This window comes from Notolabrus celidotus, chromosome 1 (assembly GCF_009762535.1).
Source record: "Notolabrus celidotus isolate fNotCel1 chromosome 1, fNotCel1.pri, whole genome shotgun sequence".
Lineage (NCBI taxonomy): Eukaryota > Metazoa > Chordata > Actinopteri > Labriformes > Labridae > Notolabrus > Notolabrus celidotus.
In genome coordinates, this window is record NC_048272.1 from 40,758,398 (window position 1) to 40,830,486 (window position 72,089).

Consider the following 72,089-nt stretch of genomic DNA (forward strand, 5'->3'; position numbering starts at 1 on the left):
AGACTCTTTCGTCTCATTTACAGCAGGTACTCAAGGTCTATTCTGTTATCTAAACTGTTAAAGCTGAAATACTTTTTTGAATTGGGTTACTACCTCACCTATGTTTCTTCGTTTTATCGTTTTTCTTTTTAATTATTCTTTATTTAGTGAATAACTAGATGATCAGACAAAGCTTACCCGAAGTTCAATAAGTTCTGCCTGAATTTGCATGCAAGCTTTGTGGGCGGGATAATGTTACTGCTGTCTGCCCATCTTTAAATATTTGGACTGTTATTCGGTCAAACTTTTGTTCCTTGTACCTGCTCACTGTTATATTATTTTCGTTGAATTTTCCCGTAACTAGGGATGGTACCCAATACTTACACTTTTTACTTAATTTTTTTTTTGCAATACATCTTGATAGATAATAATTAGTTTAGCCCTACATCGCAATTCATATGTGTTTTTCATTGTGGTGGTTGGCGGGGGGGTGGTGACAGAGGTTGATCTGGATCTACTGGGGTGAGTAATGGGATCTGGATTTTCCTTCTGGCTTGGTGAAATGTTACTTCTTAGCATCACTTACCCGAAAATGTTCACTGTTTGTGTTTGTGGTTGTTTGTTCTTAGTTCTTGGGATTGTGTTGAGTAGGCTCCAGCTGTCAGGCCCCTCCTTTGGGGTTATCTTTTCATGCTACATTTTTTGCTGCTTTATTTTACTAACTTTAGTTTACTTGTATGGTCAGTCGTCCTCCCTCTTTTATAAGATTGCATCTCATTTCACTTATCATCTTGGTTTATACACACCTATTAACAAATGTGCCTCTAAAGTTTTACTTTATTGTGAATATAAATGAGTGACCTTAGAATTACCTCGCTGAATGTCAAAGGTTTGAATCACGTCATCAAGCGCCAAAAGATTCTCACATTGTTAAAAAAAGAAAGATGCCAAATTGCCTTTTTACAGGAAACCCACCTGTCTGATCTAGAACACACTAAGTTGCGCAGGAATTGGGTTGGGCAAGTTTTTTATTCCTCTTTCAGATCCAACAGTCGGGGTGTTGCTATTCTTTTGCATCGCAGCCTTCCTTTTACAGTAGAAAGAACTATTAGTGATAAAGAAGGGCGCTACGTACTTATTTCGGGTTACATCTATGGTGAGCACATATTACTGGGTTGCATATATGGCCCCAATATTTATGAACCAACGTTTTTTTCCAAGCTGTTGGCGGACATATCTGATTTTTCCATCTCCAGTATTCTAATCGGTGGGGACTTTAATTGTACTCTTAACCCTACAATCGACCAGTCACCTCCTAGGCCTTCTCCCTCTCGTAAAAGCCTTAGACTAGCTGAATTCTGTGCAGATTTAGACTTGCACGATGCATGGAGGGTCCTTAACCCAACTGGACGGGACTACAGCTTCTTCTCTAAGCCACACCAGACCTTCTCAAGAATAGATTTCTTCTTAACTTCCAGAATACTGTTAGATAGAATTAAAGACTGTGCTATAGGAAGTCAGACTTTATCTGACCACGCCCACATCAGTATGACTATTAGCCCTCCTTATAAAGATCCTTCTCATATACACTGGCGCTTGAACCCTTCATTATTAAGCAGCCCCCCCTTTGTTGATTATATTAGTAGAGAACTGAAACAATTTATCTCTGAAAATAAATCACCTGAAGTCAGCCCTACGATATTATGGGAGGCAGCAAAGGCTTACCTTCGTGGTGTCATCATATCTTATACCTCAGCACAAAAGAAAAAGGCCCTCAAAACCCAGCTAGAATTAGAGAAGGAAATTAAAGAATTGGAGAGGAAGTTTAGCAGCTCTCCCACTTCGGTTATTGGGAAACAATTGGATGCCACGCGCTCTGCTTTGAACCAACTGTTAACCAAGCATGCAGAGTCTGCAATATTTTTTGCTAGACATAGGCTTTATGAGTCCGGCAATAAACCTGGTAGGCTACTGGCCCGTTTAGCTAAAGGAAGGAGGAGCTTGGGTTCAATATCTGTGCTTCAAGACACAGATGGAGTGAAATATCATAAATCCACAGAAGTAAACAGTATTATGAAGACTTTTTACCAGAGATTATACTCATCTGAATGCCCTGGTACAGAGGACATGAGGAATAGGTTCCTTAATAAGATAAAATTACCGACTCTGTCTGAGGAACAAAAAGAGGATTTATGTAAACCAATCACAGAGAAGGAGGTTCTAGAAACCATTCAGGTACTCAAGGGGGGAAAAGCGGCAGGACCTGATGGATATTGCCCTGAATTTTATAAAACAGTAAGCAACATCATAGTAGGTCCACTTACAGATATGTATAAAGACTGTTTTTTAAATGGTTGCCTCCCTGCATCTCTTAGTCTAGCAAACATCTCCCTTATTCTGAAAAAAGGTAAACCCCCAGACTTATGCGGCTCTTATAGACCCATTAGCCTTATTCCTGTAGAAAATAAATTGCTATCTAAATTACTTGCTAGGAGGTTAGAACTGCTTTTGCCATGTATTATAAATACTGACCAAACAGGTTTTATTCATGGGCGCTATTCATTTACCAATGTTAGACGGCTTCTGAATATAATACAGTATACAAACCAATATAAACATAAAGCCCTCGCCATTTCTTTAGACGCTGAAAAAGCGTTCGACAGAGTCTAGTGGCACTACTTATATGACGTCCTGGAGAGGTTTGGCCTGGGAGGTGATTTTCTAAAGTGGATCCGAACTATCTACCACTCCCCAACAGCCTGTGTTATAACAAATGGTATACGCTCGGCCTCTTTCCCTCTGGAAAGGTCTACACGCCAGGGCTGCCCCTTGAGCCCTTTGCTCTTTGCGGTTGCTCTTGAACCGCTGGCAGAAATCATTAGGTGCCATGATGGTGTGAGAGGTGTTGTTGTCGGGGGTAGGTCCCATAAGATAGCCTTATATGCTGACGACATCCTTTTATTCCTTACCTCGCCTGAAATCTCTGTCCCCACCGTTCTAACATTAATAGAGGAATTTGGTTCCATCTCAGGATACAAAATCAATTTTAGCAAGTCTGAGGCTATGCCTTTGGGCAGCTTCAGAGATCACAGCACGTTGGTGAATTTTCCTTTCAAGTGGTCTGTTACTGGTTTCACATATCTAGGTCTAAAAATTTCACCAAATAATCAAGATTTATGGAAACTCAACTTTGCCCCTGTACTCGCCGCTGTCAAACAAGATTTGATCCGATGGCATGATCTCCCACTCACTTTCATTGGTCGCATCAGCCTCATAAAAATGAATGTTCTCCCTCGACTTCTCTACCCTCTACAAATGCTTCCTCTTTGCATCTCCAAAAAAACTAATAGGGACTTGGAGAGAGCCCTCTCAAAATTTATCTGGCATGGTAAACGTCCTAGACAAAAGTTTAGCTCTCTGCAACTCCCAAAGGATAGAGGTGGCCTCGCGGTACCCAACATGCTTTTCTACAATTGGGCCTGTCATATTCGCATTCTTTGGACCTGGTTGCATTCATATCTTCGGCGTGAAACTTGTGAGGACGCTTGGGTGTGCTCTCTAGAGTCTCTTTGGTGCTTGGTGACATGTAGACCTGAAAAAATCAAAGTTAACGTTAAAAATAATCCACTGATTATGAACTCTATTAGGATATGGAATGAGATCTCGAAATATATGGATAGAGGAGGTATAAAATCCATGCTGTCGCCCATATGCAATAACTTGGAATTCTTGCCTGGAGTTAATCACTCCTTATTTGATACCTGGCATGACAGAGGGATACGTGTGATAGGAGATATATTTGAAAATAACAGTTTGATGTCCTTTCAGCAGATTCAGGACAAATTCAGGATCCCCAAAGACCATTTTTTTGGTTATTTACAATTGAGACATTTTATTAATTCACTTGTAAAACCTACAGAGGATTCTGGCTCCTACAGTGAAGCTGAAAAGTTTATAAAGGAAAGGGGTGATCTAAATCACGTGATCTCTCTCTTTTACTCTGTACTTTACACAAACGACAAATGCGACACGACCAAATTCTCACGAAAATGGGAAGAAGTCCTTGACAATCAATACAATGAGGAAGATTGGCAGGAGGCTGTACAACTTGTGCATTCAACCTACACCTGTAACAGGCTCGTAGAGATTCAATACAAAATTTTACACAGACTACACATATCCCCGACTACCCTTCATAAATTTTAAATAAAAGTTTCTCCCATCTGCAGTAAATGTAAAACAGACCTTGGAACTCATTATCATTATTTCTGGGAGTGCAATAGAATTTCTAGGTACTGGAGTCACATAGCTAAGGAACTGAGTGGAATTTTTAAGACCGCAATAAGGAAGGACCCAGGGCTCTTCTTATTGGGTTTGCCCTCTAAAGCATTAACACTTTCCCATAATCATTACAAATTGCTGGACAAACTCCTGCTTCTTGCTCGCAAGTGCATTCTGTTAAATTGGGTTAAAGATACCCCACCCTCAGTAACAATGTGGTATAGGGAGGTCTTTAATGTTATGCCCCATGAAAGGATAAGAGCAGTTCTTAGGACCAATGAAGGCTCATTCCTTAAGATCTGGAATCCTGTCCTGGATTATTACCTTCAGATCTCAAACAAACACTGTTGAAAGGCCAGTACCCTTCAGAGTGGAAGTGAACATTGGCTAGTAGTACATAAGAGGCGACGCATTCAACATTGCTTTTCAACATTCTTCATGAATGGGAGTTCGAGGACGACTTATGTGTAAATACTTGTTTGTTTGTTTGTTTTTTGTTTTTTTTTGTTTGTACCTTTTGTCTTTGATAATCTTATCCTTTTTTTTTGTTTGTTTGTCTTTTACATGTGCCATATCTTTTTGAGTCAAATGTCTGTTGTTATGCTGTTGTTATTATTTAATTTACTTATTTTTTTTTTTCTTTTTTCTTTTCTTTTCTTTTCTTTTTTCTTTTTTGTGCTTGGGGAAGGGGTGACAGTACATATCTTTGTCTGATAATCTGCTTTGTACACAAAATGAGCCTTGTATTTTGTTGTTTTGTTCTGAAAATGAAAAAAAATATATATATAAAAAAAAAAAAAGAAAAAAAAGAAAAGGTGTCCTCAGGCCTCCTCGCCTTTTTCGGTAAAGTGTGGAAATCGTGCCTTTTCGTACGCCATGCGTCCCTCATTGCCACCAGTGACTCCAAAATCCCCACAAACCTTGTACTTGCACCCATGATGAATATACAGCCAGCTCAGCCTCCTAGCTCAAAGGATTTCTGAAATTTCACTGATAAAAACTCAAAAAGGCGACTTTTCAAAACTTTTTGATGAACTTTCACACTTGGCAAGGTAGCACCTGTCTGAAAATCACAACATGCATTCTTACTATGGTCCTAGTGAATACTGTACGAGCTCAGCCCTCTTTCTTAAAGCCTGTGGGATTTATTAGGCAAAATGTGTCCTCGGGCCTAATCGCCTTTTTCACGAAGTCACCTTTTCGTACGCCACGCGGCCCTGGTTGCCACCAGTGACTCCAAAATCACCACAAACCTTGTACTTGCACCCATGATGAACATATAGCCAGCTCAGCCCCCTAGCTCAAAGGATTTCTGAAATTTCCTTGAAAATATCTCAAAAAGGCGACTTTTAACCACCTTTTGGTGGATTTTCACACCTGGGAAGGTAGCACCTGTCTGAAAATCACACCACACACTCTACCTATGGTCCTTGTGAATACTGTATGAGCTCAGCCCTCTATCTTAAAGCTTGTGGGATTTATTAAACAAAAGGTGTCGTCAGGCCTAATCGCCTTTTTCACAAAGTCAACTTTTGGTACGCCACGCGGCCCTGGTTGTCACCAGTGACCCCAAAATCACCACAAACCTTGTAGATGCACTTATGATGAACACACAGCCAGCTCAGACTCCTAGTTCAAAGCATTTCTGAAATTTTGATGAAAAACACAGAAAAGGTGAGTTTTTACCATTTTTTTCAGTGACCTTTGACACTTAGGACGGTAGCAGCTGTCTGAAAAACACACCACACATTGCACTTATAGTAATGATGAATACTGTGCAAGCTCAGCCCTCTATCTTAAAGCATCTAGGATTTATTCAAGAAAAGGTGTCCTCAGGCCTCCTCGCCTTTTTCGGTAAAGTGTGGAAATCGTGCCTTTTCGTACGCCATGCGTCCCTCATTGCCACCAGTGACTCCAAAATCACCACAAACCTTGTACATGCACCCATGATGAATATACAGCCAGCTCAGCTTTGTGGCTCAAAGGATTTCTGAAATTTCACTGATAAAAACTCAAAAAGGCGACTTTTCAAAACTTTTTGATGAACTTTCACACTTGGCAAGGTAGCACCTGTCTGAAAATCACAACATGCATTCTTACTATGGTCCTAGTGAATACTGTATGAGCTCAGCCCTCTATCTTAAAGCCTGTGTGATTTATTAAGCAAAATGTGTCCTCGGGCCTAATCGCCTTTTTCACAAAGTCACCTTTTCGTACGCCACGCGGCCCTGGTTGCCACCAGTGACTCCAAAATCACCACAAACCTTGTATATGCACCCATGATGAACATACAGCCAGCTCAGCCCCCTAGCTCAAAGGATTTCTGAAATTTCCTTGAAAATATCTCAAAAAGGCGACTTTTAACCACCTTTTGGTGGATTTTCACACCTGGGAAGGTAGCACCTGTCTGAAAATCACACCACACACTCTACCTATGGTCCTTGGGAATACTGTATGAGCTCAGCCCTCTATCTTAAAGCTTGTGGGATTTATTAAACAAAAGGTGTCGTCAGGCCTAATCGCCTTTTTCACAAAGTCAACTTTTGGTACGCCACGCGGCCCTGGTTGTCACCAGTGACCCCAAAATCACCACAAACCTTGTAGATGCACTTATGATGAACACACAGCCAGCTCACACTCCTAGTTCAAAGCATTTCTGAAATTTTGATGAAAAACACAGAAAAGGTGAGTTTTTACCATTTTTTTCAGTGACCTTTGACACTTAGGACGGTAGCAACTGTCTGAAAAACACACCACACATTGCACTTATAGTAATGATAAATACTGTGCAAGCTCAGCCCTCTATCTTAAAGTATCTAGGATTTATTCAAGAAAAGGTGTCCTCAGGCCTCCTCGCCTTTTTCGGTAAAGTGTGGAAATCGTGCCTTTTCGTATGCCATGCGTCCCTCGTTGCCACCAGTGACTCCAAAATCACCACAAACCTTGTACTTGCACCCATGATGAATATACAGCCAGCTCAGCTTTCTGGCTCAAAGGATTTCTGAAATTTCCTTGAAAATATCTCAAAAAGGCGACTTTTAACCACCTTTTGGTGGATTTTCACACCTGGGAATGTAGCACCTGTCTGAAAATCACACCACACACTCTACCTATGGTCCTTGTGAATACTGTATGAGCTCAGCCCTCTATCTTAAAGCCTGTGGGATTTATTAAGCATAATGTGTACTCGGGCCTAATCGCCTTTTTTACAAAGTCACCTTTTCGTACGCCACGCAGCCCTGGTTGTCACCAGTGACCCCAAAATCACCACAAACCTTGTAGATGCACTCATGATAAACACACAGCCAGCTCAGACTCCTAGTTCAAAGCATTTCTGAAATTTTGATGAAAAACACAGAAAAAGTTGAGTTTTTACCATTTTTTCAGTGACCTTTGACACTTAGGAAGGTAGCACCTGTCTGAAAAACACACCGCACATTTCACTTATAATAACGATGAATACTGTGCAAGCTCAGCCCTCTATCTTAAAGCATCTAGGATTTATTCAAGAAAAGGTGTCCTCAGGCCTCCTCGCCTTTTTCGGTAAAGTGTGGAAATCGTGCCTTTTCGTACGCCACGCGGCCCTCGTTGCCACCAGTGACTCCAAAATCACCACAAACCTTGTACATGCACCCATGATGAACATACAGCCAGCTCAGCCTCCTAGCTCAAAGGATTTCTGAAATTTCCTTGAAAATATCTCAAAAAGGCGACTTTTAACCACCTTTTGGTGGATTTTCACACCTGGGAAGGTAGCACCTGTCTGAAAATCACACCACACACTCTACCTATGGTCCTTGTGAATACTGTATGAGCTCAGCCCTCTATCTTAAAGCTTGTGGGATTTGTTAAACAAAAGGTGTCGTCAGGCCTTATCGCCTTTTTCACAAAGTCAACTTTTGGTACGCCACGCGGCCCTGGTTGTCACCAGTGACCCCAAAATCACCACAAACCTTGTAGATGCACTCATGATGAACACACAGCCAGCTCAGACTCCTAGTTCAAAACATTTCTGAAATTTTGATGAAAAACACAGAAAAAGGTGAGTTTTTACCATTTTTTCAGTGACCTTTGACACTTAGGAAGGTAGCATCTGTCTGTAAATCACACCACACATTGCACCTATGGTCCTTGTGAATACTGTGCAAGCTCAGCCCTCTATCTTAAAGCATCTAGGATTTATTTGTAGAAAAGGTGTCCTCGGGCCTAATCGCCTTTTTCGGTAAAGTGTGGAAATCGTGCCTTTTCGTACGCCACGCGGCCCTCGTTGCCACCAGTGACTCCAAAATCACCACAAACCTTGTACATGCACCCATGATGAACATACAGCCAGCTCAGTCTCCTAGCTGAAAGGACTTCTGAAATTTCCTTGAAAATATCTCAAAAAGGCGACTTTTAACCACCTTTTGGTGGATTTTCACACCTGGGAAGGTAGCACCTGTCTGAAAATCACACCACACACTCTACCTATGGTCCTCGTGAATACTGTATGAGCTCAGCCCTCTATCTTAAAGCTTGTGGGATTTATTAAACAAAAGGTGTCGTCAGGCCTAATCGCCTTTTTCACAAAGTCAACTTTTGGTACGCCACGCGGCCCTGGTTGTCACCAGTGACCCCAAAATCACCACAAACCTGGTAGATGCACTCATGATGAACACACAGCCAGCTCAGACTCCTAGTTCAAAGCATTTCTGAAATTTTGATGAAAAACACAGAAAAAGGTGAGTTTTTATCATTTTTTCAGTGACCTTTGACACTTAGGAAGGTAGCACCTGTCTGAAAATCACACCACACATTGCACTTATAGTAATGATGAATACTGTGCAAGCTCAGCCCTCTATCTTAAAGCATCTCGTATTTATTCAAGAAAAGGTGTCCTCAGGCCTCCTCGCCTTTTTCGGTGAAGTTTCGAAATCGTGCCTTTTCGTATGCCATGCGGCCCTCGTTGCCACCAGTGACTCCAAAATCACCACAAACCTTGTACATGCACCCATGATGAACATACAGCCAGCTCAGCCTCCTAGCTCAAAGGACTTCTGAAATTTCCTTGAAAATATCTCAAAAAGGCGACTTTTAACCACCTTTTGGTGGATTTTCATACCTGGGAAGGTAGCACCTGTCTGAAAATCACACCACACACTCTACCTATGGTCCTTGTGAATACTGTATGAGCTCAGCCCTCTATCTTAAAGCTTGTGGGATTTATTAAACAAAAGGTGTCGTCAGGCCTAATCGCCTTTTTCACAAAGTCACCTTTTCGTACGCCAGGCGGCCCTGGTTGTCACCAGTGACCCCAAAATCACCACAAACCTTGTAGATGCACTCATGATGAACAGACAGCCAGCTCAGACTCCTAGTTCAAAACATTTCTGAAATTTTGATGAAAAACACAGAAAAAGGTGAGTTTTTACCATTTTTTCAGTGACCTTTGACACTTAGGAAGGTAGCACCTGTCTGAAAAACACACAACTTTTAAACTGTAATGAACAATCATCTTGAGCACAAAGAACAACACATTTTTTTCCAGGATATAACCCATGAAACAATTTAAGGTGCTGAACTAATGCACCAGGTACATCATGTAAAGACCTACAAATATAACACCTAAACATAGTTCATGAACTGAAATGTTGGTGTCTCTTGAGAAAAGGTAGAGGGCTGAGCTCGTACAGTATTCACTAGGACCATAGTCAAAATGCATGTTGTGATTTTCAGACAGGTGCTACCTTGTGCAAGCTCAGCCCTCTATCTTAAAGCATCTAGGATTTATTCAAGAAAAGGTGTCCTCAGGCCTCCTCGCCTTTTTCGGTAAAGTGTGGAAATCGTGCCTTTTCGTACGCCATGCGTCCCTCGTTGCCATCAGTGACTCCAAAATCACCACAGACCTTGTACATGCACCTATGATGAACATACAGCCAGCTCAGCTTTGTGGCTCAAAGGATTTCTGAAATTTCACTGATAAAAACTCAAAAAGGCGACTTTTCAAAACTTTTTGATGAACTTTCACACTTGCCAAGGTAGCACCTGTCTGAAAATCACAACATGCATTCTAACGATGGTCCTTGTGAACACTGTATGAGCTCAGCCCTCTATCTTAAAGCCTGTGGGATTTATTAAACAAAAGGTGTCGTCAGGCCTAATCGCCTTTTTCACAAAGTCACCTTTTCGTACACCACGCGGCCCTGGTTGTCACCAGTGACTCCAAAATCACCACAAACCTTGTACACATGGTCATGATTAACATACAGTCAGCTCAGCCTTGTAGTTCAAAGCATTTCTGAAATGTTGATGAAAAACACAGAAAAAGGTGAGTTTTTACCATTTTTTCAGTGACCTTTGACACTTAGGAAGGTAGCATCTGTCTGTAAATCACACCACACATTGCACCTATGGTCCTTGTGAATACTGTGCAAGCTCAGCCCTCTATCTTAAAGCATCTAGGATTTATTCAAGAAAAGGTGTCCTCAGGCCTCCTCGCCTTTTTCGGTAAAGTGTGGAAATCGTGCCTTTTCGTACGCCACGCAGCCCTCGTTGCCACCAGTGACTCCAAAATCACCACAAACCTTGTACATGCACCCATGATGAATATACAGCCAGCTCAGCTTTGTGGCTCAAAGGATTTCTGAAATTTACTGATAAAAACTCAAAAAGGTGACTTTTCAAATCTTTTTGATGAACTTTCACACTTGGCAAGGTAGCACCTGTCTGAAAATCACAACATGCATTCTAACTATGGTCCTAGTGAATACTGTACAAGCTCAGCCCTCTACCTTTTCTCAAGAGACACCAACATTTCAGTTCATGAACTATATTTAAGTGTTATATTTGTAGGTCTTTACATGATGTACCTGGTGCATTAGTTCAGCACCTTAAATTGTTTCATGGGTTATATCCTGGAAAAAAATGTGTTGTTCTTTGTGCTCAAGATGATTGTTCATTACAGTTTAAAAGTTTTGCTGGTTTTAGAAAGCACTTACATAGTTTTCATTGTGCTGATAACACTGGCACAGGCAATGATGTTGGTATGCAACCATCCCATCAGTCAGATTTGGATGAACAGGACACACAAAGAGATGACTCTGACATGGATTTGGATGTCTTAAATCAGCCTTCAACATCTCATACATCAAAAGACCAGGCAAAAGATATGTGTGCTTCAATTATAGCAAAGTTACAGGGCAGTGGTGTAGCCAACAATGTTGTGTTGTCTGTTGTTGAAAGCATGGAGGAGTTTGTCAATGATGTTCATGCCGATCTGAAAAAACAAGTGTTAAATGTAATGCCTGCTGATAATCCCAGTAGAAGTGCAGTGGAAGAAGTCTTCAGCAATATTTTCAATGCATTTAGTGATTTAAATACAAACACCAAATGGACAAAGTATTTTTGTGAGAAATGGGGTGTTGTTGAACCGGTAGAAATTCATTTAGGAGTAAGATATGACACAAAGAGAAATAAAATCACTGGAGTGTATGAGCAGGTACCAGTAAATGACACTTTCATCTATATACCCTTGTTGAACACACTGGAATTCCTGTTTAAGAATGAAGAAGTGTGTTGTCGTATTAAGAAATCTGTTGTTCTCAGCAACTTTTACAAAGATTTCTGTGATGGAAAATATTACAGAAATCACTCATTGTTTTCAAAATCTGAAAATGCATTGCAAATTCAAGTGTATTATGATGATTTCGAAACATCAAATCCCCTAGGGTCAAAACAAGGCATCCATAAGCTTGGATGTTTATATTTTACACTTCGCAACCTATCACCATGTTTAAACTCATCCTTAATGAATATCCATCTCATTTCTTTGTTTCACTCTCAAGATGCAAAAAATATGGCATTGATCAGATACTTGCTCCTTTTGTAGAGGACATAAAAATACTAGAGCAGAGTGGAATGAAAGTGTCATTTAGTGAGCAACCTCTCTATGGAACCATCGCACAAGTAACAGGTGACAATTTAGGTTTGAACTCAAGTCTTGGTTTTGTTGAATCCTTCTCTGCACATCACTACTGCAGAATGTGTCTTATTGACAAAGCAACCGCTCAGACAGTGTTTATTGAAAATGATCCACGTGTGATGTTACGCACCAAATTAACCAACAAGCAGCATTACAGTTATCTTGTTGAGAATCCAAGGGAAAAATCTTATTTTGGCCTCAAACGCAACAGTATACTCAATTCTTTGTCATACTTTAATGTGTCTGACAACTTTGTATTTGATATTATGCACGATATTTTGGAAGGTGTAGCACAATATGAAGTTAGGTTGTTGTTTGAATATATGAACCAGAACATAATTTTAAATGAAAGCATACTCCAAAGAGTCTATGCATTTAACTATGGATTCATGGATAAAAAGAATCGGCCAACACACATACACATGCTTTGTACTGGGAGTGGTTTAGGACTTAATGCAAGTCAAACATTATGCCTGATTCGGAATCTCCCTTTAATCTTTGGTGATGTTGTCCCAGAAGGTGACAGACACTGGCAGTTGTTGTTACTTTTGTTGCATATTGTCAATATTGTATTTTCCCCTTGTATTACAGATGGCATGACTGTATTTTTAAAACATCTTATTCAAGAGCATCACAAGTTATTTAAAGATCTATATCCCCAGAATAATTTCAAACCAAAACACCAATTCATGATCCACTACCCTGAGTGTATACGCCAAATTGGGCCTTTGGTACATGTTTGGTGTATGCGCTATGAGGCAAAACACAAGTTCTTTAAGTCCAGCATCAAAAACTTCAAAAACCTAACTAAATCCCTCGCGAAAAAGCACCAAATAGCTGTTGCCTATCATTGGGAGTCATTATCGGCTAACGGTATTGAGTGTGGGCCTGTATAATCTAAAGTCCTGACTGATGTTGAAAATGGAGACTTGATTTCAGAGCATTTTCAAATTGATCTGTCCAGTGAAGTAAGTGTCACAACTTGGGCTAAACATAATGGTATTGAATTTCAAACCGGTCTTGTTGTTTGCACTGATTTTGGTAATGAGATGCCTGTTTTCAATAAGATTGTAAAAAATGTTTTGAGAAATGAAGTTTATTTTGTTGTATCAGAAATGGATACTACTTTTGTAGAGCATTTCCATGCTTTCCAGGTTGTTGAAAATGTGAATAATTTGTCAGTTGTTAAACCTCATGATTTGAGATATTTCAAGCCTTTTGATCTCCAAATGTCCTACGGTAACGACTCATTTTTCTATGTTGTGCCAGACAGCTGCATTGTATAAGTGGTCCAGTTATCTTGTGTTTTGCAAGTATTTTATGGATGTGGTCATTGAACAGGATGTTTTTGTTTTTAAATTGTCCTGTCCCTTGTCATGTTATTGACTGGAGAAATAAATATTTTGAATATCAATTCAGTCTGTTTTGGGGTGATTATTACACATGAATGGGTTAACACTAGGAGATTGCAGACTTCCACTCCAACTGTGATAATTCCTATTGACAGTACATTAGTAGAGTACAAGATACTAGTGTAAATTTCAGCTAAAATTGAAGGACACCAACAAGTGTTATAACTGAACACTGGTTCAGTGTAATTTATTTACTCCTGTAGTGTTACTGATGGTGGAACAATGTACACCAACTTAGTGTTCTTAAAACCCATTGTGGTGTTATTATTTTACACTGTATGAGTTAATTGGGTGACACTGTCATAGTGTTAAAATTCTAACTCTTTCGAAAGTGTTAATTTAACACTTTTTCAGTGGTTCCCATATAAACCCCGGAGCAGTGTTAATTTTAACTCTGAGGGAGTTAAATTTGCGATTTCAAATTTGCTGTGTGGGAGTCTGGAGGCAGGCCATTGGCATATACTCTGGAAATGCCCAAAAATAGCACTTTTTTGGACAGAGGTCCATAAAATAATAGAACAAATATTTAAAAGGAAGATGCCTAAACAATTTAAAAGCCTTTCTTAGGCAAAACAGATTTTCTTATAGGAAATGCAAATAAATATCTGTTCAGGGTAATGATATCAGCAGCAAAGAAGAATATAACCAGGCGATGGCTGCACTCTGACCCTCCCACAGTAGAGGAATGGGTGGAGACAATCAATGAAATACATCAAATGGAAAGAATTACACACTCACTAAATCTACAGATGGACAAATTCAATAGAAGCTGGTCAAAATGGGAACTTTTTAGGAAAAACATATAGATTGTGTTTTCTCGAGATCTGGACTTATTTCTCTTGTGATAACGGGATAAACGAGCCCCGTTTTCTCAAGATAACAGGATAAATGATCTCGTTATCTTGAGAAAACAAAGCTTGTTTTCTCGAGATAACGAGATCATTTTCTGGTCTAAGATTCATTTTTGTGGTCACATGACTAGACTATTATCAGCCAGATGAAGACGTGCTGCCTGCTTCTCTGCCGTAGCCTACATGATTGAGGTAAGTGAAGCCTTTGTGTTTCATGCTTTTGCTACTTTATAACTTGGAATTATGGTCATTTGACGTTACGGCGGTGCATGTGAATCAGAACCAGTCAGGTGTCTGTACTGTTTTGCTGCGATAGTAAGTGCAGCAGTACCTGCGTGTCTTCACCTCTGCAGGGTAGCCTACAGGTGTCTGCCCGTCCCCAGCCTGCGTCTCTCCCGGTCGGAGAAGGAGGAGTAGGAGTCAGGCCGCAATAACCCTACGACTTATACGAGGTAAGATGAAGGCTACATTGTCCCTACTTTAGAGAAATTGATTACTTTGATGCAGTGTTTCAAAAACTGTGGGACGAGGACCCCCCTCCTCTCTGTTTCCCTGTGACACTCAGAGCAGAGCCACAAACAGCTGCAGCTTGCAGTGCAGGGATGTGCATCTCTGTTACACCAGCTCTGCCTGCTTGAAAGTGTGTTTACACTCGGTGGTCTCAGTCCAAGATGAGTCGGATCGATGACTGTAGCTGTGACTTTAGGCCAGACATCTGTACAGTAACTCCATAGTAGTTAAGCTACTTCGATGATCATTTGATTTCCGAAAAATCTCTTCACAATAAAAGCCCCCTCATGTTTTGTAGTATAAAAAACTTTACTTTGAAACAGCCGTATCAGTAAGCAGCATGTTCTCAGCTGTAGTAACTTGACAGAACTCAAACGTGATTCCACTGGTTGTTTATTATTAACACTCTTAATTTATAACCTTCTTTGTCAGTGCTGTAAATGTTGTTACACTTAGCTTTAGAAAAAATAATAATTTCTGTGGAAAATTAAAGGTGAATAGTATCAAACAGCTATTTTTTTAAGAGAACTTAATTTGTTTTTTAACGATGTTAACAGTCAAGTAACTGGTAATTGTTCAACAGCTCAATGATCATTATAGAAAAGATGATCCCATGCTTTGCTTCCTCTCTTGGACCCATTTTAGGGATCTACAGACTCAATCAGTGTCTACTGGCTCACCTGTGACACCAGAGGCTCTGAACACCCTGTGGCTGGGACCAAGTATCCTGTTAAGGTAAAGCCCTCCCGAAAAGCCCCACTCATCTTGTAATATTAATATGGATGGTCATTTTTAAACTAAACACTGAGTTGATAAGGAGTAAAAGGCTGGTGGGAGTTTAAGTCGTGTTACAGCTGCTTTTTGTAGAGCTGTTCCAGAAAAAGAAAAAAATCTCACTGGTTGAGTTGAATCTCTGAAAGGGAATATGTAAACTTACATTTACAAGAACAATACCCTTGCTCTGAACTGCAAAAATACAATCTAGCTGTGCTAAGGTATCCAGGTAAGCTACCAAGCTGCAGACATTCGAAGATCATAAATGCCATGAGAGAATAAAATATGCCTCTAACATACTTCACAGTTCTATGAGGGCTACCTCGTACCACTAGTTAGCTATGACTCCTCATTTTGTGGACTATTTTGTTGATAATACTATTTAATATATTGATATTTTTAGCCTCCTCCCAGTTCTAACAACTATGTCATCTATTCAGCTGCACAAACATGGACAACCCATTCATTGCTGCCTTGAAGGACAGAGGAGTTCCTGATGAAAACCTTGAAAAAATGTTGCACGACAAGGTAAAAAAAACAAACAAACAAAAACTCTCAATCTAATCCCAACTTGAAGTTTGTCCTTTTGAAATTCAATGCCTCTTTTTGGAATTTCCAGATGATGTTTTTCATTAACCTTGACCATTTAAGAAAACAGAATGTCCATATTCTACACATTCTGCACTTATGGAGACATAAAGACAGTGATTACCTTTGGGCAACATATCACTCTTGCTACACCTTGAGCAGGCGTTGTCCTATTGATGACGAATAATGCCACCATAACTGCATCCTGATGTGTACAGATTATGAGGACTCGTTCAGTGCTACTTTCCTCAGTAATTTCAGTATTTATTTTTACCATGGCAGGTGGACCAAGACGTCTCCAGAATGATGGATGAGGAAACCCTCTCCAAGTACCTACCTCATTTTGGAGACCGTGTTTTTGCTAGAAATTGGACTAGCACATTCTCAGCAGAAGCAGAGAGTAATGCAGAGAAAAAACAAAATCTTGTAGAACGCATTCGAAGTAAAATGAAACTTCCATGCATTGGCCAAGCAACAACAAGTTCTCAAAGTTATACTAACAAAGGACTTGGTCTGGGAAATAAGAATGCTTCCCGCAAAACGAGAAAAATTGAACTGGGTTGGATGAATCATCAAAAAGGATATTTCCGGCAGGTTAGACGACCCACGGGTGGAGGCACAAGAGAGATCATTTCCAGGAAAGATGACAATGTTAAGAAAATTTTAGAGAATGGTAAGAGAATTTTCTTTCCAAATGGGAAATCTCCAAAAGGAAGACTCGAGGATTTTGACTTTAAACTCTGTGTTATGGGCTCAGAGGAGCCTTTACATGACTCAGTAACGGTTGGGCAGTTGTATGAAACCACCCATCATAAAATACTCAGGTTGTACATTTGTTCAAAGAAAAGAGTAAATGATGATTCAGATTTAAGTGACTCACCTGTCCAAGCCAGATCTCCAGATGGATCCCAAGCAGCAGAGGCCCCCACTGTATTCTGTCTTTCTCCCACATCTTCCTCCCATGCCATGTCACCTAAGTCCTCTTCCACCTCTCAGCCCTTCAACAGTCCTTTGACTAGCTCCAGCCCTGTCATGCACACAAGTGTACCATTGACCTTGATTTCTAATCCCAGATCAACTTCTCAGACTTCCCAGATATTTAATCAATCCCTTGATGAGGAAGTTATTTTCCTTGGTGATGATGGGAACATTTCCTTTGACCCTCTCTGTGACACAGTGGTATATGTGCCTGCTGGTTCCGAGCAGCAAGAATCACTGGATGCTTTCAGAGTCACGGGAATGGAGAATCCGGTGACTAAAGTGACAAGTTACAACTCTTTGCCCACAAACAATGAATCTGATGCATTCCTTGAGAGTGAGTCAGCAGTACTCGAAATTATAAATCAGGAAACAGATTCAACATCCAGCTCATCTGCAAATCCTTACGAGAATTTCTTTGAGAATCCAGAGAACATTGTCAAAAAGCAGACCATCACTATTCAAGGAGTGCATTGTGTCTCTGACATGATTCAGGCATTTTCCCTTGAGAATATACTAGATGCCAACATTGAATTTAAGCGTCTACTGCAAAATGGTGATTTGGAGACTGGAGTTGGAAGTGGGCTTGTGATGGACTGTCTTACTGATTTCTGGAACAGTTTCTATTCCTCAAGAACTTCTGGAACCACCTACAAAATCCCCAATTTGCATCACTCTTTTCAACAACAGGAGTGGAGAGCTGTTGCCCGGATTGTGGCCTTTGGATGGCTAAGATTTAAATACCTGCCCATTCAACTGGCTCCTCAATTTCTCTACGAAGCCCTTTCCATGTCTTCACAAACCTGCAGCCTGATGGAGACATTTTTCAACTTTATAAGCCCCACAGAGAAGGATGCACTAACAGAGGCTTTAAATGATTTCCATGGAGCCGACTTTGAAGAGCTTCTTACCATTCTGAGCAGTTATAACTGCACTGCTGTACCTACAGAACACAACTTACAAAGACTGCTGGAAGAAATAGCACACAAGGAGTTGGTCCAACAGCCATCATTTATAATTGAGTGCTGGAAACCAGTCCTGAAAAGTATTGGGGAGTCATTGAGTGGTGGAGTGTTGGACAAGATCCTGGCTGATCTTCAGCCAAAGGCTAGAAGTGTCACTAAATACATGACTTTCCAAAGACGATGTCACCAGCAGAGAGGGCCACCTCCCACCATCTTCTCCGGTTTATCAGAGAGCTCGAGCAGAGAGAGCTAGGGCTGTTCCTTAGGTTCTGCACTGGGTGCGACCTTTTTCTTTCAAAAACAATTGAAGTTACATTCACAGACGTCTTGATGTCTGAGGTCTCAAGACGGCCTGTGGCCCACACATGCACTTGTGTCCTGGAACTTGCAACCAACTACAGCACTTTCTCTGATTTTAGGTCAGAGTTTCAGTCTGTGTTGCAAAGTGGAATATGGGTGATGGATTTGATTTGAAGAGGGTATGTGAAGACCCTAAAATGTTCCTGTCTGTGTTGATTTCATATGTACTTTACACATGAACGTTTATAGATCAACGGCACATGAATAACAGGGGGCAATTACACTGTAATCTGCCAGACAGCAATAGCCACCAGGTGTCCTAGGTATGCCATGTAAAATAACATCTATAGGACCATAATCTAATATGGATTGTCCAGGCATTACAAAAGAAAGAAAGAAACAAATACACAGAGATAAGCAGAATGTTTTCTTTCACAGATGTTATAATGGTATATTTTTTGTTGTTTACTGTTTATATGGTGTTTTATTCAAGTCACTCAGATAAGGATGTATTTTCATGGTCATTGATGGACATGAATAGATGATCAAATTACTGTCCTAAACATCTCTATTGCCCCTTGAAAGTTTGATAACATCTATATATCAGTTCTAGGATGATTCACTTTCTTGTCTATATGTCTTATTAGCTACCATAAGAGCCAGTACAACATGATCATTAGTGTACTGCTATTTTTGTTAAGGAGCATGCCGAGGGCTACCTCAGCAAATTATGCGTTAGTTTCGATGTGTTAGCTTAACTATGTGCAAATTACTCCACAGCTGTTTGTTTGGTCAGCACAGCAGAATAGCCAATCGTAAAAAATGTCTACAGTTAACTTCTGTATCAGGTTATTGTTACTTCTGACACTAATGTTGCAAAGCGAAAAGCCTGCTGTTTTTCCTGTTTTATCTTCTCACCATTTCATTTGAATTGCAAAACCTATTACTGCAATGTATTAAGACCCAAAGGCTCATAGTTCTTACCTGAGTAATGTTATGATTTGGTTTCTATTCATATTTCAGAAGCATTAAGGCTATAAAACAATATCTGTTATTATATGTGTTGTAGTCTGAATGTTCAGTCTTTGAAAGACTATGTTTATTGCCTTTTTGAAATGTTTTGTTCTCTTTGCAGAGGAACTTTTGGGGTAATATGTACCCTAGGCCAGGGTTTAGCAACCTTCGTCTAAAGAGCCAGTCCCCCCAAATGGATTTACAAAAGTGATATTATGAGATAAAAAGATAAAAACTAAAAATCATATGTTAAAAGGTCAATATCACAACTTCAAAGGTCAAAACTGTGACATTTGAAGTAAAACTATGTGAAAATAAATTTGAGACTATGAGATCAGAAGTTAAACATATTTAACAAAAGCCTTTTTTCCCCTTTATTTTCCAAGTCTCAGGGAGCCACTGCAGAAAAACATATGTGAACCACAGGCTGCTTACCCTCTCCTGTTCTAGCGTTGTTGATCAAATATTTTTATACAAAATTATATTTTTGTAATACAGTTTGGTATTAAAATGTTTCAGAAATGATTAAGGCTTTCATCTTTTTTCACAGTCAAATTATACTGAGTCATATGAGTATTGGTATGAATACTGGTTTGTGATGCTGGACACAAGATGTTAAAGGGACCAGGAAGACTGTGGCATCCTTACTCAGAAATTAAGCTTTTTTTTTTTTTTAAACTAGTTTCAACATTCACTGATTTTTGAGTATACAGTTAGCTTCCATATGAGGGCATTTCTATGAAATTAAATGTTTAAAACAGTCATTTCTACACATTTCTACACAATCATACTGCACTGAAGTAATGAAAAAGGATTGTAACATAACCAGACCCGATCTATCAGTTAAAAAAAATCTAATTCTTCAATTAACTCTGATCAATAGATCTTAATTGGAATTTGTCTGTAGAGTAGATTAAGATGTTCCATAAACAGAACAAGCCCCCTTTTTAGGTAATCTTTTAGGTTTTAAGTAACCAATGACACTTACCATCACCCTATTGCCACACAGGCATAATATACAAATAAATCACAGCACTTTCTATTGTGTGTGACATCATAGCTGCATTGATGTTGAAGCCAAAGCCCTACAAAAAATATTGATCTCCAGCTACTTCTTGACAGTGTTCATATTTTTATTGAATGCAAGGTACAAAACATGACCTTGTGGTGGTTTGACCTTTTTAGATAAACTTAATACACACAGATGTATGGTCCTATGGTATGGTGGGTGGGTGGGTAGGTGAGGTGAGGTGAGGTGAGGTGAGGTGAGGTGAGGTGAGGTGAGTGAGTGAGTGAGTGAGTGAGTGAGTGAGTGAGTGAGTGAGTGAGTGAGTGAGTGAGTAATTACTGAAGATTGTGTTGCAAGCTAAGACTGCTGTGAGACAGTTATATAGCCAGGCAAAGATTCCGCTGACTCAGACAAAAGTGCTCTTATCAAGGGCCTCAGCTGTCTGTAGAGTCTGGTTGCCTCAGCAGCATTATGGCCAGCCTCAAGGTTATGTTCTTCCATGATCAAGACACAGAGCTCATGAAGGTCTGGATCACAGACAATGTCAGTTTTCCAAAGGCAAACATCCTCTTCTAGGATGACGTTAAGTCTGTCATAGTCCACTGGCTGGAGGTGGTCCTGTGCTTGGTAAAGCTGTGGCATATGAAACATGAGGAACGGTTTTCCATGATACAAATCACGTCCATTGCCTCCAGGCCGGATCCGATGTCTGTTCCACATTCTCACCACAGTGTCTAGCTCCTTCTGTAAAATAAAATAAACATAAGTCACTGGTGAGTAAGCGACTGACAAAAATTGAGTGATTAGATGAGTGAAAAAGAGAAACAATACCTGTATGACATCAAGAAAGCAGAACTGGATAAGACCTTTGTCGACTATATCGCCATTGAAGTCGCCAACTGACTGGAACTCCTGGAACAAATCTCTCCAGTAGTCTGCATTCTGTCTCCGATACTGTCCCCACCAGCTTTCAATTCTTTGATTTGCAGTACTTCTTCCTTGAAGCACACATGGTCCATGAGTTGTGCCATTGTCATCTTCACGCAAAAAGTTCTGCAATCTGTTGACGTGTACATTCTCTGTACCAAGATCAGATCTGATTATTTTTGGACAACCCCCATGTTCACTAACAGCACCAATGTAATAAGCTGCAATAACTTCCGGTTTGCTGTTAGTGAAATTTGCGTGCATCCAGACAATATATCGCGAGAAGCCATCAATGCATCCGTTCACACCAATACCAAATGGTGTGAGTTTATCGTACGAGTCCATGTGCCAAAGGTAATTTGGTCCTGGTACACTGTAATGCCTTCTTCTGAGTCTCCTACCTCTTCTCCGCACTATACCTTCTGGGTCTAAAACAGATTGCACTTCATACACCAGGTTTCTTGTGACCCGCAATCCTGCTGATCTGCACCTCTCAGTCATCATCCGGTATCCATGGAGACGCCCAGGGCCTCTTAGCTGCTCAGCTATGTAGTTAACCACAGCGCTGGGCTCACTTAGATTACGCCGCCGAACAAACTGAAGCCTTGCTAGCAGTCTTCGTAGATGACGCACACTTATGTGTACATTCTGTCTAACAGCAAGGCATAGAGCTATTTCAGCCTGTGTTAGCCCTTGGTTGAAAAAATGTGTGATGTGATGATCAATATTCTCTTGCTGTTCTGACATCAGGGGGCAGTTCCTGAGCTCCTTAGAGAAGACCAAGGATTCAGCCACAGGGAGATTGAGGGGTCCAGCAGTTCCGTCACTGTCTCAAAGAGATTCTATCTCAGTATGACCAACTGAGTTGCAAAATAATAGAAAACTTGGTCCCAGCCACAGTTTCCAGGGGAAAGGAAACGGCTTTGTCTTTAGAACCTGGGATGAAGGTAACAGTGCACCAGATGGAGCAAAGATAGAAGAAAAGGAAACAGGACAAAGGACAGTTTATGGTTGATGGTGCCAGACCAAAATGATTTTTAAAACTCTTTAAGGAAATTTGATCCATAGAACTAATGACAAATAAAACAAGGGTATATATTTGCAGGTTGAAGTTTTTGTTTTGCAAATATGTCTTGGAGATGAAGCTGCACTTCAGGCCAAAATGTAGGTAAATCAGAGTGAATCTCAATAATTTGGAGCATGAACTGGCTAACTGGCAAGTTTGGACAGAAATTCTGGTAAAACACATACTGAAAAGGAATGTCCTCAACATCTTTTATTCTCTCATGGCATTTATGATCTTTGAATGTCTGCAGCTTGGTAGCTTACCTGGATACCTTAGCACAGCTAGATTGTATTTTTGCAGTTCAGAGCAAGGGTATTGTTCTTGTAAATGTAAGTTTACATCTTCCCTTTCAGAGATTCACCTCAACCAGTGAGATTTTTTTCTTTTTCTGGAGCAGCTCTACAAAAAGCAGCTGTAACATGACTTAAACTCCCACCAGCCTTTTACTCCTTATCAACTCAATGTTTAGTTTAAAAATAACCATCCATATTAATATTACAAGATGGGTGGTGCTTTTCAGGAGGGCTTTACCTTAACAGGATACTTGGTCCCATCCACAGGGTGTTCAGAGCCTCTGGTGTCACAGGTGAGCCAGTAGACACTGATTGAGTCTGTAGATCCCTAAAATGGGTCCAGGAGAGGAAGCAAAGCATGGGATCATCTTTTCTATAACAAACCCCACACGGATCAATGAGCTTTACTATTTTCATTTTTTCCACCAAAATTAGAATTTTTTCTAAAGCTAAGTGTAACAACATTTATAGCACTGACAAAGAAGGTTATAAATTAAGAGTTTTAATAATAAAATAAATTAAGAGTTTTAATAATAAACAACCAGTGGAATCACGTTTGAGTTCTGTCAAGTTACTACAGCTGAGAACATGCTGCTTACTGATACGGCTGTTTCAAAGTAAAGTTTTTTGGACTACGTAACATGAGGGGGCTTTTATTGTGAAGAGATTTTTCGGAAATCAAATGATCATCGAAGTAGCTTAACTACTATGGAGTTACTGTACAGATGTCTGGCCTAAAGTCACAGCTACAGTCATCGATCCGACTCATCTTGGACTGAGACCACCGAGTGTAAACACACTTTCAAGCAGGCAGAGCTGGTGTAACAGAGATGCACATCCCTGCACTGCGAGCTGCAGCTGTTTGTGGCTCTGCTCTGAGTGTCACAGGGAAACAGAGAGGAGGGGGGTCCTCGTCCCACAGTTTTTGAAACACTGCATCAAAGTAATCAATTTCTCTAAAGTAGGGACAATGTAGCCTTCATCTTACCTCGTATAAGTCGCAGGGTTATTGGGGCCTGACTCCAACTCCTCCTTCTCCGACCGGGAGAGACGCAGGCTGGGGACGGGCAGACACCTGTAGGCTACCCTGCAGAGGTGAAGACACGCAGGTACTGCTGCACTTACTATCGCAGCAAAACAGGACAGACACCTGACTGGTTCTGATTCACATGCACCGCCGTAACGTCAAATGACCATAATTCCAAGTTATAAAGTAGCAAAAGCATTAAACACAAAGGCTTCACTTACCTCAATCATGTAGGCTACGGCAGAGAAGCAGGCAGCACGTCTTCATCTGGCTGATAATAGTCTAGTCATGTGACCACAAAAATGAATTTTAGACCAGAAAATGATCTTGTTATCTCGAGAAAACAAGCTTTGTTTTCTCGAGATAACGAGATCATTTATCCCGTTATCTTGAGAAAACGGGGCTCGTTTATCCCGTTATCACAAGAGAAATAAGTCCAGATCTCGAGAAAACAACTGAAATTAACTCGTTATCTCGAGAAAACGGAGAGAAAAAAAGCTTTTAACCATGTCCTTTTAGGGCTTCCGTACATACAGGAAAAAAAGTTGGCATAATGAAAATCACCCAGTGTGTGTGTATGTGTTAGGGCATGGTCTTAACCCCTGGCTCTGGTCTTAACACACTTACTATCAATCCCTACCACTCCCCATCATGTCATCAACCAGCAGTATATATTGGGTTCTTCACCTACTTGTTGCCAGTTGCTCAACCCTTACTACTCAATCCAAAGTTTTCTCATTATTACTTAGATCTTTTTGCTTGCTACTGCTCTGTTATTATTTGTCCTAACACATTTATTTTTCTGCTCCAGGATCATACTTGGCTGCCTGTCTGCCTGCTTCAGTAGTCTCCATTCTTGTTGCCCATGCCAGGCACGCCCCTTCATTATACTCACCTCCATACCACTCAGGTTCAGCTGCCATTTCCCATCCAAACCTGCACTGCCATTACCCTCCTCCTTTGTCCCCAAAGTCTCTTCCTTGCGATTTACTCCTTATCTTTATCTTACAGTAAAACTACCTTTCAGACATTGCATCATATTTGGTCCAGCATTTTCTCTCCCCACAAGAAAACAACTTAATATATAATCTATATAATCTATATCTCAAATCATATGCATTATTTTGTCAGCATTAAGAACAGTAAAAGGTGTACTCTTGGTTGATGCCCTTTTGAAAAGTTTTTGGTCTCTGTTCCTTGATTTACTGTCATCTCTCTCTAATGCCCAATTTAGATAAATCCGAATATTGGATGATTGACAGAAAGTTAAATAATCCTTACCCAGTCCGTGAAGGAAGGCCCTGGAGCAGGTGGTTTGGTGGCTGCACACATGGCGCAGTTGGCTTCTGTGTTAAATACTAAGACAGAAATGCAAATTTTAGATCTTGATCACCACATCAACACAATAGAATGACTGTTGAAAATGCTTTCACACACCTGAGGCTTTCAGTATTTGCAGAGCAAAATGTTTGCGCTGCACTGCCATTTCGTCTGTAGTCGTTCCAAAAGTCATTCTTGGAGGTTGTGGAAAGGCCTCCATGACTGCCTTCGCCATCTAAATAATAACAAAATATGTGATGTATGTCTAATAAAAACATAGTATAATGCGAAGACTTAACATGATAGCTGTCCTCCAAATATTTGTATCTGTAATTGTAATCTTACCATGGTGACTATGACACCACAACTGTTGCTGTCCTGTTGGACTGGGTGGTGCATGACATTCCCTTTCAGTTTTTATGTCCACCCAGTCTGTTTTACCATGGCAGATCCTCCTCATTTTGAAGTAGTCTCTGTGTGTGAAAAATTAATTTAATGAAGAATGTACTTACGCAGGAAATTTGTACACAATATAAGACTATGGTGTTGACCACATCTTTATGGATTGTATATTGAAAGCCTTAAAAACATTTTGCACTATATGAAGACATAGCATCATGAAATTGGTCATCTCCCAAAGTGCCTAATATGAACTTTTTGGCTTGATATGACATCCTGATGTGCATAACTATCTAAAGTCTAAGTATTTCTGCATCTTTTTGGGGCACATTTGTCAATGATCCTTACATGCTTTTACTGTATTTTGGCACACAATCCTCCTGCTCTACATTTGTAATGTGCCCGTCACTGTAACTGCTGCCTAATTGAGGGTTCAGATGATTACTGTTCTGTCATGAAATTATTGATTTTGGTGTTATGATTAATGAGCTCAGGCCCCTGGGACATAATAAATGTGTTTGGGTCCCACATCCCAGATTTTGTAGCCTCTCTTCCAACATAATATATAAAGTGTTTGTTTAAAAATGATGTTGACAATAGCTGTCTCAGCTGTTGACATTTCATGTTTACATGATAACATGAACAGCAACTGATTTGGAAAGGGAACGATCTGTCATTTATAAAACAAATGTGCAGGCAGAAGATTTTCCCTTGCATCTTAAAATGTGAGTGACTGAGATGTGAGGAATAGATGGAAGTCAGTCAAACATGGATCAAATTGCCCATATGGAACTTGCATGTACATTCTTTTCTATTAGTCTTTTCATGCTTTCAATGCCTGCTACTTTTTCCCTGTGTTACTACCACTAGTAACAACTACAAAAACATTTTAGTGATTAGCTGATTAGCTGAAACACAATAAGTACCGGAATCTTTGCGCTGCATTGTCCGACTCCCCCTGCTCATTGGAATTGGTTGCTGGATCAACCAAATACACGCTGCTTTCTGCTGCGTTGAGGTACTGTTACCATAGTCCAAAAAAAAAACAAAAACACAAAATTTACATACATCATCAAAAAAATAATTTAACACAATATTATACAAATGTATAAACTACTAACCAGAAACTGCCAATGTACATTTCTGATATTCACAAAAGACACAATGGCTTTATAGCTGTCGAAGTTGACCTGTAACACACAAAAAAATTATAATATGAAAACCTAATTTGAAAGAAATGTTTATATCGAAACATTGTAATGTAATTTAAAGAAACATATTTTTAATAAAGTTAAGAAATGTTTGTACATTGACATACAGTCATATATACATCTTTCCCAGGCTGACATATAAATATGTTTTAAAATGTTTATCTCAATACCTCAACCACCCCCCACCCCCACACACACAGAGTTACCTTGGACAAACTTTGTCTTCTGATTTGTTTTCTTTCACCAAACAGGATCACACCAGCAGTGTAATGATTGAGGATGTAAATGGTATTTCCCAAATTATAGTTATTGGCTGTGTCATGAAGGAGGCACTCGATGACCTTAAGAGTTGGTGGACATGCAGACAACCGGTTTAACAGCATTGAAGTTCAATGTCATTTGTAAACATTATAGATAGGCTTAATATGTTGCACTTTTAACCAAAAATATACTTATGAAGGAAAAATACCAGATGGGCTGGGACAGATTACTTTCCTTAAATATGTGTTTCAGTATATATATGCAAATAGATATGTCAAATATACAATATGAACTGTCAAGTTGACATTCATCATAGCATGTAGAGAGTCTGCAACATTACTGTAGAACAATTGTGAGAGCCCTTGAAGCTGCGTTACATACTAATTAATAAAACTGACACTATTTATTTTGCAACGTATGCAGCTTTTTTTAATCTTATAATAAATGTAAATACATATCCACTGTAGATGCATTCAAGTAAACACCGTTACAAAGATAAATATGTCAAAGACTAAGAATAAAATGTTGCCTTTATGGGTGGGCAAATGTAATCCCTACAGGTACTGTAACTATCACATGCTTTTATTGACTCAGTATTTGTCAATTTGTGTTTACATGACAAGTTGTTTTCTCTTCTCATTATGATTACATACCTCGCCTGTAAGCCACTGGTGAGGCTTAAGAGATCTGAGTTCACTGTGGTGTATTACGAAGCTGTTTCCTCTTAACTGGGAGGGCACCACAGAAACAACCACTTCTGTGGCAAGACCTTTCCACAATGCAGTAAGATGAGGTTAAAAAAAAAGGGAAACTGTTCATACTGGGAGACAAAATTACAATTTTTTATCATTTTTTGCAAATAGAACATCATCCAAGTGTTTTATTTTTATTCTTCATGCCAGTGGGTTTTCTGTTACTTACCTTTTATATCATTATTTTTTTTATTTTTTTTTAAATAATTTTTTAGCTTGCCTGTCTTTTTAATGTTGATTCAGCAATCTATTCCATGTTACTGTGGAAGAAGTTTCCTCGTGTAATTATCACTGTACGTACAATCTTTACGGTATCACTTGCATGTCATAGGTGGTAAGACCTCTAACAGGCTGTGCTATTGGATTAGGCACCCTCCAGAGGTTCATCTCAGGACCTGAGAAAGAACACTAGAGGGTGCTATAGCATACTATCCCCCTATTTTGTTTTTAGCTGTGCAATTATGTATTGATGACATTTTGGAATTGACTCACAAGGAAATGAAGTGTGTGTGTGTGTGTATAGAGAGAGAGAGAGAGAGGGGGGGGGTAGTAATGTATTGGTTTAAAAGGTAAATCTTTGTGTTCATACCATACATATTTAATGTAATTTGAATGGTTCTTACCTGTTCTTCCTCCTCATGAAGCTCAGTCTTTTCCATTGTTGTAGGTTCATGAGTGTTGGCCTTGTCTGGTGGCTGCTATTCTAAAATATAATGTTATCATAAATAAAGTCATGTAAGCGTTTAATCATCATGTCCAAATATGCATAGGTAATTGCATGCTAACTAAGGCAAATTACTGTCACACTACACACTCAACATATGTTTATATATATGATTTAGTTTGATTTCACCTGTAGGTGGACTTTGGCTGTTGGTGGCATATCCTTGTCCTCATGACAAGAAAGTATCTTCTTACACGCTCTTTCCATTTCCCTCACTGTTTTATTGTCATTGTTGACAAGGTGAAGTTTAAACGGTGGAGAGTTTGCCTTTTTCTGTTTGCAGTACTGTTTTATTGTTGTTACTATCACGTCCGCACATAACGGCAGTGGAAAGTTGAAAATTCCAGAACTTATTGCTGGAATGGCAACAGAACACAGGTTATGCTGTTCTGCGATTTTAAGTAGATTCACTACAGCCTTCTTCAAAAGGGGTTTTGCCATTCTGATCATTTCTGGTGTGGGATTCCTCTGTAGACAAGGTCCCACCACATGAATTATGCTATTACACCGCAGTTTCCCTGCTGTTGTGACATGAGCTTGTCCTGTTGGTAATTGTCCCTTTTCCAAAATGTATTTATTGCTCTCAGCCTGGATGTCTGGTCCACCAGCATCACACAATGCCTTTGCAAGTCCTCCATGGTGTCCCAGTTTGGAATTGGCAGCATTCACAACTGCATCAACTTTAAAGTCAGTCAAGTCAGCTTTCCAAACTGACATTGTGACGTTGTTGCAAAGCTGTGTTGACAGTCTCTTGCAGTTGGTCATTGTGTCCGCTGCTCCATCATCCTCCTAGTGTTACAAAAATTGTGTTAGTCGTGATCCACAAGACAATCCCTTAGGAAAATAGTTTTCCAACATAGACTTAGTAATGATAACTTCAATGAGCTATATACTAAGTAGAATTCACAAATGAAACTACATTCTGACTGACTGTCACAACGCTCCTCAATATCATGGCCAGTTTTGATATTAGTAAAACATAATGTGTAATATAACCTGTGTCTGAGAAAGGACTGGGACATCTGCAATTATGGCCTGAGTGTCCTCATCCAGGGTTGTGTCTTTGGTCTCAGATGCTCTTGATTGAGACTTTGATGTGCGTTTTTCCTGAAAAAAAAGCCATGACAAGAAAGAAAAATACTTTATTTATCCTTTCATTTTTTTTTAAAGTTTTCATGTAGAATTACAATGGCAAGTTGAGGAGTACCTCAAAAATGTTCTTTTCTGCAACTTTTCTGAGTCTATGTGTCATCTTAGCAATATAACATTTCTATAATGATATACACATGAGTAATAATACACTATTGTAATAATGTAGTAGTGACTTCAGAGTAGTCATGGCTTGAACGTCAACATGCTGACAAGAATTGCAGCTGGGGTGATCATCACTAAATAGTCTGTATTTACCTTTGCTTTGTGGCTCTTGAACACAAATGCCTTTGAAAGCCGGGTCACATAAAGTCCTCTTCGCTTCATTTTCCTCTGCTTCCAGCGTTCAAGGTCAACCTTGTGTTTCTTTTTTTTCAGGAGAGAGTAGATATGATTACTGTACACTGCGTCATTTCAGTTTTCAAGGTGAGAATAGTAGGTGTTAAAATATAATACTACCACACATACCATGTTTATCATGATCTGTAATGAATAACTAAAGAAGAGATGAATATTTAAAAATGACATTTTGGGTAACATCTTACACTGCTATACATATGTACTCTTTAAGCAGACTAATTACATACATTTTATAATGTAGCATATGTATTTTTTTTAGCCATAATGAAATATGACAAATATTATTTTCCTTTTAGATATACTTTGTAATCAATGTTTGTAGTTTACCCTCTTAATCAAACGCAGAGTCTCCTTGTATTCCCTTAAAAGGGCATTATGGGTCATTCGATATGCCTGGACAAAGTCGTCAAGTCTTGTGAAAGTTCGACGTTGGAAACGGACCCTTTTCAAGTCCCATTGGCTCTTTTCCATGACTCCTTGGGTCCGGTTGTCCTTTGTGAAGTTCTGTCATGAAAAGGAAAATGTTATTTATTGTTAGTATTTTATCAACTGAAAACGTGCTCTCTGTACTTAAGAGCGACACACTTGCTCTCATATATTAATAATGGAATTTAATGATTGTACCTGCGTTCTTTTTTTTTGAACTTCTTTTGTATCTTTTTCTTAGCATATCACACAAAGGGCCTTTACCATGGGGGCTAAGGTCCCCTAGCAAATGAAATACATTACATTATGAAGCATCCATGACATGAATAGTGACAGATTAATGAGAAACAGTATTTCAAATAAAGTGGGAATAAAAATGTAGAGGATAAAATCACCTAGCATGATACCAGACCACAGAGCAGCATGGGGTAGAAAGTAGCTCTCTAGTGAAGGCACAAATGTTGGGCAGAAGTACACATTGGCTTCACCATTTTGCTCCAGAACTTCATTCCGTATGACTTGCTCAAAGTGCCTTTGGAATGATGTTGCACCCACATCATTCTGGAATAAAAACATAGCAGTTTATGTTTGTTGTGGTGTGGAATACCAAAAAGACAATAATTGTTTTTTCTTAAATTAACTTATAACCATCTAAATTATATATTTCACTCACATTTCATTGAAGGAATTTCAATATTATTGTCTATTACCATGCACATTCACACTGAGTCAAGTAACATAAAACATAGAACAACCAATGCCAACATTCAAAAATCTAAAACAGACTGTGGAAGCTTCCAGCTTTTTTATTTTTTATTTATTACCTATTTAAAAAAAAAATGTATCAGCACAGAACTTGATAACACTAAGCCAAAATAGTGACACCTGCCTTTGTTCCAAAAAGCAACAGCTCCCTGTCATAAATATTGTTGCTTCTCTCATGATATCTTTTGAGTAACAGAGCAAAATGCTAAGCACCATTCGTAAAATTGATGACCTACCACACATTTTTCCTCCTCTATTTCTTTCTCATCAATTGCAGGGGGTTCAGCTCTGGTCAGAAGAATTTGCAGGTTGTGAAAATGTTTTTCAACATTCTGCCCGCTGAATGAGCTTGAGAACACCACAGTAGTGCTGCGGACTATGTCATCAAGCTCATGGAGCGTGGTGGCTTGTGTCATCAGCCCGAAGACGTGCATAGCCAGGTGGTAGTGTTTTTAAGCACTGTGGAAAAAAAGTAAACACATACTCCAAGTTAAATACATTTGAACACCTTATCATGTCAAACACAAATACACACAAACAAAACACTTACTGCTTCCGGCAAAGGTCCTTGGCATTTTTCATGATGTGGCTGAGGCATCGGTGTAGAATTGGTATGTGGTAGGCCTCTTTCTGTCCTTGTCCAGTGACAATGTCAAAGTACACTGACAGAAGTTCTCGAAGACTCATTCCACAAAAGTTCTGTGAAATGGACTCCTGGAGGACCACAGATCCATCACAAATGTACATCACACACCTTTTCTTGATGTGTCTTCCATGGCATCTGATGCAGTCCGTCATGAATGACCCAAGGAAAAATGACACAGATGCTGTTGTATGGTCACATGTGACAAATGTGGCCACAGGTACTGGCGACCCACCTTTCAAAGGATGTCTGACCACTATTTCATAAATATAAAATGGCAAACTTTCCCCCTTTTCCTTTTTAATGATGCTGCCTGTTGCATCAATATAAACAATGTCCTCCTTAGCCCTTTTATTAAAAAGCTGAATGGTCTCCAGAGACCACAGCATCACTCCCTTTGGATGCTGGAGCACCTTTTGGATTACCCCCCCCCCTCCTCGTGAAGCTCATCTTCAATGATCTTCTGGAGGCTAATCATTTCATCCTTGTGTCTTCTTTGTCTGTTCCTTGCACTCCAAGAAATTGTCTTCATGACACCCGTTGTTGGAACTTCAGGAATGGCAGCAGGCAGGTGTGAGTGCATCTGCACGCACAGTGAGGCGAAGACTTTTGGAGGAAGGCCTGGTGTCAAGGAGGGCAGCAAAGAAGCCACTTCTCTCCAGTAAAAACATCAGGGACAGACTGATATTCTGCAGAAGGTACAGGGACTGGACTGCTGAGGACTGAGGTAAAGTCATTTTCTCTGATGAATCCCCTTTCCCATTGTTTGGGGCATCTGGAGGAAGGCTTGTTCGGAGAAGACGAGGTGAGCGCTACCATCAGTCCTGTCTCTTGCCAACAGTGAAGCATCCTGAGACCGTTCATGTGTGGGGTTGCTTTTCGGTCAAGGGAGTGGGCTCTCTCACAATCTTGCCTAAAAACACAGCCATGAATAAAGAATGGTACCAGAACGTCCTCCCAGAGCAACTTCTCCCAACCATCCAAGGGCAGTTTGGTGATGAAGAATGCCTTTTCCAGCATGATGGAGCACCTTGCCATAAAGCAAAAGTCATAACAAAATGGCTCGGGGAACAAAACATTAAGATTTTGGGCCCTTGGCCAGGAAACTCCCCAGATCTTAACCCCATTGAGAACTTGTGGTCAATCCTCAAGAGGCGGGTGGACAATCAAAAACCCACAAATTCTGACAAACTCCAAGCATTGATTATGCAAGAATGGACTGCCATCAGTCAGGATTTGGTCCAGAAGTTGATTGACAGCATGCCAGGGAGAATTGCAGAGGTCTTGAAAAAGAAGGGTCAACACTGCAAATATTGACTTATTGCATGAATTCTGTGTAATTCTCAATAAAAGCTTTTGATACTTATGAAATGCTTCTAATTGTATTTCATTATACCATAGAAACATCTGACAAAAACACCTAAAAACCCTGAAGCAGCAGACTTTGTGAAAATATAATATTTGTGTCATTCTCAAAACTTTTGGCCATGACTGTACAGTACCCCAAACAGGTGAAGAGTGGGGTGTCTTTTGATGACGAAATTGGTTTGACCCTGTGGCGTTTAAATGCAAAACTGCAATAGGGATGAACTGTGCGAATGCCTTTGGAAATGACATTTGTCCACTGAGGTGTGTTGAAATGATGTCCATGTTGTCTCTTACGAAGATACGCCCAGTCCTCTGCAGAAATGAAAAAAAAGCATGGCTGCTGTGGCAATTCCTTGATAAAAAATAGAGCATCTGAATCTTCTGTATTACTTGAAGAGTGTGTGTGATTGTCTGAATTGCCTGATTGACTGGATGTACTGTTATCCTCTGGAGGAGGAGAAGGAGAACTGAAGGTGCCATGATTATCTGAAGTGGGGGGAGGACTCAAAGTGTTGCCCTCCTCTAGAGGAGAAGGAAAACTGAAAGGGCTTTTGCCAACTGACAGAGGGGCAGATCCCAAAGTGCTGCTGACCACTTTAGGAGGAGGAACAGGAGGAGGAAGAGCAGGAGTGAATGTGATGCTGTCCACTTGAGGAGGAGGAGGAGGAGGAGGAGAAGGAGGAGGAGGAGGAGTGTTGCTGCTGTAAAATGAAGAATGAGAAGTTGATGTGCTGCCTTCCAGAATAGGGGGAGGACCCAAAGTGCTGCTGTCAGGCGGAGGAGAAGGACTCAAGGTGCTGCCTCCATCAGGTGGACTCTTTCCTGTTAGACCCTTGTTCAGCAAATTGCAAGACCAGAGATGAATGATATCTGAAGTAAAGCACACTCTTGAAACGTCCAGAGACATAACCACACATTGGAATCATGCTTCACTGACTTCAGGCTGAATTTACAGATGCCAATACTAACAATAACTATATAATTATAACAAAGATAATTATGAAATAATAAGAAATAATAATATTAACAATTACAATTCTAATTCAATAAACTGCAAAGACAGGTGGTTGAAAAAAGTAAAGAAATGTCAACACAGTAATAGATAGAAATCAAATGAAAAAATGTAAAATGTGTATAATACAGAACCTTACCTTTTGATGTTTGAGGTACACCTGTTTCAGTCTCACCCTATTCAAGTGTACAGAAGGGATTGCTAAATGGAGGCATAAATCTCCCCAGAAGCCTTGAGCTGAACAGGTTTTTTCATCAGCAACTGACACACCAGCTGATGCCCTTAGACTGCCAATGCCTGATAGTATTTCAGCCGCTGTTTCTGTTACTTTCCTGGACTTTAGGACACAAAACAAAAGGGATTTATTAAGAAAACAAAATTATTAGAAAGCATATTGTTTATGAGAAGAACAAGATACTTTTCTGATAATGGAATTGCTTAACACGTACCCGTCCAAATGCAGAGAAAACGTAGTGTCTGTATGTCACAAAAAAACACAGGGAAGAAGGAAAATACATAAAATAATCATTGAAACATTTGATTTAGATTTAGACTCTAACCAACATTTATATGTGAAAAAATCCACTTAACATAATCAATGGTCATAGGATACACATAGTTGCTCATGAGTGAATAATGCATCCCCTGAAATGCAATTTTTGTATTTTTACATTTGATATTTTTGGGGTACAGGAGATTTTTAAGGGGGGGATAAGAGATCAACAGTATAAATAAATACCTGTGATAAATGCTGTGCTTCGGCGAGGTGCCGATTCAAATTTGTTTATTTAACAGTGTTATGGTTTAGACCATAGGGATGAAAGTATATGGATATTAGTCAAACTATGTCTCAACTATATTTAATAAGTTGTTGCAGTACTTTGGGTTGAGCCCTTTTGTTCCACAGACTGTCTAATATTATACAAATTGTGTACACCTAAAAGCTTATAAATCATAATAACAAACTGAAGAACAGGCCATAAAAACATGGTTGTGATTTGATATCAAAAAAATGTACATTTGGATATATAAATTCTGCATTCAAAAACATTTAAAAAACTGTGCTGTAAATTGCGTAGAATTAGTGCGAAATGGTCATGTTAGCAAAGACTACAGAGACTGGTGGATTGCCACAGAACCCAATCGTCATTTTGTGTTAAGAAGTCAAAGCACCTTTGACAATGTCCATGCATGTTGGTTCGTCATTAAAAAGTGGGATCATTTTTCAACGTCGTGTAGCGTGTTGGCCTACCGACAATAAAACATGACATTTTTCTATACTATTGGTGGCTCTATCTGTTACATTTCAAAATTAGATCATTACATTGTAAACAACGACAAGAAAAAAAATGACGGACAATGACGTGGGGGACCTGGCACTGTTTAACTAATTTAAAAGCTAAGTTACAATTTCAATTTCAGAGTTTCTTTATCAAAAAAGAATTGTAAAAGCAATACGTACCCGCTCTTTCCAGGCATTATCGTGTAACAAACATGTATCACACAAACAGGTTAACAAATGATCCGTTAAGACTCGGAACTCAATTCGTGTGACGTCTTCCACCAGGACAACTTGTCTCAAGGTATTGCGGGGGAATGTTTGTGTTGTTGTGGAAAAACCCCAAATTGTCCTTCCAATTCAAGTTAAAAATAATTTCGGGTAAACTACAAAACTTCTAGAATTACCTTTGATAGAATATCTTATACAAGCAATTCATTTATTAAAGGGGCTATGAGGACTTTCCGTCGGTCGTTGTTTGCAGTGACACCTTTGGACTGAATCGGTAGTGTTTTCTGGGATAAAGACTCAATTTCCCATGAGCACCCTCGCCCACTGTCGCAAAGACGTGCCTCTTACCAAGACGTGCCTCTTACCAAGGCGTGCATTGGTTTTGGGAGCAACAGATGGAGAACGGATCGTCTTTTTAACTCTACTTTTCTTCGTGCAAGACAACTTCCTGCAGGATTCAAAGCGACGAGGTAAAGTATTAATCTGTATATACGTAGAGTTACTGTCTGAAAAGTGACAACAAGTAAACTTTGTAAACTCCGTAGTTTAGTTTATAAAGTGTGAGCAGACTATCTGTGTAGCTCCTCACAGCCCGGTGCCCTGAGACGAGTCTGAATAATGTAAATATACATGTTTTAATTCTTTAGTCCTCTTAGAGCAGTAAATCATTCACACACCGGTATAAACATTATATCCCGTCCACAGTCATCTTACTCTGACCCTGCTCAGCCCTGGTTTAGCTGCTGTCTGTAACGATGCTTCCCAGATAGCAAACTGACTCCGCAACGGATCCGCACCGGAGGCATCCGGACCGGAGTCCACTTGCACAGCGGAATGGATCCGGTGCGGATGAGGATCACGGATCCGGTCCGGCTCTGGCCCAGACCCGACACTTATCCGCACATTAAGAACCTCCTCCAGCCCGGATCTTTTCCGGATCCGATCTGGATCCGATTTAGATCCGTTATTATGAACCTATTGCAGGTTTAAAATGGCTCATCCAGAGGCATAAACAATACTATACAGGAATTGAATCCAATAGATGTTGACCATTAAAATGTTATGACCATTATCACTGAAAATGTGATCAAATAAGAGAAAGTTCTTAGTTAAATGTTTGTTATGTCAATAAAGTTTGCAGTAAATACCAAAAAGTTCCGATTTATTATACATTTTAAAGATTTAACATTAGATTACAGTGTAGACAGCATTTTAAAACATTAATCTATAAACTCATATTTAATCATTTTAACTTTTATACAAACAAACAAAAAATAAAATTATCAAACAACTTTTTTTTATCAACATTACAACAAATCTAATTGTATGCGGTGGGGTTACTGACAGAGGCTTAACATCAAATTCCATTATGAACAGCATTTTAAAACATTAATCTTTAAACTTGTATCTAGTCATTTTAACTTTTCAAACAAACAAACAAAACACACATCTATTTTCTAAATAAAGTCATCATCATGACTTGCTGCCAGATAATTTACTCAACAAATGTTATCTCAAGACACTACAAAAAGAGTAGTTGTAGGTCTAGACCAGGGGTATTCAACAAAAAATGTAATAATAATAATAATGAAATATGGATTATAAAAAATAAACTTTTCAAAACAAACATTTTTTTTATCAACATTAAAATAAATCTGGGGTGGAGATGCTGACAGTGGGGCGCCTTCTAGAAGCCCCCCTGTCAGCGGCAAGGTTAAACCACCTTATGGTGTGTTTGTAGGTCTCCTCATCCGTGGCTAGACGGCCCACATGATTCTTCCGCACAGACTCTGTAATCACACAAGCAGAGTTTTATATAAATTACCAAAACAGGAAAACATTTGGTGCACCATTTTTTTTACGTTTTCAGTGACTTATTTTTCAACAATAAAATTCATTTTAATAACCCTAGCCTCTTGCTTAAGACATTTTCATCCAATTAGGAACATCAACTAATGTTTTTCCTCATTCAGATATTGATCCTATAGGATGCCAAAAATAAAGCAGAAAATCAAACAATTCAGAAATCAATGACTGAAGTGGGAATTAAGTAGGCCTAGATCATGCACTGGTGGCATCAGGCACATACAGTTGCAAGAAAAAGTATGTGAACCCTTTGGAATTACCTGGATTACTCCATAAATTGGTCATAAAATGTGCTTTGATCTTTATCTAAGTCCTAACCATAGACAAACACAGTCTGCTTAAACTAATACCACAAAAAAATATATATATTTTATGTTTTTATTGACCACACCATGTAAACATTCACAGTGCAGGGTGGAAAAAGGATGTGAACTCTTTGGTTTAATAACTGGTTGACCCTCCTTTGGCAGCAAAAACCTCGACCAAACATTTCCTGTAGTTACAGATTAGACATGCACAATGGTCAGGAGGAATTTTGGACCATTACTCTTTACAGAACTTTACAGTTCAGGAATATTCTTGGGATGTCTGGTGTAAATATTGAGGTCATGCCACAGCATCTCAATCTGGTTGAGGTCAGGACTCTGACAGAGCCACTCCAGAAGGTGTATTTTTTGCTGTTGAATCCATTCTGATGTTGGATTACTTATGTGCTTTGGGTCATTGTATTGTTGCATCATCCATCTTCTGTTGAGCATCAGTTGATGGATCGATGGCCTTCAGTTCTCCTGCAAAAAGTCTTGATAAACTGAGAATTATTTTTTCCGTCGATGATAGCAATCCGTCCAGGCCCTGAGGCAGCAGAGCAGCCCCAAACCATGATGCCCACTCTACCATACCTCATAGTTGGGATGGGGTTTTGATGTTGATGTGCTGTGCCTTTATTTCTCCACATATGGTGTTGGGTGTTCCTCTCAAACAACTCTACTTTGGTTTCATCTGTCCACAGAATACTTTGCCAGTAGTGCTGTAGAACATCCAGGTGCTCTTTAGCAAACTTCAAATGTGCAGCAGTCATGTTTTTGGACAGCAGTGGCTTCCTCCGTGGTGTCCTCCCATGAACTCCATTCTTGTTCAGTGTTTTATATATCACAGATTAATCAACAGAGATGTCAACATTTATCAGAGATTTTTGGAAGTCTTAAGCTGACACTTTAGTATTCTTCTTCACCTCATTGAGCATTCTGCGCTGTGCTCTTACAGTCATCTTTACAGGACGGCCAACCCTAGGGAGAGTAGTAACAGTGCTGAACTGTCTCCGTTGATAGATCATTTGTCTTACTGTAGATTATGAACATCAAGGCTTTTAGAGATACGTTTTAACCCTTTCCAGCTTCAAGCAAGTCAACAATTCTTAATCGTAGGTCTTCTGAGAGCTTCTTTGTGTGAGGCATGGTTCACATTAGGCAATGCTTCTTGAGAATAGCAAACTCAAAACTTTTTTTATAGCACATCTTCTTATTGATTGGACACCAGGTAGGCAGACTTCAGACTCAAATGAGCCTTAGCCGCAGGGTTCACTTAGTTAACCACCCTGCACTGTGAAAGTTTACATGGTGTGGTCAATAAAAACATGAAAACATATACTTTCTGTGTGGTATTAGTTTAAGCAGACTCTATTTGTCTGTTGTAAGGACTTAGATGAAGATCAGAACACACTTTATGACCAATTTAAGCAGAAATCAGGTAACTCCAAAGGGTCCACATACTTTTTCTTGCAACTAGGTGTGAGCAATTCAGCCATGGCTGTAAAGCACTGTTCACACAGGTAATGTGTCTAGACTTAACTGAACTGTTTACAATTACTTACGCAGGAGCAATGTCTTTGCTGACATCTGGCTGAAGGATTTCTTGTTGTTAACCCCCTTCCAATTAATTCTCCTCCCAACATCGTCATTGAACATGTGGGCAAGGATGTTCCATATTACACGTTTGGTGTCATGCCCTCCGATTGTTGCCAAGGAGCGAATCTAAAATGAAACACAAAAATTAAATCAAGTTTATTTAACTGTTTTAAACCTCTGTAATTTCAGATTTTAAAGAAAATGATCCCTAAATAAAACAAAATGAAACAGAACAAGAAAACTTGTCAAAGACAAGACACTAACATAAGTACTGCTATGAAATAAAAAAAATGTTTTTTTCAATATCAGGTCATTCAAAGCTGAGCAAAAATGTAATTGTAATCTGGAATGTAATTGCACAGTGCCTTGCCAAAGTATTCATACCCCTTGAAATGTTCCACATTTTGTCACGTTACAAGCACAAATTTAAATGTATTTTATTGGGATTTTAGGTGATAGACCAACACAAAGTAGGGCAGAATTGTGAAGTGGAAGGAAAATGATACATGTTGTTAAAGATTTTTACAAATAAAAATACGAAAAGTGTGGCATTCATATGTATTCACCCCCCTGAGTCAGTGCTTTGTTGAACCAGCTTTTGCTGCAAGTCTTTTGGGGTAGGTCTGTACCAGCTTTGAAACATCTAGAGCCAGCACTGTTTCCCCATATTTCTTTATAAAACAGCTCCCGTTCAGTCAGATTGGATGGAGAGAGTCTGTGAATAGCAATTTTGAAGTCTTGCCACAGATTCTCAATAAGATACAGGTCTGGACTTTTACTGGGTCATTGTAACGCATGAATATGCTTTGATCTAAACCATTCCATTGTAGCTCTGGCTATGTGTTTAGGTTTGTTGTCCTGCTGGAAGGTGAACCTCTGCCCCAGTCTCAAGTCTTTTGCAGCCTCTAACAGGTTTTCTTCCAGGATGGTCCTGTATTTAGCTCCATACATCTTCCCATCAGCTTCGACAGCTTCCCTGTCCCTGCTGAAGAGAACCCTCCCCACAGCATGATGCTGCCACCACCATGTTTCACGGTTGGAATTTTGTGTTCAGGATGATGTGGAGTGTTAGGTTTAGGTGTTTTACATGTAGGACAAAAAGATGAATTTTGGTCTCATCTGACCAGAGCACCTTCTTCCATGTTTGCTGTGTTCCTACATGGCTTGTGGCAAACTTTAAACTTTAAACTTTTCATTGCTTCCTTTCAAGGACACTCTTCCATAAAAGCCAGATTTGTGGAGTGCACATCTAATATTTGTCCTGTGGACAGATCATCCCACCTGAGCTGTGGATCTCTGCAGCTCCTCCAGAGTTACCATTGGCCTCTTGGCTGCTTCTCTGATCAATGCTCTCCTTGCCTGTCCTGTCAGTGTAGGAGTAAGGCCATGTCTTGGTAGGTTTGCAGTTGTGCCATATGCTTATCATTTTCAGATGATGGATTGAAGAGTGCTTTGTGAGATGTTCAATGCTTGGGATATATTTTTAGAACATAACCCTGCTTTACACTTCTCCACAGCTTTACCCCTGACCTGTCTGGTGTGTTCCTCAGTCTTCATGATGCTGTTTGTTCACTAATGTTCTCTACCAAACCTCTGAGGCCTCCACAGAACAGCAGTGTTCATACTGAGAGTGAAGTACACACAGTTAGACTCTATTTACTGATGAGGTGAATTCTAAAGGCAGTTGGTTGCACTGGATTTTATTTGGGGTTATCAGAATAAAGGGGGGTGAATACTTGTGCACGCCACACTTTTCAGATTTTTATTTGTAAAAAATCTTTAACTCCATGTATCATTTTCCTTCCACTTTACAATTATGCCCTACTTTGTGTTGGTCTGTCACATAAAATCTCAATAAAACACATTTAAGTTTGTGCTTGTAACGTGACAAAATGTGGAGAATTTCAAGAGGTATGAATACTTTTGTAAGGCACTGTAAAACTGAAGTTAACCCAAAAACTCACCATACTCTGCTTCTGGTGAGAGTTGGCAGGGTCTTTGAGCCAGTCCTCAAAAGCCTCCACCTCCTCCATTGATGTCAGGGGAAACTTAATTGGGTCAGGGGAAACTTCACTGTCTTGGCCAGTTGGAGTTAACTTGCTTGTTAAATAATTGACCTTCACAATGAGCTGTTCTTGCTGTTGTTTAAGGTACTCAAGCAAACTCAATATTTGGACTTCAGCCGCTGTTTGAAAAAAACAAAAACATTAGGAAATATTATATGTGTCATTTCATTAAAAGATTCAAGGCTTCCCCCTGACCACCTCAGAGTCAACTGATTTGTTTTGTAGAAAAACTTGTGTATGTTTAATGCAAGTCAGTCATGTAAAATTTTACACAATGAATAATTCCAAATATACAGGCCCTAAAAGTATTAAGCATTGTGTCAAAACATGCTTTTTAATTTGCATTATCATTTTCACCTCTTTGCATACAACTCGAGTTTGGACTTAGATGGTTATAATATCATAAAATTGCTACAAATTTCACAAACAAAATATATTTGAATCTTCAGATACTGTTTGAGGTATTGCTCACCTGAGTAGGCAACACCATCAGCTTCAGTCCGTCCCCCTCGCCAGGTAGGTCTGTAGACCTGGCTATGTGCCTCCCCTTGTCTTCCACGTTCTATCCCATGAGTGGTGGGTGGTTGAATAGGTGGAGGAGGGGCAGCTGTGCTGCCACTCTGCACAGCACAAGGTGGTGAAGGGATGACAGGTGCAGATGAGGGTCTAGCTGTCTTTGATGGATGACCTTCATCCTCACTGTCATCGCTTGTATCACCGAAGTAATGACTGTGTAAGGGGGTGGGACGTAAACATAAAGCAATTAGCATGTTACCTTTTAGCTGACTCTTTTATTAATAACAGATATGTACATTGGCCAAAGACCTCAGGTTTTTTACCAATTTGAAAAATATAAAGAAAAACAGAAGTGCGGGGTGTCGTTGGCTATAGTCAGAGCAATCGCAGGTTCAACTACCGGCCTTGAACATTTGCTGTACTGCAGTTCAAAAAATTTGAATATTGTGAAAAAGTTCTCTATTTTTTGTCACTTATTTCAGAAAGTGAAACTCATATATTATATAGATTCATTACTTATAGAGTGACATATTTCAAGCATTTATTTCTTGTAATTTTTGATGATTATGGCTTACAGATAATGAAAACCCAAAATTCAGTGTCTCAGAAAATTAGAATATTGTGGAAAAAGTTCAATATGGGAAACCCATGGTGTCACACCCGAATCAGCTAATGAACTCAAAACACCTGCAAAGGTTTCCTGAGACTCCAAATGGTCTCTCAGTCTGGTTCAGTGGTGACACTATCATGGAGAAGACTGCTGACTTGACAGATGTGCAGAAGACAGTCATTGACTCTCTCCACAAGGAGGGTAAGCCACAAAAAGTCATTGCTAAAGAAGCTGGTTGTTCACAGAGAGCTGTATTCAAGCATAATTATAGAAAGTCGATTAGAAGGAAAAAGTGTGGTATAAAAAGGTGCATAAGCAACAGGGATAACTGCAGCCTGGAGAGGATCGTCAAACAAAATCCATTCAAGAATGTGGGAGAGCTTCAAAAGGAGTGGACTGAGGCTGGAGTCAGAGCATCAAGAGCCACCACGCACAGACAAATCCAGGTCCTGGGCTACAAATGTTGCATTCCTCATATCAAGCCACTCCTGAACCAGAGACAACGTCAGAGGCGTCTTACCTGGACTAAGGAGAAAAAGGACTGGACCGTTACTCAGTGGTCCAAAATCCTCTTGTCAGATGAAAATTAGCATTTCATTTTGAAATCAAGGTCCCAGAGTCTGGAGGAAGAGGGAAGAGGCACAGAATCCATGTTGCTTGAAGTCCAGTGGGAAGTTTCCACAGTCAGTGATGGTTTGGGGTGCCTTGTCATCTGCTGGTGTTGGTCCTTTGTGTTTTCTGAGGTCCACAGTCAACACAGCCATCTATCAGGACATTTTAGAGCACTTCATGCTTCCATCTGCTGACAAGCTTTATGGAGATGCTGATTTCATTTTCCAGCAGGACTTGGCACCTGCCCTCATTGCCAAAAGTACCAAAAGCTGTTTCAGTGACCATGGTATTACTGTGTTTGATTGGCCAGCAAAGTCAGCTGACCTGAACCCCATAGAGGATCTATGGAGTATTGTCAAGAGGAAGATGAGAGACACCAGACCCAACAATGCAGATGACCTGAAGGCCGCTATCAAAGCAACCTGGGCTTCCATTACACCTAATCAGTGTCACAGGCTGATCGCCTCCATGCCACGCCGCATTGATGCAGTAATTCATGCAAAAGGAAGCCCAACCAAGTACTGAGTCCGTAGAAATGGAAATAATTTTCAGAAGCCTGACATTTCTGTTTAAAATATCCTTTTTTGTTGATCTTATGTATTATTCTACTTTTCTGATACACTGAATTTTGGTTTTCATTATCTATAAGCCATAATCATCAAAAATATTTCACTTTGTGTGTAATGAATCGAAATAATGTATGAGTTTCACTTTCTGAAATGAATGACAAAAAATATTGAACTTTTTCCTGATATTGTAATTTTTTGAGCCGCACCTGTATGTCTTCTGCCACACTCTGCTCCCCGCATTTCCTGTCTCTCCTCAGCTGTCTTATTAAATAAAGGCAAAAATGACCCCAAAATATGACTTAAAAAAGGAAAAGCACAAGTGTATACTTACATCGCCTTTCGTTTTCTTTTGCTGAGCTGTATTTCCTCTTCCTCTTCAGAATGAAGCTCTGATGTGTTGCACACCAAAGACTTTTGCATAAAGTGTCGAGCCTCTAAGTACTGATCTGAAAATATAACAGAATTAGGTTGATTGACAGAATTGTCAAAAAGCAAATACATTTTGATGTGTGCTTAAGATATTCACTTAGAACCTTTTCTTTTAAAAATTAGCATACCACATGACTTTATAATTCGGACATCAAACTTCCCCCAGTCAGATCCGGGCTCCTCTGCATTTTTTGCAGCTCTATCCACTCTTCCGCCGTTTTTTGTAGCTGGGCCAGTATGTCACGCTGTCGCTGCACCAGTTCTGTGGCACAACTGCCACTGTCTTGTTCACCAAGAATTCAACTAAGTGAAACATTCTTGATTGAGAAAGAAAAACACAAGCATGTGTGTCAGTTACAATATAACTCTTTAGCAAGAAGTTCTGAAACAATTATTCATTATTATCCAATTATTAAACCCTTAGGTCAAATTGGTCAAATTTAAGACAGACACAGAAAATAATAGCATCCATGTTTGGTGTACACATTGGCAACAATGAATTTTACATAAAATACTTACAGATATTATTCATCCAGTTGTACAAAGATTGCTGTGCATGTCATGATGCAGTCAATGTCAGTCTATGTTGCTGTCTCTGACTACTATTTTAAAAGCTATTCAGTCAAAACTAGTGTGCAAATTCTTCAAGATATATTATATTATAATATTATACATTTTATACTACTATCAACACCACAAACATCACATAGAAACAACAATATGGCTACAAGTTAAGAATGACAGATCCTTAGTCTTTTAATTCCTCATAACAAAAACAAGAAGCAGACAAGCCTTCATGGCCAAAATCAGATTTTCTAAAAGAAAATCTGATGAAACATCAAGGATCAACAGCTGTGGAGTTACTTTCTTAAAATAAGTGCATTTACATCTATATACATTCCGTGTTTTTCACCAAAATCCATGACACATCCCTAAACTGTATGAAATAGTGGTATGGCCACAAAACTATCCCTGTGAGGCAAAACAACACACTTATGAACAAGCTCTGTAACTTTAACACAATGGAGAGTGTCTGATGTTTGTGAAATTTTGTAAATATTCAGAAAGTCAGAGTTGAATGGGTAGGTGAAGAACAAAGAGTTCTGTATGAATTCTTTGTACACTACATACACTCCATCACTGCACTCTAAAATATTATGTATGCAACAAATGCTATCTCTAATGACAAAAACATTATCTCTGGTAGAAACTTTGACAGTCCACTTCTCACAGACCATCTCACCATACTGTGCTTTCACTGACAGTCCATCAACAATTGGCCCAACAAAGTGCTGTTTTTTAAATAAAGTAGCATTTAAAGGAGCATCACTAAATCTCTTTTCTGACAGCCTACGAATAATTTGTGCAAGAGGGAAGTCTGGTTTTCTGACTAGCTTCTTCAGTTTGTGCAGGTGAGTTTCATAAGGAAAAGCAGAAAATGAGTCCAGGCAACCATGCAGCTGTACTTCATCTGCCAGATGAACCAAACCATGTATATTATAAACAATTGGATCTTTGCCATATATTTCACCAAAGTGAGTGACAAAAGATCTTAGTGAGGTGCGAGCATACTGTGTGTGACAGGATAGTCTTGGACTTATTAAAATAGCAATGCCAGAGAAGAGAAGCATGAAATTGCTGTACATATTACTATCTAGGAAGGTACCTAGCATTACAGGTCCTGTGTACAAGAGAAACTGCCTGAACTCAGTGGCCTTCCATCGATCTACATCCCTCAGTGATCGTGGTTTTCGGGCAAATTCGACAGGAACGTAGGAACGCATTTCTGACAGTTTTGCAGACATTCTGTCAACAATGTTTGCAGGTAGTCTGACATTAAGAGGACCCCTGAGCCAAATATGTAGCAATCGTCTAACAACACCCAAACAAACCAAATGCATATAATCCAGAGGGAATTGTGAAACCATACCAACACTGCTGCCATGAAATGGATGCTGTCCTTCTTGATGATGACCCTCATCAACCATATTTTCAAATGAATGATCTGTCCTTAAAGCATAGTCTGTGCAGGGGTATGTCATTCGCCTATTAATGTGTTTTCCTGGCTGTGCACATTTATCACAGCCATGGTAGCCATTGTGATTTTTTGTGTTTTTAACAAAAGACCTGGCTGGTGTGTCACAAATGACTGTGTCGAGCTTCAACTTCAAATTCTTACCCTCAAAATCAAAACCCTTCTCAAGATGTTGTAACTCAGTAAGAAAATCTTCAAGAAAGTCCCTTGCTGAGCTCGGTTTCTGTAATCCACAGAACAAACCTATCACCACTGGTTCTCTCATGGGAACGCTAACAAGTAGACCTAGGATCGGCCACAGTTGCAGTCTTGAACTCTTGAACAGGGGAAGCCCATCTATGTTTACCTGCAACTTCAAAGTGAAACTGTCAGGCAGTGTGTGTATGAACTTAGACAGTGTATTTCTAAGAGATGACAGAATACCAAAGTAGTGGTACTGTCCTCCAGCCTTCTCCAGAACTGAATATTTGTTCTGGTCTTGAGGAGGGTCCTTGCATCTTTTGGCAAATCAGGATGGTAAATTCTAAGTATGCCCAAAAGTGCTGTCAAAGCCACCAAAGAAATGCCAAAGTGTATGGCCCAGTTGGAAATGCTGTCAGAGAGCGAAAACCTTTCCTCGACTTCATTGCCAGAATCTTCCGAATCAGATATTTCCATCTGCCTGTCAGAGTCACCAACCACAAAACCCTCAGTAAAGTCTACACCACCTACTGCCTCATGTGTGTCCATATGACCTTCATCCTCACTAGAGACTACATCAGCTGTATTGTCTGAACAAGTTACATTGTCTGTGCAATTTGGCACTTCAAGAAACTCTCCTCGGACATCTACAAAGTCAGTCTCAGATGTAATTTGAGAATGAGCTAAATCTGTGTAGTCATCTCTGATTTGTTCTAGTCGTTTTTCAACGTCCACACGAGTCCTCCGTCTTAAGGTGGAGCTGGAGACAGACACAGTCTTTCTGTTCATATTATCTAAAAGAAAAACATATTTTAATCAGTAAGGTCTGAGAAGTAAACCATGATTTGTGTTGTTTTGTCAAAATGATATAATACTGTATGTATAAGAAATCTGCCAATCTAACATTTTCACTAATAACAATATTTTGTCATGGCTATAATTATTGAGGCTTGTTATTTTGAGTTAATAATGAAGAAGTAGAGGACAGGGTGAATTTGGAAGTGCAGTGACACTTTTCTCTTGTTAGGCTTGTGTTTGGTTCCAGGAGCTTCAAAATTATACTGTTTTGCTTCACAGTGACATAAGTGCTCATCTAAACAACTTCCCCTCCCCTAAAACTATACAGCACACTGTTGAAGTCAAGTTTGTAACTAGCACATTAACCACAAAAGGGAAATTCAGGTTACCTCAGTAATTAAATTTTAATAAAAGCATTTGTAACATCTTAAAGGACCTGACTTACAACTGAGCCTTCATCCTATTCAAGCTGGGGCATTTCTTACTCAATTTTAAAGTGATTATTTTTTAGGTGAAGTTGTATCAGGCAATGGTTGATAGATAATTACCTGTAGTAATTCACACACTGCACAAACCAATGCTGCTGGAGAGGGACAGAAAAACACACACACACACACATATAAAAACAAAAACATGTTAGCTACTTTAAACAGGTACCCATCTAAAAAACATAAATATCCAGTGGAGAGTACACTATATCCCGCCCTCATGTACTCATGAGCCTGTGTGATTTCTGTGGCACCGCAGTGTCATGCCCTTATATGGGCATTTAAAGCAATTTAATTAATGCTATATAATAACTAATAACTTAATCAATAGTAATTTAATTTATACCTATGGCAATTGGGAGAATCCACACAAGTTTCAAACTTACGAGGACATGGCATTGATCAATCTCTCTTGACTGCTGCTGGCATTATAATGTATAATATACTGTATTATATAATTATCTTGCTATATTATATTTTGTTAAATTACATTACTATTCGAAGTACAACCCATGGTCATATTACATACAAATATTCTTTCTATTTATTGCTTAATTTTTCATTACCAACCATAATCACACCATGTCAACCTGTCACTACTGAAACATTTTTAATACTGCCTGTAATTACTGCTATTAATTTAAATTCCATTTGTAACATTGTATATATCTAAATTGTATTCTAGCTTTATTTATCTATTTTATTTTACTTATTTTTTATTTTATTTTTTTTTGTTTTTTTTAATGGTTTTGTTTTGTTTTTTTTATTTTGTACTTGTTTTTTTTTATCTTATTTTGTACTTATTTTTTGTTTTTTTTTGTTTTTTTTTATCTTATTTTGTACTTATTGTACTTATTTTGTACTTATTGAAACTTCTTTCTTGATTGTACTTATGTCTGGGTTGCTGTAACAACTGAATTTCCCCCCCGGGGATCAATAAAGTAATATCTTATCTTATCTTATCTTATCTCAAAACAGGTGAGAAATGTTTCGGGGTTTCAGAACCGTTCATGAATCTGATGTAGACCTCTCTTAGGAACCTTCTTAAAAGTAGATTTAAGAAAAGTCTTGAGAAAATATTTGTAAATGAGGCCTATTGATTGTCATTTATTATTTTTTATTTGCAACACATCAGTTCAATATAGCATCCATCTACTACTACTGTCTTAGTGAATGTCACATACACATTGGTCCTGAACAACAAGGGTTAACAGATTTGAGCGACTCTTGTTGGACTTCTTGGCACATTGAACAGGGTCTCAATTTGACTAAACCAGGGGTTCCCAAACTTTTCAGCTCGCAACCCCAAAAATATAGGTGCCAAAGACTTGCAACCCCCACTGTCCCTCAAAGTGATTTAATGTGGCTTCATTTAGCTGGTCTCTAGAAAATGATCCTACCTATATGAGCATGTGTCTGTGTTTCCTGTGCTGTTATGAATTAACCTGCTGCTACTGATGCTTTTGATAATGAACTGTTCACTAACCCTCAACTTAGGAGTCATCTGGCAAAAAGAAAGGCAAAAAACTCATTACATTTTCTATTTTCAAGGTTTTATTTCAAGTTTAGCTACTGTTTATGTTGATATTTTTTACTATAATGTAAAATTATTTCTACATAACTTTTGCCATTGAACTTTTCTTTGTTGCATTTTTTCAGTATTCCTTTGTTCACCACAAGTTAACAAATTATATGTAAGAAATACAAAACCAACAATGAAAAAATGAATAAATGCAAAAAAATACAAAAACAAATATTAATAATTAACAGTAAAAACAAAAAGGAAGATAAACATACGAAAACAAGGTAAATAAACACAAATACATAATATAATAATACAAATAATAATAAATATATCAATTAATTAATAATAATAATAATAATAATAATAATAATAGTAATAATAATAATGATAATAATAATAATAATGATAATAGTAATAGTTATAATAATAATAATAATAATAATGATAATAATAATAATAATAATAATAATAATAATTATTATTATTATTATTATCATTATTATAATAATAATTATAATAAATATTTTTAGATAACTTAAAAAAGAAAAACCACAACAACAGTCTGGAATACATCTCATGACCCCCCATTTGTGTCTCGCGACCCCCCTCGGGATCCCGACCCACACTTTGGGAACCCCTGGACTAAACTACACATAAAGCGTTTGATCGTGTAGTCTACAGTTCACATATATTATGTAACCTTTTCGCAGTAGGAGATGTGGTTATACAATTTTCGGAAAGAATCAATTCTTAAGCCGCTACATTAACCATAACCTTGTGCGTGCATACCACACATGCGCGTGCGTCATATGCATTAATTGTGCTGGTTGTGGCGAGCACCCACGTGTGCCAGCATGAACAATCACTGATTGGCTAACGAACTCCCCCCGCCCCTCCCCCAGCATACAGATGAATGAAATATCGTTGCCATGTTAACCGCCAAAAAAGTAGATGTCAAAATCAAAAACATCTCGCGATGTTACAGTTTCCTCCAGTGAGACTCTGTCTAAAGCCTCAACTATACAGTCCAGTACAAGTAACGAGCGGCAGCAGCCACGAGGGACCGAAGAAGGGCCGGACATTTAAAGCTAGCTGGAAAGTAAATTTTCCATTGAAAACCTATAAAGCTACAAATACAAGGTATTTTGTGAGGTTTGCACTACAGCTAAAAACGTGGGTGCTCGTTCGATCAATACTCTTTAAAAGCGCTTGTAAGAGATGGCTTTTCTAGCTGGACCAAAGCACTGGACAGATTTAAAATCGAATTTGCATCAAGAAGCTGCTAGCGCAGTAGCTGCTGCTAATGCAGGTTTTAATGACAAAACATGCTGTTGGTCAGAGCGGTCATTTTCCGGCGCCTGAAAACTTATCTGCAATCTACAATGGGACAAGCAAGGCTGAACCATGTTGCTTTGCTCAAATTTCACAAGACTTTGACAAGAAAAAAGGACCTGGATATTATTGCAGCCCAATTCATCAAGCATATTGCAGCAAGGAGCAACACTTTCCTCTTTAGCAAGTAACGGCATTGGTGAGTGACTGAATTCAATTTTTGATCCAGCTGTGTGGGCCGGTGTTGATGATGACCGACTTTATTTGGTGGCATATTCTTCAATCGTATGCAGTGTTGTCATAACCTGTCCTATTTTCTTTCCATATATTATGGATCTCTAAAATATTACAGTTAGATTTTTTTTGAATGGGTATATGCAAATTAGGTGGTGTCGGATTTGCCTTTTTCCTAATGCAGCTTTGGTGGCTATTATGACTTTCAGCACCACGGACAGCTCCGCAGCTTCAAGTACGCACAGTATATTCTGCTTGGAGTACGCTGTCTCTGGTGTCAAATTGTGAATGTGTATGCTTTTTGAGCCTCTGGCATTGATTGGGTGGCACTGATTATTTATTGAGAGAGAGCTGGCTCCATTATGACATTGGCTCTGGCCATATCTGTGTGTATGTGTGTGCGCGCGCTCGCGTATATGTGTATCATTACTGTCATTGCTGTTAATTTATTATTATTAATTCATTTTACAAAATATTTCTAGATCTAAAACAAGCTAGCTCAGTCAATCTGTCGTGAGTGACCACTGCAACATGGACTAGCTGCGGACACTTAGAAAAAAAATAATTTGAAAAATATGTCATTTGAAGAATTCTCCTCGAGCATACTGCCCACATCTACGATAAGAACACAACACAGCTCACTGACAGTCCAGGTCGGCAATAACGTCCGAAGTAGTTCTGGTCCCCATTTCTTCATGTAGTGCCTGATAACTTACAGTTTGTCTGACGTGATCTCTTAGCCTAACACCAGGACGTCAAAATGCAATGAATTCATATTACCCTAAAACAGAACTATAATGAGTCATCAATGTTGGTAGCCGAGATCAAACGTTAGCTTTAACAGCCCGTTGATGTACGCGACAGCAAATTCGACAGCATTTAAAGGGGTAACGGTGCTTAATGTGCTTTATTAAGACTTCAGGGCAGGCAATGTTAACGGAATATACAGTTTACACTCTCAATAGAAAATGAAATCTTAACTTTAGCTAACAATCTGCATTAACTGCCGTTATAGAGACCTGAGCGGACGTCCACTTGCCAAAGTTACACAAAACGATACATTTTAAATAAATAACATTATAACTATATCGTTAACCGTTGTACACATAAATGAAACTCATATTTATATCATATTTTACTTACATTTTCGTCTTCGACGCTGCTCCTCCTGAAGTTTCTCTACCGGCACCGGACAGTGAGAATCGAACGTTGAGGAAATGCGCGCGTCCGCGATGCGCGTCCGCATCGGACCCGCTGTTTGACAGTGCGCTGCCTGAAGGCTGACCGGGTCTTCTGCGCATGGCAGAAACGAGCGAGTCCGTCGGGCGAATGTGCTGACTTAAAGGCGGATCCGCCCCGGAGTCTTTTGCTATCTGGGTATTGGTTAGGAGGCTCACACTACGGCTGTGTCCGAAATCACTCACTCATTCCCTACTCCCTACTCACTATATAGTGAATTAGATGTAGTTGACTATAGAGTGCACTCACTCAGCAAAATTAAAACTACATTTCGGACACTACTCGCTCACTGACAGGTCGCTGACAGTGACGTAATCACTGTCGTACAACTATGACGTCGCTCATGTACGGCTGGGGATTTACAGTTAGAAGTTTGATATTAGCAAATATAATTTCTCAAACACTGTAAAACGGCATGGATTTCAGTGATAACTAATATTAAACTTATTATACTCGACAGTATATTTTGTCACAATAATCAAATGTAATAAATAAATGTATTACACATTATTTTAATAAATAAATACCAACAATACTTTCCCGCCACAACCTATTTGTTTGTCGTGCCTGACTTTTACTGTCACTCCGTTTCAAACGTTTTTCCCAAACTTTCCTCACTTCACGGCCGAAAGATGCCTCCTGTGAATATTTCTGCTTTTCTTCTGACTCTTCTTCAACTCATCATGCTTCGAAGAAGAATCAGAGTAAGAAGAGAAAGACAGAGAAGACTGAGACGTGCCGTCGTTGCTATACTAGCAAGACGTAGCCAAACTGTAAGTTAAAAGATGATATTAGTCCGTTTATATTAGATATATTAGATAATGTGGAATTACAGTATGTAATGTCATAATGTCAGACTACACCACCTGCTGGGGAAACTTAGACATGTCACAGTATTGTAGCCACATAAATCTTCTGAGTAATTTTTACATACCTTTTGAACACATAAAATTTCAAAGCATCATATTATGAGAAAATATCTTTATTTTCAGTTCAGACATCAATCTCAGTACTGCCAAGTGAACCGCCATGTTCCAGTTCTGGCCATGTACTTCGATGGCCAAAGTGACCTCCGTCCCGACTTCCGCCTCTCCAGACCCACCATACTCCACCTGATTGAGATCCTGCGCTCACCATCAGACCACGGCTGGGGATTTGATCTGGAGATCCTCGTCTTTCTCTTTTGGTTGGCAAGTGCCACGTCTTATCGGGTGGTTTCACGAGCCTTTGGCATTCCCCGCTCAACAATACATGACATTGTTCACAAAGTTTCAAAGACAGTCATCGGCCTAAAGAACAGGGTCATCTGCTTGCCACCCCAGGATGACCTGGCGAGGATTGGAGCAGGCTTTGAAAACCTGGCAGGATCTGCAGCTTTTAATCATGTTGTTGGCAGCATTGATGGCTGCCACATTAGAATTAAACCGCCAAGTCATGATGCTCAATGTTATTTTAATAGAAAGTTGTTTTATTCTGTTCAGATGCAGGCTGTGTGTGACCACCAGTGTCAATTTTTAGATGTTTTTATTGGGTACCCAGGGTCAGTGCATGATTCGAGGGTTTTAAATAACAGCCCCCTCTTTGTTCAGAGCCTGTACCCACCTGAAGGATACTGTCTTTTGGGTGATGGGGGATACCCCTGTCTGTCACAGCCCATCACCCTGATAACCCCCTACAGGGAGCCTGTGAGAGGGGCAGTGGAAGCCCGGTTTAACCGGCACCATTCAAAGGCCCCTTCAATTATTGAGCGGGCCTTTGGAATCATGAAGGCCAGATGGCGCTCAGTGTTTTTTCAAGGCCCTTGAGGTGAGCCCTGTGTTCTCTGTGGAGGTGGTGGCGTGTTGTGCCATCCTCCACAATTTCTGCCTGAGGGATGGAGACACAATGGAGCCAGTGGAAGAGGCACTGAGGCCGGATGATGTGGACGGCCAGCTTCAGCCTGACTCGCAGTGTGGGGAGCGGCTGCGGGTACGCATGGCTGCTGCCCTTTCAGCCCCGGTGGAAAATCTGCCAGCTCTGGATGATCATGACTATATTTAGGACCAAAATAAGCAAAATTGTTAAGACGTCAATTAATGTAAATAGTTAATTATATATAAGTGTTAATAGTTGTAAATATGTAGTTAGATTTAAGATAGAGCAAAATTGTTAAGACTTCAATTCATGTAAATAGTTAATTATTCATAAGTGTTAATAGTTGTAAATATGTAGTTATTAGTAGTTATCAGTTGTTTATATTTGTTCTTTCTGCTTTGCTAAAAATCTACATACTGTATCAGTTCTTTCAAAATCAGTTCTTTCAAGTTTGTGTTCATGTTAAAGACTGATTTATAAAACATTCGTTTTAAAGTGCAGCTTTTTCATTCATTCATTTTATTACATTTTTTCAACAATCTTTTCTAACACACTCAATAATCTCTCCTCCCTGGCCTCATCTCTGCTTGCTCTCTCTTCTGCCCTTTCTTCAGCCCTCTCCAAAAATGACAGAACTTTGTCCCCAGCACTCCTCTGCCTCTTTGGTGCTGGCCCTGCCTCCTCTGTCCCTCTCTCTGGCTCTCTCTCAGAGTCAGACGGCACTGAATCAGGGGATTCTGGCTGGGACACGAGAGAGTACTGTACATACTGTACATACATACATATATAGATACATAGATACAAACATTTCAAAACAATGATACTTTGGTCCTGTTGTGGTATTTTTCTTCTCAGGTCTCCTCAGTGGGAAAAGTCCAGGTTGGGAGGGACTTTGTCCCAAGAAAAACCTTGATGTTGGAACAAGTAAGTTCTCTGTCTTCTCTTTCCATCGTTCTCTGAAACTCCAAGTCTTCCTCTCCAAGAAATTATTTTTAGCTCTAACTAGGTCTGGTCCAACCTGAAGAAGCCTTACATACCAACTCCATTTTCCTTTTTGCATCACGCTTTGAATTACCATGACCTGGATGACTGAGAACCTTCACACACTTTCTCTTGCTCCTTCTCTTTTACTCTCTCTCTCTCTCTCTCTCTCTCTCTCTCTCTCTCTCTATTTCAGAATTTCTCTCTTTACCTCTGTCTCTGTTTGTCTTTGGTCAGCTTGGGGCTTCAGAATCAAAGAGTGTCCCTGGATAAATTTAAAATAGAGAAAACAAAGTTTCTGTAACACGCTCAAAGGAGTTTTTTAAGATTTAAAATGTGAAAGTGTAGTAAGAAAGAAATGTTAAGAACATGATTAATAAGCTTAGCTTAAATATACAACAGATGCATTTCACCCACTTTTTTCTTTTACATCAGGAAGCCATCAGAGTGCAGGTGACACTATATGGAGGGAAGCTGCACTGTTTAGTGTAGCCATAGGGGCTCAGGTGAGCTTTACTCACCTGAGAGGCAGCCAGAGTCCCTACGGCTATGGACTGAACTCCACAGTCCACACAACCATGGAGGTGGGTTCTGAGTCTGACTGTTGGCCAAACTTCTGTCTTTTTGATAAATACTATTGGCAGTGTGCTAATATATTGTATTAATTATATATTAATTATATATTATATTATTACCCAATTGTAATTTTGTTCCAACAGGAAGCCTGCTCTGAAGAGGAGGTTAATGCTCTGGGAACCATGGAGGCTGAGGGCAGGCCAGGGATGCTGCATCTACTGACAGCAACTGGACAGCACCTCATTTCTGAGGCATTGTGGAGGGAGTTGGAGGCTCATTTTAAGGAGCTGCCATTTTATTTAAGGATCATTTTGAGGGGAGGGGTAAATTACAGAGGCGGAGGTGTTGGGGAGGAAGGGGGAGGAAGCAGAAGGAGAGGACAAAGGTAAAATAAGGGCCCAGTAGAGGGAGAATTCGTTGTTTTTTAAAATGTTTAATGTATTTGTTTAGTTTATAGTTATTTGAGTTGCATTCATCAGTTTTGGTTATTTCTTGTTATTTGTTCATTAAATTCTTTGTTATTCATTTACAGTGCTTTTGTTATGCTTTAAAACAACAAACTAACTTAATATAGATTGTTTTTAAATCAATTATTTCATTACAAAATAGAGTTTTTATCAATAATGAACGATGTGCGTGAATGATGAACGATGTGCGTGAATGATGAACGATGTGCGTGCGCAAATGATGAATGATGTGCGCGCCAATGATGAATGATGTGCACGCGCCAATGATGAATGATGTGCGCTCAAATGATGAATGATGTGCACGCGCCAATGATGAATGATGTGCGCTCAAATGATGAATGATCTGCACGCGCCAATGATGAATGATGTGCACGCGCCAATGATGAATGATGTGCGCGCGCCAATGATGAATGATGTGCGCTCAAATGATGAATGATCTGCACGCGCCAATGATGAATGATGTGTGCGCGCCAATGATGAATGATGTGCGCGCGCCAATGATGAATGATGTGCACGCGCCAATGATGAATGATGTGAGCGCAAATGATGAATGATGTGCGCGCCAATGATGAATGATGTGTGCGCGCCAATGATGAATGATGTGTGCTGAAATGATGAATGATGTGCCCTAGAATAATGAATGATGAATGATGAACGCGAGCGAACGATACGCGCACAAGAATGATGAACGATGAGTAGAGGGATTTTTCTGTAATGCAAAGTGTGTTGTTTCATTGTTGTTTATGATGAATGATGTGTGCGCGCCAATGATGAATGATGTGAGCGCGCCAATGATGAATGATGTGCGCGCGCCAATGATGAATGATCTGCACGCGCCAATGATGAATGATGTGTGCGCGCCAATGATGAATGATGTGCGCGCGCCAATGATGAATGATCTGCACGCGCCAATGATGAATGATGTGCGCGCGCCAATGATGAATGATGTGCGCTCAAATGATGAATGATCTGCACGCGCCAATGATGAATGATGTGTGCGCGCCAATGATGAATGATGTGCGCGCGCCAATGATGAATGATGTGCGCTCAAATGATGAATGATCTGCACGCGCCAATGATGAATGATGTGTGCGCGCCAATGATGAATGATGTGCGCGCGCCAATAATGAATGATGTGTGCGCGCCAATGATGAATGATGTGCGCGCGCCAATGATGAATGATGTGCGCGCGCCAATGATGAATGATGTGCGCGCGCCAATGATGAATGATGTGCGCGCGCCAATAATGAATAATGTGTGCGCGCCAATGATGAATGATGTGCGCGCGCCAATGATGAATGATGTGCGCGCGCCAATGATGAATGATGTGTGCGCGCCAATGATGAATGATGTGCGCGCGCCAATGATGAATGATGTGTGCGCGCCAATGATGAATGATGTGAGCGCGCCAATGATGATGTGAGCGCAAATGATGAATGATGTGCGCGCGCCAATGATGAATGATGTGCGCTCAAATGATGAATGATCTGCACGCGCCAATGATGAATGATGTGTGCGCGCCAATGATGAATGATGTGCGCGCGCCAATAATGAATGATGTGTGCGCGCCAATGATGAATGATGTGCGCGCGCCAATGATGAATGATGTGCGCGCGCCAATGATGAATGATGTGTGCGCGCCAATGATGAATGATGTGCGCGCGCCAATAATGAATGATGTGTGCGCGCCAATGATGAATGATGTGTGCGCGCCAATGATGAATGATGTGCGCGCGCCAATGATGAATGATGTGCGCGCGCCAATGATGAATGATGTGTGCGCGCCAATGATGAATGATGTGTGCGCGCCAATGATGAATGATGTGCGCGCGCCAATGATGAATGATGTGTGCGCGCCAATGATGAATGATGTGAGCGCGCCAATGATGAATGATGTGAGCGCAAATGATGAATGATGTGCGCGCCAATGATGAATGATGTGTGCGCGCCAATGATGAATGATGTGTGCGCGCCAATGATGAATGATGTGTGCTGAAATGATGAATGATGCGCCCTAGAATAATGAATGATGAACGCGAGCGAACGATACGCGCACAAGAATGATGAACGATGAGTAGAGGGATTTTTCTGTAATGCAAAGTGTGTTGTTTCATTGTTGTTTACATTTTGAATGTAATTGTTTAATTTATAGTTATTTCAGTTGTATTCATCAGTTATTTGTTCAATAGATTGTTTATTAATTTACAGTGCTTTTGTTATGTTTTGAAAAAACAAATTGACTTTATTCAGATTTTTCTTTAATTAAATCATTTCATTGCAAATAAACAGTATTTAAGCATAGACTGTAAATAAAAATGGACAGCGTTGCTCCGCCTCTTCCCGTTGTACAGTTCTGAAGCCAAAAAATCCCGCTCCTGGGCGCAGCCATTGTGCAGCCAGAGCCTGTGAAGCCACTGTAATAAGCTCCGCCCTACAGCGTAACGTCACAAGACGCTGTGTGCCCTTTGAAGTTTCGTTCTACAGCGGCTGTGAATCAAAGGAAACCCGGAAGTAAAACCCCGTTTTTAAACTCTAATAACTAACGAAAAAGAAACTTTTCAGAAAAAAGAGGCCTTGAACACAAAACAGTCAAATACTAACTACATATCCCCACAGCATACGGATGTGAGAAACATTCGTACCATGTGTATTTATTTTTTTAGTTTGACTGCTCCCCCATTCAAATGAATGGGGGAGATGGATTTTTTGACTTATACTGCAGCCAGCCACCAGGGGGCAGACACACTGCTGAAAGCCTCACCACCAGGGCCGTGTCCAGCACGCTTGTATTTAACAGGTTCAAAAAAGTACATAGGTAGAACATGAGACGCTCAAATGAATGAATTAATTTTGTATGGTCATATTGTGTTATTTTAAATGTTGAAAACAGGGTGTATGGCCATTTCCACACACAGGTCTGCATTTTATCAATTTGAGCGTGGGTGGAGGATACGCTCAAATCCCACGCCAGGTCTCACTTCGTGTACGCAAGTTTTCATGTCAGTGTGGAGCACGGTGCAGCAAAGAAAATCTGACTGTTGGCCAAACTTCTGTCTTTTTGATAAATACTATTGTCAGTGTGCTAATATATTATATTAATTATATATTATATTAATTATATATTATATTATATTATATTATATTATATTATATTATTACCCAATTGTAATTTTGTTCCAACAGGAAGCCTGCTCTGAAGAGGAGGTTAACGCTCTGGGAACCTTGGAGGCTGAGGGCAGACCAGGGATGCTGCATCTACTGACAGCAACTGGACAGGACCTCATTTTAAGGAGCTGACATTTTATTTAAGGATCATTTTGAGGGGAGGGGTAAATTACAGAGGTGGAGGTGGTGGGGAGGAAGGGGGAGGAAGCAGAAGGAGAGGACAAAAGTAAGGGAGAGGGGAAGGACAGGGGCGAGGAATAAAATAAGGGCCCAGTAGAGGGAGAATTCGTTGTTTTTGAAATGTTTAATGTATTTGTTTAGTTTATAGTTATTTGAGTTGCATTCATCAGTTTTGGTTATTTCTTGTTATTTGTTCATTAAATTCTTTGTTATTAATTTACAGTGCTTTTGTTATGCTTTAAAACAACAAACTAACTTAATATAGATTGTTTTTAAATCAATTATTTCATTACAAAATAGAGTTTTTATCAATGATGAACGATGTGCACAAATGATGAACGATGTGCGTGTGCCAATGATAAACTTTACGCGTACGCGAATGATGAAAGATAAGCGCGTGAATGATGAACGTGAGTGAACGATACGCGCACGAGAATGATGAACGATGAGTAGAGGGATTTTTCTGTAATGCAAAGTGTGTTGTTTCATTGTTGTTTACATTTTGAATGTAATTGTTTCATTTATAGTTATTTCAGTTGTATTCATCAGTTATTTGTTCAATAGATTGTTTATTAATTTACAGTGCTTTTGTTATGTTTTGAAAAAACTAATTAACTTTATTCAGATTTTTCTTGAATTAAATCATTTCATTGCAAAATAAACAGTATTTAACAGGTTCAAAAAAGTACATAGGTAGAACATGAGACGCTCAAATGAATTAATTATTTTTGTATGGTCATATTGTGTTATTTTAAATGTTGAATACGGGGTGTATGACCATTTCCACGCACAGGTCTGCATTTATCAATTTGAGCGTGGGTGGAGGATACGCTCAAATCCCACGCCAGGTCTCACTTCGTGTACGCAAGTTTTCATGTCAGTGTGGAGCACGGTGCAGCAAAGAAAATCTGACTGTGGCTGAGAATCAGCTCATAACAGTGCAGTGCATTTTCAGACAGACAGACGGAGGTTCACAGATTCATGTTTAGATCGTAAGACTAGATATGATACCTAATATGTATTTTATTTTTCACTCTATCCATCCTGTGAAACCTTTTTGAAATGACATTGAGCAGCGTGAGCTGTCAGCTGATTTCTTCCTTTAACAAATATGTGTTTTCTTTATTGATTTACTTTAAAAATCTACGAAGCTTTCAGTATCAATACTCCTGTGTGCACAGAGAACTCTCTATAGAAAATATTGTTGGTGATTTAAACAGAAAGATGTGATTGATGACAGGACTTACCATGAAGACGATTGTTTTACTCCTGATTGTTTTATTGAATGGATGGCCTGTGTGTGTGTGTGTGTGTGTGTGTGTGTGTGTGTGTGTGTCAGCTGACCATTTAAGAATAAAAACATTCATTCATATGAGATCAAAACCTGTCAGCACGTCCTGAGTTATTAATAATTAATGTAACACTCCAGTTTGACTTGTGAGTAATTGCACACTAGCGATTTCTTGCAGAGGCTGCGTGTCACAAAATGACCACAGTTGGAGTTAATAACAATTGGTAGGTTAAACAGTGTGCGGTCTACAATATTAAATATTTTCCATCTACCCCATCGGACACGGCGCAGGTTGGTCTGTGCCCTCAGCACCCCGACACAGACCCAGTAAGTGCTGCCGCTCCCCTCTTACAGAACAGAGACAGTTTCAGGCTGGGGTCTCCTGTGCAGCTTGTTTTGAGAGTGGACACGTTTTTTTTTATAATGATCTTAAGGTCTGCAGTTTCTTCCCCTGAATATAAAGAATTCCTTTTATTAAAGTGTCGTATCACGGCTGAATAAGTTTGTTTTTTATCAAGGGATTTATAAATCAAATGTTTAAACTTCAGCTGGAGTTTAGATTTCAAACCCATGCTGCTGCAATGACTTTCATCCAGACATGGTTTCTCTGACTCCCTTTAATGCCTCTTTTCTGGCTGATAATCAACACAGTTATATGTTTCTACCTCCGTTGCTTTGGTGTCGATCTCCAGATCAGACATGTTTCCTGTTATTTGGCCTTAGAGCGTCCCTCCATGTCCCTCCATTCTATCTGATAAATAGATAAGGTAAGTTATTGCATGATAAAAATTGCACCAGGTGATTTAAAAACAGACATACACAGTATGAAGAGCAGTGGGATTCAGATGGATACAGTAGTTCTTTGTGAATGTGCCAAGTCACATAGTAACTTCCATGTAGTGGAATGAAAGATGAGAACAGATGATTAACGGGACACAGCAGTGCTGGTGTTAAACAGTCTGATTGCAGATGGGATGAAGGACCTGCGGTAGCGCTCCGTTCTGCAGGGTGGGAGTCTAATATATCTAACCTTCTCTATGGAGTCCAGAGGACAGCCCAGGACAGAACTGGCCCTCCTGACCAGTCTGTTAAGTCTTTTCCTGTCCCTGTCTGTGCTCCCTGCTCCCCAGCAGACCACTGCATAGAAGAAAGCAGACGCTACCACAGTGTCATAAAATGTCCGTAACAGAGTCCTGCACACTCCGAAGGACCTCAGTCTTCTCAGCTGGTGCAGACGACTTTGGCCCTTCTTGTTCAGGACGTCGGTGCTGTGTGACCAGTCCAGTTTATTGTTGAGGTGAACACCCAGGTATTTGAAGGTCTCCTCCCTCTCGATGTCCAACCCCTGGATGTTCACCGGTGCAGTCCGGTGTGTTTTCCAGCGGAAGTCGATCACCATCTCCTTGGTCTTGCTGGTGTTGAGCTGAAGGTGGTTTAGCTCACACCAGTTGACAAAGTCCACGATGACCTCCCTGTACTCCAGCTCGCCCCCCTCAGACACACACCCGACGATGGCTGTGTCATCGGAGAACTTCTGGAGGTGACAGCTCCCAGAGTTGTAGCTGAAGTCTGAGGTGTACAGAGTGAAGAGGAAGGGGGAGAGCACTGTCCCCTGTGGTGCTCCTGTGCTGCAGAAACTGTATGATTAACCCCCCAATGAGTGAATTAAGAAGCCTAACACATTGAAATGCTTACCAGCTGTAATAATCCTGTCCACTCTTTTCGGCAAGCTTCATCCTCCGGTGACATATGCAGCATGTAGCTTTTCTCAGGATGTTTTTTTTTTTTCTGAAGATATTTAATAAGCTTTAATGTTTTTCTTGACGAGCTTCCTTCAAAAATAAGTTTCCTGATTCCAGTTGGGCAAATAAAGCGGTCTTTGACTGTCAACAGCATAATTCCAACAGTGGCTTGTCTTTGAATTCAGCTTAAATAATGTATGTAAGTAGCATACACATAATTAACCAATAATAGTGTGATACCATTATGATTCATAAAGCGCTACATATCAGATTCCCATATAACATTATTTTATTTTGAAGGCCATGGAGTGAAAAAAACACAGAAGATGTTTCTGTGACAGTCTAGGATTGTGGGTAATGCAGTTCATTTCCCAGAGATCATGATTAAACTACGTTTAAAACGAGGTTGATATAATACAAACTTATAATATAATCATATTTTATTACAGTAGCTTTTGGTGAGCCTACACTCGGTGGAGAAATGTCTTCATCAGTAAGCACTAGGGGTGACCCCACATAGTCGAATATTCGACGATTCGTTCTAACGAGCCTTAGTCGACTGCCAATCTCATAGTGGAATATTTGCATATGAAACATGGATCATTCCATTCAAACCATGGGGGTGCTCAATGTCTAATTTTACATTATTTTCCTGTTTCCTGTAAATAGTGTCTCATATATCCTATTTTGATATAAATATAGACTTATTTAATGTAATTCTGAGAACAGCTCTTGAAGTGTTAAATCTCCTTAAAGTGGTAATTAAATCTCCCCTGGTAATTAAAGGTGGACTCTCCCATTTAGCAGGAGCTGTGGAGCAGACGTACCTCAGCTGGTCTTTAAATCTTTCTACGTTCATAGCAGCTCAAAATGTCAGGAAATAAAACTTCAGTTGATCCTAAAAACTAGTGATGAAGATGAGGAGCAGCTTCATGAAGAGGGCTGTGAGATCAAGGATTACCGGACCACACAAAAACTGTACGGGGCCAAAAGAACGAGCAGGATTACCCAAAGCTGTCTGAAGCCTCAAAAACAATCCACAGCATCCCATCCACCTCCACACCATCAGAGAGGATATTCTCAAAGACAGGATTTACAGTCAACAAAGCAAGGAGCGCACTTCTGCCCGTACACACGATGGTTTTCCTCACGTTCAATTTGAAAAGACTCAAGCGGACAAAGGCGTGATGAAAGACTGTTTTAAAAGGTTCTGTTAAGAGATTTAAAAACCCTTTAGCTGGTTCAGGTTTGATTTTGAACATTATAAACATGTTTAGTCTTAAGTTGGACAAACTACCCTCCACAGTGCTGCTCTCCTCTGTGTGAACACTGTTTAAATATCTCCTGATTCCTTATTCTATAGTGGAGGGTTGTTCCATGTTTAACGGATGGTGGTCTTATTTGAGTTTTCTCTCCTTCATCACCTCGTTGTTTTTGTAATATAGATTTAAAAAATCTAAGTTTTATGCTTATAATATTCTGTTGTCCCTTTTACTTTAAGCTATGAGTCTCTTAATTGTAAAGGGTTATGTGTAATATTGTCATGCGGTCACCATCATGCAGACTTTGGGTCAATAAGGAAAAACAACAAACATTCCACTATTCATCCACTATGGGCAAAATCTGATGAATCAGATTCCACTAAGCAAATCCTTAGTCTGGCTCACCCCTAGTAAGCTCGTATTTTAAAGGCTACCAAGTCAAGATCATTATTTTCTGTTTGTCATATTTGCCTCCTCTGGGGAATAGAGTTCTATTCCAACAAAGCCAGTCTGTTTTGTGGTCTTTTTCCAAACTTGACACCAACTAGGGGAAACTGAGTCGGCAGGTTTAAACTGCTAGATGTAAACATTCTTGATATGTCAAAAATGTCTTATTTTCTCAATAATCATTATTTTAGAGTTTATTTTCATATGAGAACTTTCTTTGTCTCACAGTCTAAATCATTTCTGATGATTGAACATACGGGCTGCACAGTGGTGCAGTGGGTAGCGCTGTCACAGTTAGAAGGTTCCGGGTTCCAGTCAGGTGCCTTTCTGTGTGGAGTTTGCATGTTCTCTTTGTTCATGCGTGGGTTCTCTCTGGGTACTCCGGCGTCCTCGCACAGTCCAAAAACATGCTCACCAGGTTAATTGGTCTCTCTAACTTGCCCGTAGGTGTGTGTGTGTGTGTGTGTGTGCGTGAATAGTTGTCTGCCTTCTGCCCGAAGTCAGCTCCCTGTGACCCCGAACAGGATAAGTGGTCAAGATAATGGATGGATTGAACTTCCTTTAGTTTTGTTCAGTCAGCATGATTAATTAGTGTTATTGTACCATTCAAAATGAAGTTGGACCCAAACATTGCAAAGAAGTAATGGTAAAGAAAGTTTCTGAGACGGAAGAGGAGTTGTTTACAAAGTAAATATTAACACAATATAAGTCAGACACCGAAAATACAAGACATGGAAAGCTGGAGCAACATTGCTAGATGGTATGACTTTATTATTATTTTTTCACAAAAATAGTATATAAATAAGTATATATATATATATATACACACACACATATACACACACAAATATATATATATTTACACACAATTTCAAGCCGTTACTTGTTGGGGTGACCTGGAATAGTCAGGGATTTAACTATTTGATTCGGAGGACTCTGATTCGACTATGAACCTCGGTTCTGTGCCCGTAGATGGAGAGTAGGTAGGCCGCCAAGTACCCAAAGAAGCGGTATCTTGTCTTGGTGTCCTCTGTCTGGGCCTTTTCGAGGTCATCTGAACGGGAGAGAGAGAGAGAGAGCCTCTTAGCCTTCAAATCAGCACAGTGATGGATGTATGTGGGATTGCCTCCAAACACAGCCTTACCCAAGAATTACTATTCATCTGTTTTTTTTAATTGCGTTAACATAGATACATGCATGACAAGACGATGATCACCTTTGCTCTTTAACATTACGTTAGCGGATACTTCTCTATCGCCTACCGGAGGCAGATTCAGAACACATATTTATTATTGCTTTACACAGACTTTAAGTGCAATGGGAGGGGAGGGGAGGGGTGCTAAATGTTATCAATATCACTTTTAAGTTAAGATAGGACAAGCAGTTAGGATTTTTTTCTGCAATGAGGCCCCTGAATTATACTGTTTTTATCTGTTAAAATAGTCATTATTGAGGGAATGAAGAAGAACAGCAATGTAACAGCTGATTCTACACTTTTGAATGGTAGTGTATATGGGTTTTCCTTGCGAAATGTTAAAGAACTTACTCTTTTCTTTCAGTGCCTTCTTTTCCCCCCTTTTCTTCTTGTCTGAAATCTCCTCAGGGAGGCTCGTGTCTGAGCTCTGATCTACAACAGGAACAGAGCAACTTCATCAGTCACTCAACTAGTCAGTGACAGACCTTTGCACTTATAAGGCTGGCTGGCGCCTTGCTGCTGTCCAGTCAAACACAACCTGCAGCATCTTTTTGGCCAAAAGGAATCTGTATAATAATAAAAGCCATTAAACATACCATCTTTATCTGAGGTCCCCTCCTCACTGCCGGTGTCAGCTCTTTTTGGGGGGGAGAAAAGTTCAGACCATTCATCTGTGAAAGAAAGAGCAAACACAAAGTGACACCTCATGCTGTGAAGTGTTAGCCTGGCATAGCCAGACAGATAGCAAATGTGCATCAGTTTCCAGGGCGTGTTATCAATAGGTGCAAACCAAAATGCTAACCACAAATCAGAGCAGAGAAACGTGAACTACATACTGTCGGTGAGCCGGGTGGTGCTGGGTTCATTGTAAAGCAGGAGAAACATGGCTGCCTGGTAACAAGCAACCTCATATTACAGCTAAACACTAAAATGTGTTTCTGAATACATTTGAGGCAAAAAATAGATAATGCAGTAACAGAATCTTGATTCATACATGATCAGCACTGCCTAGTTTTACAGTTTGATCCGAGTTTGATATGTTGCTCTAGACTGACAGCACAGTCAGAGCAGAGAAACATGTCTGGAACCGTGACTCTCTTCTGTGATTGGCTCGTCAGTGTTAGGGCTGCTGGAAATAGGTTTGAATGGAAGAGTGGCCACACCCACTTTTCTGAGAAAATGAAACATAGAGCTCAGAAATATGGACTGGTTTCCAGGCTAGTGCAGTGTAGGAAAGGAAGACATACTGAAAGTATGCAACTGCATCTGCAAATTGATATCACAGAATTAACAAGTGTTTATATAGACTGGTTTAATATGGACTGCATCCTTATTTTTAATACTTACCGTCCTCCACCTCTCTGCCTCGTTTCCTTCTTTTCTGTGGGACAGGACTTTCACCTATTAAGGATATCAATAGACAAATATTAGTGCTGAAGTTTTAAATGGTATTGTACAGTATATGTCCCCCCCCCCCACAGTTTTTAAGAACCCACTCTTTTCTTTCACTGCCTTCTTTTTCCCCTTTTTCATGTCTGGGACCTTCTCAGGCAGGGGTGTTCCTGGCCTCTGATCTACAACAGGAGCAGACAAACATTAGGACAGGACTTTCACCTAAGAGAGATAATAATGGTAAACTAGAAAGGTTGAATTTCCTGAAAGCAAATGCGTTGAAATGCTGAAGCTAAAGGCTGAAAGCTGTGAAACACAGCTGAACCTGTGGAAATGTGGCGAATGATACACAGATTGTTGAGGTCTGTGTGTGTGTGTGTGTTTTTATATACTGGATATATGTATATATACTAGGGGTGACCCAGACTAAGGATTTGCTTAGTCGAATCTGATTCATCAGATTTTGCCCATAGTGGATGAATAGTGGAATGTTTGTTGTTTTTCCTTATTGACCCAAAGTCTGCATGATGGTGACCGCATGACAATATTACACATAACCCTTTACAATTAAGAGACTCATATCTTAAAGTAAAAGGGACAACAGAATATTATAAGTATAAAACTTAGATTTTTTTAATCTATATTGCAAAAACAACGAGGTGATGAAGGAGAGAAAACTCAAATAAGGCCACCATCCGTTAAACATGGAACAACGCTCCACTATAGAGTAAGGAATCAGGAGATATTTAAACAGTGTTCACACAGAGGAGAGCAGCACTGTGGAGGGTAGTTTGTCCAACTTAAAGCTGGAGTAGGAGATCCTGAGAGAGCCGCAGCAGTTAGCTTGATTTTGAAAGCACACAGCCGAACAGAGCCCTCCCCCTCCTTCAGAGCAGCCTGTAGGGAGAGGGGAGGGACACGCCTCCAAACACATGAACGCGCTGTGGCAGACTCCTGCTGGAGGATGACGTCACGATAGCTAGCTGTGGAGCGGCGAGCGAATTACTTTATTTTCATCAGAGGAAAAACACGTCTATCTCCCATGTAAGTAAACCGATTATATTACCACATTAAAAAAATATATTTATTAGCGTTCACCATTGTTGACAGTCTTCACTTTCGTGTTGGAACTACAACATATTGACTGTTTTTTGTGCTTGTTAGAGCTCTCATGATGACTGCTGATTACGATCCTGAGCCAAGCACCTCAGGTCGGAGAGGACGAGACCGGGGTCGAGTGCAAGGCAGAGCCATACGAGCGAGAGGGAGAGCAACGACCGGGGACGAGCTCCAGATCCTGGGGACAGCAACAGAAAGTTCCGCCATGCTGCACAGACAGGTTGTTGTCTGGCAGCATGGAGCACTTGGTGCAGGTCATAGAGGAGTAATACCTTGTTGCTGTATCTGGAAAATCCGTGACCCTTACCCAGATCCACATGGACAGTATAAAGGTTTCAGTTGGAAGTGAATGAAACTATGACATGATTACATACAATACTTGTATGGTGACCCTTTAGTTCCTTTGTATATATTTTATATTTATCTTCATGTAAAAAAATACTTGAGTGTGCTGTGTATACATTTGTTAAATAAATCTTTAAATTTACACTGGCCTTCTCTCTTCAAATTACAACATAATTTAAATCCATATCAAGTAACATACAACATTATAAACAAATAATTGCAATATCAAAGAGTTGTTTTACATTTACTTTTATTAGAAAATGAATTTATTACAGAAATAAAAATAATGGCTGTTGAAGGTAAACATGTTGGCGTGGATCATCCGGCCTCCTTGTTCTCTTCTTTGGCATCCCCCAGTTGCTGTCAGCTTTCTGTGCAGGATTTAGCTCTGGAGGTCTGTGATGTACTTGTAGTCCTTACCCACCTTCATTGTGTACAGGCTCCACTTTTTTGACTTCTTGTTAAATATTGTGCAATACCTGACATAGAAGAAAGAATCAGAAGTTTAGTCAAAGGTTCTCATTATCTTACAGCACTGTGCATTTGATTTCGATCATAATAACCCTTCCTTCAGCCCCGTATGTAAACAGTTATTTCTTCTAGCCATGCTAGGAGTTGACACCACTATCACTAGTGTGTGCTTAGTGCCTACTGCAGTGTGTATTGTGCACATATGGTACATATACTGTATTTCTTATTGATATCTTGAATATTATCTAATATTTTCAGAGTAAGTGATGTCAAAATGTGCTCTCTCCCTCTTTGGAGAGGAAGACTGTGCCCACAGATTATTAATACAATTATTCTGTGTATTTGATTCCTCGTTGAACACTTTTATTCATGCTTTCCTTCACCAAACCAAGCTTTTAGAGAAGCAGCTAACATTCACAGGATTTTTTATCAGCCAAACTTTTTGTCTCTCATCTCTTTAGTCTGTATGGTGTGGTCTCAGATTGTGATTTAGCATGCAGATCACGTGAAGTGAAAGAGAATGGTTTGGATTTTATTTTGTGCGGACATTAAAAAAACCCTTCTGCGTACGTAAATCAAAAATAGCTCATAATAAAAAAGAGAGCAGTATTTATACCTCCACGAAAGCAGTGGTCAAAGCAACGTTCATGTTCATGGAGTTCTTATCGGGCCTGAAACTCACCGGTCAGAGGGGGACTCCGAACACATGAAACAGCTGGGGTGGAGGCCTCTGCGTCCCGTGTTTTAACGGTGTGGACGTCCATGTTTCCTTCTCGTAGCTATGAAAACACAGACAAGACGGCATTTAGACTTAGTACAACATCCCATTCATGCTGATAAAGAGCAACCGAAGAGCTACCAGCTAACAGACTGTATACAGGTCTCTATAAAGAGCTACCAGCTAACAGACTGTGTACAGGACTCTATAAACAGAGCTACAAGCTAACAGACTGTATACAAGTCTCTATAAAGAGCTACAAGCTAACAGACTGTTTACAGGTCTCTACAAACAGAGCTACAAGCTAAAAGACTGTGTACAGGTCTCTATAAACAGAGCTACAAGCTAACAGACTGTATACAGGTCTCTATAAACAGAGCTACAAGCGAACAGACTGTGTACAGGTCTCTATAAACAGAGCTACAAGCTAACAGACTGTGTACAGGTCTCTATAAACAGAGCTACAAGCTAACAGACTGTGTACAGGTCTCTATAAACAGAGCTACAAGCTAACAGACTGTGTACAGGTCTCTATAAACAGCTACCAGCTAACAGACTGTGTACAGGTCTCTATAAACAGCTACAAGCGAACAGACTGTGTACAGGTCTCTATAAACAGCTACCAGCTAACAGACTGTATACTGGTCTCTATAAACAGAGCTACAAGCTAACAGACTGTATACTGGTCTCTATAAACAGAGCTACAAGCTAACAGACTGTGTACAGGTCTCTATAAACAGAGCTACAAGCTAACAGACTGTATACAGGTCTCTATAAACATAGCTACAAGCCGTTAGCCGGCCGCTAGCATTAGCCGAAGTTATCGCTAGCTGTCTCATAGATGAACTAAACCATGAACACAAAGACAAATGAAATGACATGATTACCTGTCCAGTAGAAAATCAGCAACCATGGCGTCGCTTTAGAGACCCTTCAAATCCTTCAGCCGTCGCAGAAATGCAGCCCGAATATTGACTCGCGTTTGTATCTTCATCCAGTGTTTTTAAGTCGTCTCCTTTTCCATCACAGTCTCCCTCTTCTTGCTCTGTTTAGCGGCAGAACTTGAGGGCAGAAGTTGAGCTAAATCGTTGGTTTCTCTCTCTCTGACATGTTTATCAGATGTTCTGCGTTAGTGAACAGCCTGTTGATGACGATCTCAGTCAGGTCACACGCACTCCTGTAAACAGGAGGTGTGTCTTTCGGCAGGTCACAGGTCATCCGGCCGGTCAGCCAATCATTGCGCTCGGTGGCGAATGAATGATTGGACGAACTTATTGCAGTCTAGCTGCTGACACAGACAACTGAGATTTCTCATCTCAGTGTTAGATCACTTTGTGTATTACTCCCTATCGATGTATACATCGCTTTTTGCTCGTGATTGAGAAAAATGTATCAAAATAAGATGTCCTACTCCACCTTTAAGATAGAGGGCTGAGCTCGTACAGTATTCACTAGGACCATAGGTAGAATGCATGTTGTGATTTTCAGACAGGTGCTACCTTGCCAAGTGTGAAAGTTCATCAAAAAGTTTTGAAAAGTCGCCTTTTTGAGTTTTTATCAGTGAAATTTCAGAAATCCTTTGAGCTACAAAGCTGAGCTGGCTGTATATTCATCATGGGTGCATGTACAAGGTTTGTGGTGATTTTGGAGTCACTGATGACAACGAGGGATGCATGGCGTACGAAAAGGCACGATTTCCACACTTTACCGAAATAGGCGAGGAGGCCTGAGGACACCTTTTCTTGAATAAATCCTAGATGCTTTAAGATAGAGGGCTGACCTTGCACAGTATTCACAAGGACCATTGGTGCAATGTGTGGTGTGATTTCCAGACAGGTGCTACCTTCCTAAGTGTCAAAGGTCACTGAAAAAATGGTAAAAACTCACCTTTTTCTGTGTTTTTCATCAAAATTTCAGAAATGCTTTGAACTAGGAGTCTGAGCTGGCTGTGTGTTCATCATGAGTGCATCTACAAGGTTTGTGGTGATTTTGGGGTCACTGGTGACAACCAGGGCCGCTTGGCGTACGAAAAGGTGACTTTGTGAAAAAGGCGATTAGGCCTGACGACACCTTTTGTTTAATAAATCCCACAGGCTTTAAGATAGAGGGCTGAGCTCATACAGTATTCACTAGGACCATAGTTAGAATGCATGTTGTGATTTTCAGACAGGTGCTACCTTCCCAGGTGTGAAAGTTCATCAAAAAGTTTTGAAAAGTCGCTCTTTTTGAGTTTTTATCAGTGAAATTTCAGAAATCCTTTGAGCTAGGAGGCTGAGCTGGCTGTATATTCATCATGGGTGCATGTACAAGGTTTGTGGTGATTTTGGAGTCACTGGTGGCAAAGAGGGACGCATGGCATACGAAAAGGCACGATTTCCACACTTTACCGAAATAGGCGAGGAGGCCTGAGGACACCTTTTCTTGAATAAATCCTAGATGCTTTAAGATAGAGGGCTGAGCTTGCACAGTATTCACAAGGACCATAGGTGCAATGTGTGGTGTGATTTACTGACAGATGCTACCTTCCTAAGTGTCAAAGGTCACTGAAAAAATGGTAAAAACTCGCCTTTTTCTGTGTTTTTCATCAAAATTTCAGAAATGCTTTGAACTAGGAGTCTGAGCTGGCTGTGTGTTCATCATGAGTGCA

At 39.9% G+C, this 72,089-nt stretch overlaps 3 protein-coding genes and 2 long non-coding RNA genes across 6 annotated transcripts; 2 read left to right on the forward strand and 3 right to left on the reverse strand.

Moving 5' to 3' along the window:
* Window positions 1-14,592: 14,592 nt before the first annotated feature.
* On the forward strand, window positions 14,593-16,738 carry LOC117822469. The gene is made up of 5 exons (XR_004633183.1): window positions 14,593-14,675; window positions 14,837-14,935; window positions 15,639-15,728; window positions 16,208-16,295; window positions 16,638-16,738. It is a non-coding gene; the product is annotated as an uncharacterized LOC117822469 (long non-coding RNA).
* A 3,993-nt stretch (window positions 16,739-20,731) lies between these two features.
* On the reverse strand, window positions 20,732-21,853 carry LOC117821954. Its single transcript, XM_034696533.1, has 2 exons — window positions 21,453-21,853; window positions 20,732-21,365 (listed from the first exon to the last, which is right to left on the reverse strand). The coding sequence occupies exons 1-2, from the start codon at window positions 21,810-21,812 to the stop codon at window positions 20,979-20,981; spliced, it is 747 nt and encodes a 248-aa protein (XP_034552424.1). The 5' UTR covers window positions 21,813-21,853; the 3' UTR covers window positions 20,732-20,978.
* A 6,862-nt stretch (window positions 21,854-28,715) lies between these two features.
* On the reverse strand, window positions 28,716-30,444 carry LOC117811105 (macro domain-containing protein LA_4133-like). Its single transcript, XM_034681210.1, has 4 exons — window positions 30,438-30,444; window positions 30,009-30,116; window positions 29,598-29,708; window positions 28,716-29,390 (listed from the first exon to the last, which is right to left on the reverse strand). The coding sequence occupies exons 2-4, from the start codon at window positions 30,075-30,077 to the stop codon at window positions 28,716-28,718; spliced, it is 855 nt and encodes a 284-aa protein (XP_034537101.1). The 5' UTR covers window positions 30,078-30,116; window positions 30,438-30,444.
* A 6,965-nt stretch (window positions 30,445-37,409) lies between these two features.
* LOC117821885 lies at window positions 37,410-45,876 on the reverse strand. 2 transcript variants are annotated; one of them, XM_034696434.1, is made up of 7 exons: window positions 44,926-45,876; window positions 44,535-44,723; window positions 44,309-44,423; window positions 42,143-42,399; window positions 41,569-41,789; window positions 39,571-39,730; window positions 37,410-37,624 (listed from the first exon to the last, which is right to left on the reverse strand). In XM_034696434.1, exons 3-7 carry the CDS (start codon window positions 44,395-44,397, stop codon window positions 37,479-37,481), a joined length of 873 nt encoding a protein of 290 aa, XP_034552325.1. In that variant the 5' UTR covers window positions 44,398-44,423; window positions 44,535-44,723; window positions 44,926-45,876; the 3' UTR covers window positions 37,410-37,478. The 2 variants fall into 2 exon arrangements, with proteins under 2 accessions (XP_034552325.1, XP_034552332.1); XM_034696441.1 differs by having other exon boundaries at window positions 44,535-45,876.
* A 9,663-nt stretch (window positions 45,877-55,539) lies between these two features.
* LOC117822497 lies at window positions 55,540-56,177 on the forward strand. Its single transcript, XR_004633187.1, has 2 exons — window positions 55,540-55,656; window positions 55,792-56,177. It is a non-coding gene; the product is annotated as an uncharacterized LOC117822497 (long non-coding RNA).
* The last annotated feature ends 15,912 nt before the right edge of the window (window positions 56,178-72,089 follow it).

Bases quoted from the DNA above. Each gene is read 5' to 3' on its own strand.
- LOC117821885 (XM_034696434.1), bottom strand. From the start codon at position 44,397: ATGCAAAAGTCTTTGGTGTGCAACACATCAGAGCTTCATTCTGAAGAG. The intron at 42,400-44,308 runs GTAAGTATACAC...CCCCTTACACAG, and splicing joins AAAAGAAAACGAAAGGCGAT to TCATTACTTCGGTGATACAA. The intron at 41,790-42,142 runs GTGAGCAATACC...TTTTTCAAACAG, and splicing joins TGATGGTGTTGCCTACTCAG to CGGCTGAAGTCCAAATATTG.
- LOC117811105 (XM_034681210.1), bottom strand. From the start codon at position 30,077: ATGAAGCGAAGAGGACTTTATGTGACCCGGCTTTCAAAGGCATTTGTG. The intron at 29,709-30,008 runs GTAAATACAGAC...CTTTTTTTTCAG, and splicing joins TCAAGAGCCACAAAGCAAAG to GAAAAACGCACATCAAAGTC. The intron at 29,391-29,597 runs GTTATATTACAC...TTGTAACACTAG, and splicing joins CAGTCCTTTCTCAGACACAG to GAGGATGATGGAGCAGCGGA.
- LOC117821954 (XM_034696533.1), bottom strand. From the start codon at position 21,812: ATGCACGCAAATTTCACTAACAGCAAACCGGAAGTTATTGCAGCTTAT. The intron at 21,366-21,452 runs GTATTGTTTCTC...TTTATTTTACAG, and splicing joins GCTTTCTTGATGTCATACAG to AAGGAGCTAGACACTGTGGT.